Genomic DNA, 72,089 nt, shown 5'->3' on the forward strand with positions numbered 1-72,089 from the left:
CTATACTTATGGGTTGAGGCATGCAACACATAGGTTTATGTTCAAAATGATAGCCCACATCAAATACTTCAGCCGAAGACACTAGAGGATGCTTATTTCGGTAAGAGGCCAAGTGTTGGCCACTTTAGGATTTTTGGGTCATCAATATATTGGCATGTGACCAAAGATGCACGGAAGAAGCTTGAGTCAACATCAAAGTTGGGGATATTGTGGGGTACACTAACACACCTCACAACTATCAGGTGTACTTTCTGACCAGCAGGATGACAATGGTTCACAGGGGTTGAGTTATGCAATGGGTTTGTATTTACTCTCAATTACATTGCCTTTTTCCTCTTTTCTTATCTCTTTTGTACCTTGATGCGCTAACATATTGATGGATTATGATAAGAAATGAATGAACTACTCTCGATTAAGATTTAGCCACCATAACTAACTCTTATTCCTTTTTCTGCAGAAAAACGACGAAAGGAACAACTACTGTTCCCTAGAGATGGAACATTGTAAACTGACAAAGGAGGAATAAGTCACATCAGTTGCGGTCAGGCTGAAGGATGAATCAGGAAGATCAACGCTAAATAAGAAGAATGTCAAAAGATAGCATTCATTTGTGAATCCCTCAGGATCTCCCAATCCTGAGGGATCACATTTATCTTTTATCCTTTTTTACTATTAAAGTGAAATCTGTAGGAGGAAAGGGGATCGATCAATCAATCTCTATTTAATTTCAAATTGTAATTTTAATTTACAGACTGGTGCTTTTGAGGAACACGACCATATTATAATGAGGATTGAGTTCAATGGTTAATACATAATTTACGTTGTTGTTCATTCATATTCTCTGAAGTAGCTCAGCAGTATTCGTTGGTGGCTAAGGGCCCAACTTCTGTTGGATCAAACTTCTATCCTTTGTGTTATATCTTTCTAATTCATGCAAGTTTAATTGGTTTGATGTTTTTCCATTCTCTACTAGTTTATCTTGTTTGCTATTTTCCGATTTCTTATATTGAAGTTTGTTTACTTTCCTTTATTCTGACCTTACATACTTCATAGCTTTGTCATTTTATTCCATTTATGCTTACTGTAGATTAAATTGTTTATCAGTTAAGGCATTGAATCTTGTTGATTACGATAAGAGTGTGGTTATTATAGAATCAACTGAAAGAGATTAGTTAATACTACTGAACTCTCAGTTGGCATCATTTCCGTTTGAATTGCTTAATTGAGATTGAGTGTGATTTAGATAGAATCAGCTAGAAGAGATTGGCTAATGCTACTACGCTCTCGGTTGATGCTATTGTCAATTGAATTGCTTGTTTGAGATTTGATTACGATTTCAGTTAAGGATTAACTCTTGATGCTTAGATGTAATATTTCCATTAACAATTGTAGTTTGAGTTTTATAAATGCATCTGTTTACTCTTGTATCAAAGGTTTTAAAAAGCATTACTCTCTGGATTTATAGCTTGCACATATTGTGTACACTCTTGGAATAAAAGGACTTGCCCGGGTTGATAATTAATGTGAGGCAATTAGGAGTTTTAAAAGACACCTTTTAGTAGCCAACATTTTGGCACCGTTGCCCGGGAGTGTTGCCATTTTACAAAGAGTGATGTATATGTGATAATTTTTGCTGGGAAAGAATTGGATATTGAAAACAGGAGGTAAGAACCTATGTAACAAGCAAGTAAAGTGCTTGCTCCTCCACCCGCTTTTCAGCACAATTGCATAGAAGTGAAGTAGGTGTTTGATGTTTGTCTGCTGAGGGAGAACTGGGTATTAAAAATGGAAGGTAAGAACCTGCATAAGGAGAAAGTAAAATGCCTGCTCCCCCACCCGCTTTCTAGCAGAATTGCTAGGAATTTAAGGTAGAAATAAACGTTTGAATTTTTGCATGAATGACTAAGAAGAAAAGACCAGAAAACGATATAATCCCACATCCCAAACCTGAAAAATCTAAGGTACGGTGACCCTTGGATGATCAACTTTTGTCGACGAAATAATAAGGATAGTTGAGTCTCAACCATCAGTAGGAACCTGAACAGTTGTTTCTAGACACCCTATTATCTCCCTTCAGGCCATAGGATCACCATCTGTAGCCTTTGTTGAGGTTCACAGTAAAACTGAAGGGACTGAATAGAGTTTTCAAGATATTGAAAATTCACGATCAATTCCCTCACAAGAAGGAAATTCTTGCAACCTTCGTGAAGGAGAAGGAGAAGCAGGTAAATCTGATGTTAAACCAGCAAAACCAAGATCTCCTAAGGTAGTAATTGAGTAGAGGACACCCAGTGTCCCAGATCAAGGGAGTGCTGTTATCATTCCCACCTCTTGTGGACATCCTAGGAACAACTCTCCATCTCCGGAGATCCCAGAAGGATACTGGCATATCTTTGACCAAATGGCCAATAATCCACAAACACCCCAAACCTCTACACTATAGTATCCTATTGTTGACACATCGGTCAACACCCCCATGAAAGCTATCCCATTACAAAACATTCCCACCTTTCATGGACTCACTTCAGAATATCTGGATGCATTCCTGTTTGAATTCGATGCCCTATGTAGGGGTTATGATTACACTACTGACCCCCAGAAACTAAAGCTGTTTCCCTTCACTTTAAAAGGAGAAACTCTGTGTTGGTTTATGGAACTGGGTGGAGGCACCATCAACGACTGGGACCAAATGAAAACTTCCTTCCTTAAAAAATACCAAGATTATTGTAGATTTAGAGAACTAAAATATGAGATATTCCAAATGGTAGCAAGGCATAGTGAAACTTTGGAAGAATATGTGGAGCATTTCCAATATAACCTCCAAAGGTCTCCTTACGCAAATCTACCTAATAATGTTCTAAAAACCACGATGATTAAAGGGATGAAAGACTAGTGGATAGAGACACTAAATATCATGGGTAAGGGTGATATTTATCAAGAATACTATGCTAATATTATTGATTCGTGCATTAGGTGCTCGAGGGGCAGTACAAGACTGAAACCAGCTGGACGCGATGTGATCACCAGGGACAACAAAGTCTCTGGAGGAAGCGTTACTCGTGCTGAAATCGGCAACCTGCTAGAAGATTTCAAAACGGATATCCTGGGAACCTTGAAAACATAGTTAGATATCATGCAAGCCAAGTAGAATAAGGTCAAAGTAGAGCAGAACCTGGTTATTTTTTGCCCTCAATGCAAAAAGAAACATAGTCATAAAGAATGCCCACTGGATATGGTACAGACCTATGCCATATGCACTAAGGAACATGCCACAGAAAGTTCCAATCACTCCTAAGATTAAAAGCGGTCTTCAAGGAGGCAGAGGAAGAAGCAAAACCAGTATACCTGTTAAACCAGCGTCGCCAATGGCAAGCACGGAAAACAGGTATGCCTACTGACCCATCTTCATTCTTTCAGCCTTCACAATATAATTCCCAGCAATATACAAGAGCTACATGGCAGCACCAACCACCTTTTCATAATGGGCCACCACAAGCATTCTCCATGCCACCTTGGTCCAATCAGTCAAACCCAAACAATAGTTGGCTAAATCCCTCTTACCTTCCATCATTCTAGCAGAACAACCCATATCCATCTCAATGGTCCCCCCCCCCCCCCCACTTCACAAAACCAAAATTGGAAATCAAGCTGGCAAAGACCCATGAACCAGCCAATAGGGACAGTCCCCCTGCCCTAACCCATGCTACAAGTACCTTATATGTTGCAGCAGAATCCTCAATCCAATCTACGACCGCAACTCCCAGCCCAGCCCAACCCAAATCCTAACAACAGACCAACCCAATCGGTACAAATCATTGAAGGTCTGGATTTGGAAACTAAGTTGAGAGAATGTAATGAACTCAAATTTAGGTCTGGACAAATAATCGCACCAGAGGATGATAAAAATCTGCAACTTGAAGAACCATACCCAAATAAGCCATTGACTGTAGAGCAAACACCTCAAAGGGACAATACAGTCAAGCAGAAAAGTCACGAACCGATCATTACCTCTTCTCTGCCATTGCCAAAAAGATTGATTATACCTCACCCAATTGAATATCCCGACTTCGATCTCTTGGGAGAACTAAAAAATCTTTGCATAAAAATACCCCTTCTCTAGGCTATTCATGACATTTGAATCTATGCAAAAACCATTAAGGAATTGTGTGCCAAAAAGTCTACAAGAAAAATAAAGCTAACACCAACTGTCCATGTAGTCGAAACTTTGTCTATCTATTTTTAGGAAAAGAGGAACCGGTGAAATATGAAGATCCAGGAAACCCTATTGTCACAGTACAAATAAATGGATGCTCCTTTCCCAATGCGTTAGTCGATTTAGGGGCAGCCATTAATATTCTCACATTAACAACCTGCGAGAGGCTTGGCATCATAGCCTTAGATCCAAATACGACCTTGCTGGAACTTACCGACCATTCAGGTATTAAAACAGAAGGGACATTACAGGATGTGATGGTGTCTGTAGACTCTTGGGAATACTCGGCAGATTTTTTGATTATTAATCCTAGAAACCGGCTAGATGGACATCCTTTAATATTAGGAAGACCTTGGCTAGCGATTGTAGATGCTTATATAAGCTACCGAACATGCAGTATGCCTATAACTAGAGGGAATGATGTGAAGAACCTAGCTTTATACCCTCAAGCTCAACCAAGCCTAACCATAATAAAAACTCGGAAGCAACCTGTAACATATTTAACAAAAAATATTCGATCACCATTAACTATAGCAGATGCTCTTGAATTTAAAAACCAAATAGAAGACAATATTATTAACACTTGCATTAACCACCCTACTACAGTACCGAATCTAAAATTTCACATGATTGAAGCAGTCCTCGATAATGAAACTAAATAAGATCCTTTAAGAGATATCATTGACCAAACAATACCAACGACCACTGTCTATAATAGAAAGCTTATTGAAATTGAGCCAGGGAAAATCCTTAACATTAGCAAAAACTTGAGTGATGACCAGCAGCAGAAGCTTATTCAAATCCTTAGGAAATATAAAGGGCCTTTCACTTGGGATTACCCAGATATGAAAGGGATTGACCGTCAAATATGTATGCACCACATCTACACTGAAAAGGATGCATGACCCATTCGACAACCTCAACATACATTAAACCCTCACCTAAAGGATATTTTTAAAGATGGACTGCAGAAACTGTTAGATATGAATTTTATCTATCCCATATCTGACAGTAAATGGGTCTCTCTGTTAGTTGTGGTTCCAAGAAAGAATGGGAAATGGCATATATGCATCGATTACAGAGAGCTCAACAAAGCAATGCAAAAAGACCACTTTCCCCTTCCATTTATTGACCAAGTTCTAGATACATTGGTAAGAAAAAAGTTGTTCTCCTTCCTGGATGGATTCAGTGGCTACAACCATATCCAAATGGCCCCTGAAGACCAAGATAAGACTACTTTCACCTGCCCCTAGGGGACGTAAGCTTATAGGGTATTGCCTTTTGGATTGTGCAATGCACCCACTGCATTCGAGAGAGCCATACTCAGTGTTTTGCAGACTTGATAATTGATGGATTAGAGGTATACATGGACGATTTCACACCCTATGGAGATGACTTCGAGCAGTCATTACAGACATTGGAGAAAGTCCTGGAAAAATGCATTTCTACTAGGCTCTGCCTAAGCCACGAGAAATTCCATATGATCGTGACAAAGGGCCTGATCCTACACCATTACATCTCAGCAGCTAGAATTCAGGTAGATCTAGTAAAAATACAAGCAATCCTCTTACTAGCTACCCCCTGCACTCAAACAGAGGTATGTAGTTTTTTGGATTTCTAGATATTATCAAAGATTTATAAAAAACTTTTCACAAATTGTTGCACCGTTATATGCTTTGACAGGAAATATTGATTTATATGGACTAACAAATTTGACATTCCCTTTGCAGAATTAAAATGACTAGTATCAACAACACCAGTATTACAAGGCTCGAACTGGGATATACCATTCCAGATTTCATCAGATGCATCTGATACAGCCATTGGAGCAGTTCTTGTCCAAGAAGAAGACAAGAAACCCTACGCGATATACTACATCAATAGAAATTTAACTCCTGCTGAGTTGAATAACACAGAAAGAGAGAAGGAGTTTCTAGCTGTAATCTACGCTATTAATAAATTGAGACACTATATAATAAGATACCCTGTAGTCCTATATACTGATCATTCTGCTATCAAATATTTAGCTAATAAACCTATTACGAATGGAAGAGTGACACGATGGTTAATCCTTTTGCAAGAATTTGACATAACAATCAAGGATCGACCATGAAAGGAAAATCTGGTGGCAGAATTCCTCTCCCAAATGCCAAGAACAGACAACACAGTGATAGTAGAAGACTAGTTCCCCGATGAGCACCTATTTGCTGTGACCATGAAAACACCGTGGTACGTAGATGTGGCGAATTACTTAGCAGTGGGAAAAATACCCAAACACCTAACACCCAGAGAAAGGAAATTAATAGTGCAACGCAGCACTCGGTTCTCCTGGATTGGAGGATACCTCTTTCACACATGAGCCGATATGCATATCCGCAGGTGTGTCAGGGAAGATGAAATTTATGATATCTTAAAAGCTTGCTTTGAGTCCAACAAATAGATATGCATGGAGGAAGCGGCAAGGGTTGTTGCTAACAATTAACACGTGATAGTCTCGCAAAAAGGGAAGGAGTTGGTGGAATTCTGGGACAGTGAGGTTCGAATACAATGCATAGTTGTCTCTAATGGCATAATAGAGGAGGAAGTAAACTCGATCATCGACACCAGGAAATCCATAACACAGATGATTGTGTACCACAAGACCCTAGAGACCGCTTGGCATGTCAAGATTTTGGTGGGGAAGCTGCAAGTGAAGGAAACAAAGGAGAGGAACATGAAACAAATCAAGACAAAAATCCAGTTAAAATCTATAAACCAATGCTTGAGAGGAATTGAATAGGTTCTAAAGGGTATGATTAATATAGAAAAACTTTAGGCCGGTAGAACTGGGGATCTGAACAAGATGCTCTCAATCTACCTGAAGTATACCCACAATGTGGATATCTCACAAGGTGAAGAGATAGGAGGTCCGACCTATTTGAGAAAGTATCGAGTTCGGGAAGCTAGCATTGCAACAATTGTCAACTAGTGACTCCAGAGGCTATAACAACAACCTTTGTGGGAAACCCAATAGTGGGGCCAACAACTCTAGACAAATAGTACTGTGTTTAGGGAATGCTACTGTTAGTTGATCATGATATAAACCAATATTTTTTTTAGTTTCATGTTATGTTTCTATATGTAATATTGTAGTTATTTTATCAAGTTTAGGTCTGAAGATCAAAGTTGTACAATTATTTAGATAGGAAGACCAACAAATAGAAGCAGTGGAAAGGGGCATTTTTATGAAATGTATAAGGGATACCAAAAACAGAAAAATAACGGCATGCTAAGTTAAATGTGTGATCAAGGCAATCTTATTCTATAACTAGTCCCGTTTCCAATTTGACAAAGCAACTACTATTTTTGTACTCTACATTTATTTAATAATATAATGAATCTCTGCTAACTTTTATATATATATAAATAATTTTTCTTTTCTTTTATTTTTAAAAAACATTTTTTTAATTATTTAAAAAATTATATAAAAAACAATAATGGTATACTAATAATTATTTATTATTTTTTAAATAATTTAAATTTATTTAAAAATAAACGGATACAACACACTACATTTATATATTACAATTTTAATAATATTGTCATGTCAAATATAAATTGAGCAATCTTTTTTGTTGTTGTTTGTATCCAAGTTAATATGTTAATTTATGCTTTAGTAATTTTTTAATTAAGTTGAAATTAATGGATATGATTGAATAAATATAAATCTCAACAAAATGATGTAAAATAAAAAAATATAATACTAAATATTGAATTATATAAGAATAAAAATAAAAGTAGTAAATAAGTGAAAGTTTAAAAAATATATAAAGATTAAAGAAAACCTAGGATAAAGATTTAGAATAAGTTAGGAAAAAAGAGTAAAGACTAGAAAAATATGTAAAAAGAAAAATAGAAGAAGGTAAGGAATGGAGAAAATATATATAGAAAGAAGGGTAAAATTAAAGAATAATGTTGAAGTCAATAAAAGATAATCTGGAATAAAGATATAGTAAATATAGATTTTAGTATAAAAATGTGGTATTAAAAATGAATAATTTGAATTTAAAAATTTGGAAGTCATGATTTTGGGGTTTAGTGAAGAGTGGATTGTACAAAAAGAGAGAAAAGAAATTGTATGTCTAGAAAAAAATTTACATATTTTTGCTGAATACAGATGTCCGCGAAGATGTTGAGATATTGAAATAATGGTTAAAATCAAATTGATCTAGATCTAAATATGAAAATTAATACATTTGAAGAACATCATAATGAGAGGATAACACTTTTCCTATAAAATAGAAATTAGCATAAAGATATATATAGAAATGCAAATTTAAGTTTGAGATAGAAATTAAAATAGAAATTTACATGTATACTACATTGATAAATAATATAAAAAATAAGTGTCATCTATTTATACAAACAATGAAATGGACTATGAATCTTGACAAGAAGAATTAGATTAGGAAAATGCACTATGTTTTGCAAATAATTTACCAATGGACTTCTCTAGGCCGCATAGATTAACAACACTACAATAGATATACAAGCATTGATAAAATAATATAAAAAATAAGTGTCATCTATTTATACAAACAATGAAATGGACTATGAATCTTGACAAGAATTAGAATTAGGAAAATGCACTATGTTTTGCAAATAATTTACCAATGGACTTCTCTAGGCCGCATAGATTAACAACACTACAATAGATATATAAATAAAGTGAAAAAGAAATCAAACATTATTTGCAGACAAATTTCTACTAAATCCCATGAGAAAATGAACAAATCTTTATGGCTCTAAAAAACACTTGATTTCAATGTACATGCATTGATTTTAGTATACATTTTTTTATGACTTCTAGAAAAATGTATTTAAAAATTGGCATATATACTAAAATCAACACAATAGAATTTGAACATGAACATAAATAGGAATAAAAATTGACATTGAAATTGACATGCATTAAAATCAGTATAATGATTTTAATTTACATTTTTCACCATTTCTAAATTAACATATTTAGATACTGATTCTGAAATCATTGTACTAGACATTGATTTTAGTATACATTTTGTTTATTACTTCTAAATAGATGCATCTAAAAATTAACATAATGTATACTAAAATAAACACATTAGAATTTGAACAGAAACATAAATAGAAATAAAAAAATGTCATTGAAATTAACATGCATTGAAATCAACATAATGGTTTGAATTTACATTTTTTATCATTTCTAGATTAATAGATATACATAAATTGAAATCAATACATTAGAAATTGAAATAAAAATATAAATTATTATTGAAATATAAATTGAAATAGAAATAGATGTAAAAGTTGATATTGAACTTACATAAAATTTGAAATAAAAAACAAAAAGAAATTAAAATTGACATTGAATAGAAATTGAAATTTAAGTTCAAATAAACACATTGATTTATGTGTACATGCATTTGTTTCAATGTACATTTTTTATTATTTAACATTGTTATTATATTTCTATATTTCTTATTATTTAACATTGTTATTATATTTCTATTGAAGTTATTCCTTATGTAATTATTGAAATGTTTGTTTGAACAATATTCTTTATGCTTTTAACAAACTTAGGAAAACAAGTAAATTTAAAATGATCGTATTAATCTCATACATATACATAACATATTTTTATCATTTATAGATTGTGTCATTATACTTAAAATTGAAGAAAATAAACTGACATTTATCATTCTTCACAAAATTGAGAAGGATTCAATGTCTTAATCATTTCATTTTGTTATTAGTGAGAGTTTCATCACTAAACATTATTGTTATTTTTTCACCATTTAGATTCATAATGATGTAAATTTCAAATGATCATATTCATTTCAAACATATACATATACACAAATTTGATGATGATCCAAAAATTCTCACAATTAGAATTAGTGTAGATCCAACTCAACTATGGATTTGTGGTGAGTCTAAAGGGGTTGGATCCCTCAAGGTACAAACCTCTCCTCATGTTTTGCACTCTAAAAGAAGGGTTGGACCTAAAAGGATTTGGTCCTATCAGTGCATGGTAAATTGAAAGTTAAGTTGGGTCTACAAATTTTTTTTATATTATTTATAAATTTCAAATTCTTATTTTTAATTCCACAAACATTTATAATACATATTACTATATACATATACTTATGACATTTTTCTTTTGCATGTTTTGTAATTTTTAAAATTTAATCTTTCAATATGATTTCTATATCATAGAATATATAAACATATCTTATTAGAAATATTATTTTTGTTAGAAATTCTGACTCAAGGACATCTAAGTCATTAAAATCGCGAGGATCACACTTGAGTTGGGCCACACCAACCCTTAGCATGACCAAATTTTGAGCCACAAAGAGTTGCAAACCATGGCATTTTCACTACAGAGTGCCTTAATGTTAGCATGACCTGATTTTTAGGCACAAAGAGTTTCAAACCATGACCTTTTCACTACATAGTGCCTTAATAGAACACCTTGACACCATTTATTCTATGCCATGTGGACGTTATATGTTTATTAACTGAAATAAAGTTTAGAGAAGATTCTTTGGCGAAAATCACATTAGGATTCTTTTGTCGTTTTGAACCAACAAGTGTGGTTCATCATCAGGACAAGTTGAATGAGCAGATCTTGCTTTGCCTATTAAATAGATAGAGCAGAAATTCCAAAGGCTAAATTACTTGATCAGGTAACGACTATATTGACAACGGTTAAATTTGACAGGGAGATGGTAGGTTTGGACCAAGATTAGGGGTAAAACCTATATATTTAATTAAAAAAGTTACTATAGTTAGTTATCTTCTTATTAAAATAAAAGCAAATGGACCATTTTATGAATTTATAATTATAAATATATATTAGAATAAATAAAATTATAAAATAAATCAATTTTAAGTTGATAGATAGTTATTAAAGATATTATCTATAAAGATATCAAAGTAATTAATTGTTAGAGATAAAAGTTATTATACATAATAGAGTAATATATAGTTAGTTATATTCTTTTATTAAAATATAAGTTAAAGGGGATATTTTATATATTTATATTAATTAATTTTAAATTAATAGTTATGTATAAAAGATATTGAATAAATAAATATTAAAATAAATTAATTATAAAATAAATTAATAGATAGTTATCAAAGATATTAAAATAATTAGTAGTTAGATAAAAAAGTTAATAAATATTAGAGTAAAAAATAATTATATATTTAAATAAATTAATTTAGTTGAATAGATGGTTATCGAAGATATTTACTATGTAAATATTTAAGTAATTAATAGTTAGATATTAAAGTTATTAAATATATACCTATTAGAGTAATATGTGGATAGTTAGTTATTTTTTATTAAAATATATGTTAAAGGGAATATTTCATATATTTAAATAAATTAAAATAAATAAAATAAAATTAATTTTAAATTAAAAGTTATTTATAAAAATATTCAATATATAAATATTATAGTAAATTAAGGGTTAGAATTCAAGTTTTTGTGATCCATAACCTGTTAATATAAGTAAATTTTCGAAAGAAATCACATTGAAGATATTTGGTTGACGCATTCCAACCAACTAGTGTGATTCATCTTCAGGACAAGTTATGAATTACCATGAATGACACATATGTATAAAAAGAATTTAATGTAAGTATTCAATTTTTATATGGTTGTTAATTAACTTTTTAATATATAGTTTGAAATATCATAGTTAGAAATATGAATAATCCTTATTAAATATATTTTAATAGTTATATGGATGTACGATTTTTTTATTATTTGTAATTTTATTAATAAAAACAAAATTGTAATTTAACAAATTGGATTAAGAAAATTTATTATTTTTATTCTTTTCAATTGAATACACAACATCATTATTATTATTATTTAACCCTTCACTAAAACAACTTCTCTCCAACATCATTATTATTATTTAACCCTTCACTAAAACAACATCTCTCCCATAATATATATAATGTAAATGGACACTATATTATTATTTTTATTTATTAGATTTAACACTTCATTCATTCAATAGTTCATTACATCATCTTTGTATTGAGTTGTAAAGTCTTTCCCAATTCAATAATACTCTTTTACTTTTGTTGGCATTATGATTCAGGTGTTGTCCTTGATGGCAACCCATTCAGGTGGTAGATCACTATTCTTGATGATCATCTCTCTATTTTTAAGAAGGACGCAGGCAATCTGTTCAGAAAGTGCGTCCCCGCAGGTATACCATGCAGAACCCGCGTCCAGGGACGCAGGCCAGCCGTTCAGGGGGTGCGTCCACCCAGTGCACACATTTCAAGACAGAGAAAAGCACGTGGGGGTTTCTTGTGTGGTATCTAGCCGACGGTTTTGTGTTTCTATGGTGTCGGCTCGTGGTATTGTTCCATGTTTTGGGGAGGAGCTTGCCTATATAAAGCAAAGGAGTTCATTTGGATTAATCATTGTCTTTGGTTGAATATCTTTTGGTGAGATCTAGTCCAGATCTATGAGGGCGAATCTTCTAATGGACTGTGATCTCTATGGCGCAGGATCAGATCTGCAGATCTGACTGTTTGGGCTAGTTCTGAAGTCTTCATATCTTTTATATCTGAAGGGACGCAGGTTCAGTGAAGGGCAAGTGCGCCGAGACGCAGTACAGTAAGGGCTCAGGTGCGTCTCTGAAGCGAAAGATGCGGCGCGATAGTATTATTGGATGCGTCTCTGAAGCAAAAGACGCGGCGCGATAGTATTGTTGGGTGCGCCGGTACGCGGAGCAGTTTAAAGGAACAGTGCGTCGGCACACAGAGCAGCAGAAGGTAAACTGCGTCCAGTCGCAGGCCACAGAAAGAAAAATTGCGTCCCTGTCTTAAGATGATCTGTTGACTGTATTTTTCTGTTCATAAGGTGCTCTGGGTTATTTATGTGATTACTGATAACTGTAGTGGGCTGTAACTGTTGTATTCTTGTTGATCATTTGATTCTTCAAAAAGGAAGTAGGGGGTTTTAACTCCCTTCCAGGAGAGACTGGAAAACGAGAGAGAGTTGTAGCTCTCTGCAGGTTGCAGCCTGTGTACTGGTAAAGGACTGCACCAGTACAAAATCATTGTAAAAGAATTTCTAAATTGAAAGAAGATAGAGACATATTGCAGCAGGTGGTTTTCTCCCACATTGGGTTTCCACCTTACATCTTGTGTTCTTTGGTGTGACTGTATATTTTCTTTGCTCATGCTCATTATTTTATGGTACTGATATGCAAGAATAATTCAAAAGATCAAATAAGGAAGATTTGTTAAATTGCTAGATAATACTGATTCACCCCCCCTCTCAGTATTATTTCCAACAATTGGTATCAGAGCCGGTCCTTCAGAAAAGCTTGATCGCTTGAAGGTAGATCGTTCATCATGAGCAACTACGAGAGAGAAGCATCAATCAGGCCACCGGTTTTTGATGGGACAAACTTCAATTATTGGAAGGTAAGAGTTACTGCATATCTTCAATCTCTTGGTACAGAAGTTTGGGACATTGTAGAAACAGGCTATGCTTTTCCTTCAGCTACTCCTACAGATCCAGCTGAGAAAAATAAGTATGAAACCAATGCAAAAGCAGTCAGTACTCTATTAGGAAGTATATCCCAAACAGAATTCATGAAGGTAATGCACTTCAAATCAGCAAAAGAAATATGGGACAAAATGATCACGAGCTATGAAGGAGATGAACAGGTAAAACAAGCTAAACTTCAAACTCTCAGGATTCAATATGAGACTCTCAAGATGTATAATGATGAAAGTGTGGCTAATTATTTTCTTCGGGTAGGTGAGATTGTTAATTGTATGAAAAATTTGGGTGAAGAAATAAAAGAGTCTATAGTAGTTCAAAAGATTCTAAGATCATTATCCCCCAAGTTTGAATCTAAAGTATCTGCAATAGAAGAAAAACAAAATCTCCGTGTTCTCACTATGTCTCAGCTACATGGAATTCTAACTGCTTATGAAATGAGAAAGGGAGGTCCATCAGACAGAAGGGAGGCTGCTTTTAAGGCATCAGGCAAAGAAGATCACTATGAAGCAAGCCATGTTCCAGAAGAAGAGGAAGAAGAATCAAATTTTGTCAGAAATCTTCAAAGGGGTTCTGGAAGGTTCAGAGGTAAGCTACCTTTCAAATGCTTTGCTTGTGGAAGAGTAGGTCATTATGCTGCAAAATGTCCTTATAAGGATAAAGGAAAGGAACCAGCTAGATGGAACAAGAAACAAAGTGCAAATAAGAAAAGCTACTACACCCATGAAGATAGTGATGGCTTATCAAACAGTGATGAAGATGAACAAGGTAATAAATATAGGTTGTTAATGGCATTTGAAGATGATGATTATGAGGATGCTGTAGATGTGGATAACCTTTATGATGAAATTACTAGACTCAAGAGATGTATAGAAGAAAAGAACATGATCATTGATACTCTACAATTTCAAATTGATGAAAAGGAAAAACATCTTGAAAAATTAGAAGGTGAAATTGTTGGTCTTAGAAAAGAAATTGAGAAAACAAAAGCTATTAATCTCAAGTTTGTCAAAGGATCTGAAACTTTGGATGAGATTATCAGTGTACAGTGGTCTCCACTAAATAAGACAGGTCTGGGCTATAATGGAGAAACTTCTCAAGCATCCACTTCAAAAAGTTATCTTGATGCAGCAAGAAGAAATGAGCAAAAGCACAATGAAGATCATCAGGTAAAGCAGGGACAAACTTCAAACAGAAACCATCAGGGGCAATCCAGCTTAAGGGTGAACAAAAGCCACAACCAGCCACAGGTAAAATCTTCCCAGTTTGGTTCAAGAATAGATGAAAATAGAAATTACAATCAGTTGGCTGGTAGATTCAATAACCGCAGAAGCTTCTTCAATGGACAATGCTTTTCTTGCCATAACTTTGGTCACAAAGCAGCTCAATGTGTTGCGTATAAAACAATCATGACTAGGGAAGCTCAAAAACAAAGAAGTATGACAGGGATTACAAAAAGGACCTATAACAACTTTTCGGCTCTTGAAAATGAAGTTGAATGTTCTATTTGCAATAATTTTGGTCATGAAGACTTTGAATGCAGAAGCAGGTTTCAGGAAAGAAAGGAACAAGAGCGGAAAAAGGAACAAGCCTCAGGCACCAAAACATGGAGAATAAAGGAACCTCAAACAGAAAGATGTGGGAAAGCATTTTATGCAGAAGGACAGGAAAATCTATGGTACATTGACAGTGGATGTTCGAAGCATATGACAGGTGATAAAGAAAAACTTGAGTCTTATTCTATTTTAGAAAAGGGAAAGAAAGTCTCTTTTGGAAATGATACTCCTGCAACTATAAAAGGAAAAGGTATTGCTCCTTTAAAAGAAGATGTTAAGGCTGGAAATGTTTTGTATGTTGATGAATTAAAGCATAATCTTCTAAGTGTCAGCTAGATGTGTGATCAAAGAACCGAGGTTATATTCAGATCAAATGGATGTCTTGTTCGTGATCTTGATACAAGTAAAACAGTTCTCAAAGGGAAAAGAACTCCAAATAATCTATACATATTTGAAGAAGGACAACAACAATGCTATCTAAGCAAGGATGAAGAGCACTGGTTATGGCATCGAAGGTTGGGACATCTAAGCTTCTCACAAATAAGGAAAGCATGCAAATATCAGGCAGTTCGCGATCTTCCAGATATCAAAATTCCTGACAACACCATATGCAGATCATGTCAGTTTGGAAAACAAACCAGGACTAACTTTCCAGAGAAAGAAGGATCAGCTAGCATGCCTCTTGAGCTAGTACATACAGATGTATGTGGACCATTCAGGAAAAGAACACCTAGAGGAGAGGAATACTTGATATTATTTATTGACGATTTCTCCAGGTTTGTTTGGTTAGGACTTATGAAGCACAAAGATGAAGCATTCGAAAAATTCAAATCCTTCAAAGCCTTGGTTGAAAATGAATCAGGTCACAAAATTAAGTGCCTCAGATCCGACAGAGGTGGGGAATTTACTTCAAATGAATTTTTCGATTTCTGTGATGAACATGGGATAAGGAGAGAATTTTTTACAGCTAGAACTCCTCAGCAAAATGGAGTTGTTGAAAGAATGAACAGAACAATCCAACAAATGGCTCGTGCTATGCTTGATGAATCAGGAACTCCCGCAACTTTCTGGGGTGAAGCTGCACATGTTGCGGTTATTATTCTCAACAAGACAAATGTCCGGGTGAACAGCACTCAAACTCCTCATGAGCTCTGGAGTGGTAAAACTCCTTCGGTAAAGCACTTCAAAATCTTTGGGAGCAAATACTATATCAAGAATACTGAGGAGCAGCTTGGCAAACTTGATCCTAGAGCAGATGAAGGCATTCTTCTTGGCTATTCTCCACATAGCAAAGCATACAAATGCTACAATAAAAGACTTGGCAGAATTGTTGACAGCATTGATGTAGTGGTTGATGAGAAGGGATACATTCCTAGGCAAATACATCGTGAAGACATCGAAGAAGATGAAAGCTACCCTCAAAGACAGAATGATGAAGAAGAAGAACCTCAAGAAGAATCTCAAGAAGAACCTCACGAAGACGCAGAAGAACGAACAAGAATAGAAGAAAAGACTCCATCCAGATATGTTCAGAAGAACCATCCAGAATCTCAGATCATGGGACAGAAAGAAGCAGGTATACAAACTAGAAGAACAGTTGCAGAAGCCTCAAGCTATTTGGCATTACTCTCCTCTATTGAACCACAAAATGTGAAAGAAGCATGCAAAGATGAATGTTGGGTGAAAGCAATGGATGAAGAACTTGAGCAAATCGAAAAGAACAACACTTGGGAGCTGGTTCCTAGACCAAAGGATAAGAATGTTATCGGAACAAAATGGGTCTTCAAAAATAAATTGAATGAAAATGGAGAAGTAATTAGAAACAAAGCCAGACTTGTTTGTAAAGGGTATGCGCAGCAAGAAGGAATAGACTTTGAAGAAACTTTTGCTCCTGTTGCAAGACTTGAGGCCATCCGAATGTTCCTTGCTCTCTCAAGTTTTCAAAACTTCAAAGTATTTCAAATGGACGTGAAATCAGCCTTTCTGAATGGAGACTTGGAAGAAGAAGTGTACATTGAACAGCCAGATGGGTTCATTCTTGGAAATGATCCAAATCTTGTATGCCGATTGAAAAAGGTTCTCTATGGTCTCAAACAAGCTCCAAGGGCTTGGTACTACCGGTTGGACAAATATCTTCATCAACAAGGTTTCTCAAAAGGTTCAGCAGATAGCAATCTGTATATAAAAGTTGAAAATGACAAATTGCTAATACTTGTTGTGTATGTAGATGACATTATTTTTGGCAGCAATGAAGAAGCTATGAGTCAAAGCTTTGCCTTGGTCATGCAGAAAGAATTTGAAATGTCGTTGCTAGGAGAACTGACATATTTCCTTGGTTTGCAAATCCAACAGAAGGAAGGAGGAATCTTTTTATCTCAAACCAAGTATCTCAAGCAGATTTTGAAGAAATATGGCATGGAAGATGCAAAACCAGTATGTACACCCATGGTCACAGGATGTAGTCTCAGTGCAAATGATGAATCTGCAGCAGTACATCAACCAACCTACAGATCTATGATTGGAAGTTTACTATATTTGACAGGTACCCGACTAGACATCATGCATGCAGTTGGAATAGTTGGAAGATTTCAGGCAAATCCGAAGGAGACTCATCTTCAGGCAGTAAAGAGAATTTTCAAATATCTTCAAGGGACTCAAAATTATGGCTTATGGTATCCTAGAGATACAGATCTCACTCTTCATGCTTATACAGATGCAGATTGGGCCGGAAGCGTGGATGACAGGAAAAGCACAAGTGGTGGTGCGTTCTTTATGGGTTCCAGACTGGTATCTTGGTTCAGCAAGAAACAAAGTTCAATTGCCTTGTCTACAGCTGAAGCGGAATATGTTGCTGCTGCATCTTGTTGCACCCAACTCCTTTGGATGATGCAAACTTTGCAGGATTATCAAATCACTTGTACACCTCTAATCCCTATCTTATGTGACAACACAAGTGCAATCAGCATCTCAAAGAATCCGGTTATGAATTCAAAAACCAAGCACATACCAATCAAGTACCACTTTCTCCGGGAACAAGTACTTGAACAGAAGGTCAAGTTGGAGTATGTTCCTTCTAAGGAACAAGTTGCTGATATTTTCACCAAACCGTTGCCCAGAGACACTTTTGAATACCTCAGGCAAAAGCTGGGGGTTGTTGATGCATCATCTTATTGCTGAACATCTTCTTATTGGTGGTATAGGCTCAGGGGGAGCACATAATGCATTGTTGGCATTATGAAGAAGGAGATCTTGGAAATAGCTGCAATATGTCTCTATATCTTTCATGGTGGATTTCTGGTTATTTGCAGATCTAGAGGAGCATGAGAGTAGGGGGAGCATACCCTTTGCCCTTGATGTCAAAGGGGGAGAATGAAGCTGAAGATCATGAGGTTGCCATCAAGTCCAAAGGGGGAGATTGTTGGCATTATGATTCAGGTGTTGTCCTTGATGGCAACCCATTCAGGTGGTAGATCACTATTCTTGATGATCATCTCTCTATTTTTAAGAAGGACGCAGGCAATCTGTTCAGAAAGTGCGTCCCCGTAGGTATACCATGTAGAACCCGCGTCCAGGGACGCAGGCCAGCCGTTCAGGGGGTGCGTCCACCCAGTGCACACATTTCAAGACAGAGAAAAGCACGTGGGGGTTTCTTGTGTGGTATCTAGCCGACGGTTTTGTGTTTCTATGGTGTCGGCTCGTGGTATTGTTCCATGTTTTGGGGAGGAGCTTGCCTATATAAAGCAAAGGAGTTCATTTGGATTAATCATTGTCTTTGGTTGAATATCTTTTGGTGAGATCTAGTCCAGATCTATGAGGGCGAATCTTCTAATGGACTGTGATCTCTATGGCGCAGGATCAGATCTGCAGATCTGACTGTTTGGGCTAGTTCTGAAGTCTTCATATCTTTTATATCTGAAGGGACGTAGGTTCAGTGAAGGGCAAGTGCGCCGAGACGCAGTACAGTAAGGGCTCAGGTGCGTCTCTGAAGCGAAAGACGTGGCGCGATAGTATTATTGGATGCGTCTCTGAAGCAAAAGACGCGGCGCGATAGTATTGTTGGGTGCGCCGGTACGCAGAGCAGTTTAAAGGAACAGTGCGTCGGCACACAGAGCAGCAGAAGGTAAACTGCGTCCAGTCGCAGGCCACAGAAAGAAAAATTGCGTCCCTGTCTTAAGATGATCTGTTGACTGTATTTTTCTGTTCATAAGGTGCTTTGGGTTATTTATGTGATTACTGATAACTGTAGTGGGCTGTAACTGTTGTATTCTTGTTGATCATTTGATTCTTCAAAAAGGAAGTAGGGGGTTGTAACTCCCTTCCTGGAGAGACTGGAAAACGAGAGAGAGTTGTAGCTCTCTGCAGGTTGCAGCCTGCGTACTGGTAAAGGACTGCACCAGTACAAAATCATTGTAAAAGAATTTCTAAATTGAAAGAAGATAGAGACATATTGCAGCAGGTGGTTTTCTCCCACATTGGGTTTCCACCTTACATCTTGTGTTCTTTGGTGTGACTGTCTATTTTCTTTGCTCATGCTCATTATTTTATGGTACTGATATGCAAGAATAATTCAAAAGATCAAATAAGGAAGATTTGTTAAATTGCTAGATAATACTGATTCACCCCCCCTCTCAGTATTATTTCCAACAACTTTGACTAGTAAAATTTCTCTTAATTTAATAATAATTTGTTATATTAATTAATTTATAATAAAAAAATTAACTTATAATATTAATTAAATAATAATAATAATATCATATACATATGTTTTTTTCCATATTAAATTTACAATTTAAAAAGTTTAATAAAATGAAATTCTTCACTTAAAAAGATTAAAAGATAAACAATAGAACTTGAAGGAAACAATTGTTTAACATGGGGATATGAAAGAAAATAACTAACTATTCAAAAATATATTTATGTTTTTATAAATGTTTTTATTTTAATTTGAAATAATAATATTTAGTTTTTTTCCATTTTAATTAAAAAATAATAATAAGTAAAATAATGTATTATAATAATTTATACTTGAAATGTATTTAATCGTTTTTTATTTATAATATGTATGTTTATATTTTTATATTAAATTTATTAGGTAGAGAAATGTTTTATAATTCAGTATGAAAGAAATTGTAAGATATAGTTATGTAAAGCTTTGTGTAATGTACTGTTATGTTGCCTTAAAGTTAAAGTTTATATATATATATAATTAAAAAATATCTTAAATTAGATTATTCTAAGTATTTGGTAAATCTAAATTTAAAATAAATGTATATTTAACTTATAATATCATATGTATATCTTTACCCATATTAAATTTCTGATTTAAAAATATTTAAAAAATTATCAAAATTCTTTCATTATAAAGTTAAACCAAAGATAAAATTATTTAATAAATTATCCAGATTCTATGGTCATACATTAATAAATTTAAAATGAAAAATATCGCTCAATATGCATAAAACAATTAGAGACCAGTAAAAAATATATCTATATTATTTTGAATTTTAAAACAAGTAAATAAATAAAAGAATGTGTTATAAAACAAGTAAATAAATAAAAGAATGTGTTATAGTAATTTACAACATCAACGATCTATAAAAACGAATCTTGAATTTGCTTTCGAGTGAGTGACGGCTTAATATTGGGATCCTACTCCCATGGGCTTGCTCCTTTAATTACCATTGCCTATATTTACTTTCGAGTGATGTCTTAATGTTGGGATCATCGCATTGGATTGCATCCCACCATTCTCTGGAACCTTCTATTTTCTCGAGATGATTTAACTTGCCCCATTGCCCACACAATCTCTTCAATTGGTCACATCCGTCTACCCCTAAATACTTGAGCATTGGGGGTAACAGTGACGCCACCCCTCCCAACCCTCCACTTCCACTGCTGCGCCCACTGCCCTCACCCCCACACTCTCCAACGACTGTAAGCAGTTGTCCATAACGCGATTTTTTGAAAGTCTTTCCAGCGGGTTTTTCCGGTCGAAATTCGGCAGGAATTTATTGGAATCGCAAGTTTGATAGCTAGTTTCTGCACAATGAAAGCGTTACAGGGGTTTTCCAGGGTGCTGAATCCAAATATGTAGTTAAAAAACCATTTTAACTGCAACAAATCAAGATTTAACCTCAATTTCTTTCACCGGATTCCATCACCAGAATCTCCAAAAAATCGCATTATAGACAACTCTCGACTGTAATGTATCAAGTGTCACCTCCTGTAGCTTTGGAAAACCTTTTCCCAACTCCAACTACTCCAACTTATCGCATCGGTGTATCCATAGTTCTCTCAAACATGGGAACTCTGTCGGGAGCTCTTTCAACGGCTTACATTGACATAGCGCTAGATATGTGAGCTTTGGGAATTGAATAACCCAACTCGGCAGTCGCTCCACGTTGCAATCCCACAGAGACAAAGCTTCCAGATCTTTCATGGCCTGCATATCCTGCGGAAGGTCATGTTGACCAACAACTTCCTCAAAACTCAGTCTCAGATCCCTCATCTGTGACCAATTTGCCATAACACCCTCTTTAACTGGCGATCTTATGTCTGCACTGAAAACCCTGAGCCCGCTCAAACTCTGCAGGTCTTTTAAACAAGCATACTTTCTTTCCGCATTTGCCTCCTCCTCAAAACTTAATTTAAACGCGCTCAACCACATCGTCAATCTTTCTAATGAAACCAATTCCGACAGCCCACGCGGAAGATGCTTCAATCTGTAGCAACAGAGTATGTGGAGGGCCCTCAAACGTTTGAGTTCACATATATTCTCCGGAAGGCACCGTAATCGAAAACAGTGGCAACGATTCAGGAATTGGAGCTCCTTCAGGTCGCAAATGGATTTCGGTAATTCACAGATGTCGCGGCATCCAGATAAATTGAGGCAGGCAAGATATTTCAGATTTCCTATAGAAGGCGGCAGAGACATTATGCCAGTCTGACTAAGATCGAGGACCCTCAGTGAGGGCAACTGAGAGAGGAAGCTTTCAGGAACTTCTTTAATACCGGGATTCTTCCCCAACAGCAAAATTGTGAGGGACGAACATGCGAAGGTTGTGGGCAGGGAGTGTAGAGCATTCCTCATCAACGACATTCTTGCACAGCCTTTCCCCTGTTCCTGAGAGGGGAAATGGCTCACGCCCACCCCGGCTTTGAAATGACACCTCTGCTCCTCCGCGATGGTAATCGCCACATCACGATGCATATTCTGTACCACCTCAATCAGACAACGACCCGCTAGCTGTTTGATATGCAAATCCCCAATGTCATGCAAGTAGCTGTCTCCACTTCCTTTCACCAGACCTTCACAGATCCACATGTCTATGACTTCTGTGACCTCGATTTCTTCATCTTCTGGGTAAGCTGCAAAATATAGAAAACAAGTCTTTAAACAATCTGGTAGAACATCGTAACTCCATTTGAGACGTTGAAATAGCTTTATGTCCACTCCAGCGTGCAGGTCATAAAACCTGTCTGGGACGTTTTTCATCTGATCTAACGCAACCTCCCACTCATATAGTACAGTATGGTGTGCCATAGCAGCAGCGGCTACGATTAAGGCGAGCGACAACCCCTTGCACTCCTGTGCAATGTCCCTGGCAACTTGCTCTATTTCTTGTGGAACATTTCCATTCTCAAATGCTCGGCTATGAAACAGCTGCCAGCCTGTTGGAATGTAATTTCAACTGCAGCAATAGTTGAACAGAAACCGCACCCTCACCTGCAAACAATCCCAGTAGTCCATCTGTCTTTTATTCCAACGGGCATTATTTGTTTCGGCTATTTCACGCCACCGCCATAAGTGTCTTTTCGCCCTTTACCTGTTTGTATTCCCAAAGGAGGAGGAAGATCAGATCTGGGCTCTGCGCAATAACTGCTCACCTACATCATTAAAGAAGAAGCATGGTCGAGAAGGAAAGTACTAGCCTCGAGCCAACCGCAGCATTTATCAATCTTGGGTTTCAGCACAACCGACTCAAGAAATACAACAAAAGATCAGATTTGTTCATTATGTGTAGCAGAGACTCTGTCAGAGAGTTGAGGCGGTTGATGGATAAATTATGACCGCTTCCTGCACTATATATATGTGTAGAGCCACAGTAGTGTTAGGTACTTAGCAATATAGCACAGCAGCGCTGGAATGTAATTTATGTGTTTTTAAGAAAGAATGTGCAGCAGCATGAGCTCACATGAATGAAGCCCTTTTGCACAGCAGTGCATGGATTGAAAAGTAAGATAGAGGAAATATATTGAAAGTCCTTTTGTAACACACAGCAGTGTAGAACAAGAGAGTTTTTTTTGTATTGCACAGCAGTGCTGAAATTTTCTGAGATAGTTGTTTTGTGGAACTGAAACGTTCCAGTTGTAATCTGTTATGAAGTTCCCTCTATGTGAGGAAGACTTAGTTTTATCTGTTGGTTTATTTTCATAAATAGAAGTTTCTTTCTGTGTGTTGTTGTTACACCAAAAGTTATTTTGTCAAAAATTTCCTGTTGCTGTTACACCGTAAGTCGAAAAATACTTGACGTCAAAAATTTACGTTGCTGCAACACCATGAACAGCGTTGCTGTAACACAAGTTACAGCAACTGAAAAAAACTGTGTGCTGCAACACTGTTTCCAGAGAACGAATTTTTCTGTTTTTCTGAGTTAAAAATAGAGTATTTTTCTGTGTCAAAGACAGAGTATTATTTTGATCAGTTTTTGATCCTGAGGCAAAGTAGAGTATTATTTTATGCTCTATTCTTGTGTTTTTGAATTATCAGAAAACAGAGTATTGCTCTCTGTTCATATTTTTGTTGTTTCAGAATTTATCAGAAAATTCTCAACAGTGGAAACAGAGGATTTTTCCACTGTATTTTGTTTGGAATAACCAGAAATTCCCGACATGGTATCAGAGCTAGTCCAGGCTCTTTGAAGTGTCAAAGAAGCTGAAGGAAAGATTTCTTGCAGCAGCAACTTCTCCAGGAGTGTGAAGACTCAGCCAAGAAAGAATCTAAGGTATTTTTCAAGAAAAAAAATTTCTGTGTTACTGTTGAAGACAGATAGTGATTTTTAAATACAGTCAAGTATTTGAAGCATAATTTAAAGTGTAAGGAATGGCCAGCGTCAGCACTAGCGTGGGTATGTTTAATACTCAGCTCCCACTATTAAATGAGAAAAATTATGACTATTGGGCAATAGTTATGAGAGCTTTTCTTTTCTCAGAAGATTTATGGGAATTTGTTGAAGATGGTTTTGAAGAACCAGCAAATGAAAATGAGTTTAATAGCTTAACTCAGGCAGAGAAAGAGTTGTTGAAGAACTATAAGAAGAAAGATGCTTTGGCCCTCTACTTCTTGTATCGAGCAGTGAATGAAAGTGTGTTTCCAAGGATAGCAGTAGCTAAGACATCCAGAGAAGCATGGGAAACTCTCAAGATAGCCTATCAAGGCATGGAGAAAGTGAAGACAACAAAACTCTCAATTCATTGAGGAGAAATCTTGTGATGAAAGCTTAGAGAAAACAGTGAATGATAAAATCTGTTTGTCTCGTGATGAAGGTGATGAGGAGATGGCTGAAGTACATCCCCAAACAGCAACGCCAACAACAGAACAGCAAGTCGCACCCTTGAGGAGAAATGAATGTGCTTCTCCAAGCACACCACAAGAAGCAACAAATGAAGGTATGAATTCTTTGTTTGCTTTATCTAGTCATGTTGATGACCCTGTTTATTTAGAAGATGGAGTTCAAGATAGGAAATGGACAGAACCCATGAATGGGAGAAAGGAATTGAAGTTCCTTGAAGATCTGTTTAAAGAATATGGAGTTCGATGTGTAACTCTTGCCAAGATGGCTGAGATGGGCTTCACTGCCAAAACCCTTGTCAATATGACAGAGGAAGAGATTGAAGATCTGATGAAGACCCTGGTAGAACTCTATCAGATGGATCTTCCTAAAGGGGAGAGATATGAAATTAAATCTCCCATGAGAGCAGAGAAGGAGCACATTGCTGATATTCTGACCAAACCGTTTGATCAGAAAAGTTTCGAGTTTTTGATGAAGTGTCTGGGTATGACTGATAACCCAACAGTTGAAATTAAAGGGGAGTGTTGGAATGTAATTTCAACTGCAACAATAGTTGAACAAAAACCACACCCTCACCTGCAAACAATCCCAGCAGTCCATCTGTCTTTTATTCCAACGGGCATTATTTGTTTCGGCTTATTCACGCCACCGCCATAAGTGTCTTTTTGCCCTTTACCTGTTTGTATTCCCAAAGGAGGAGGAAGATCATATCTGGGCTCTGCGCAATAACTGCTCACCTATAGCATTAAAGAAGAAGCATGGTCGAGAAGGAAAGTACCAGCCTCGAGCCAGCCGCAACATTTATTAGTCTTGGGTTTCAGCACAACCGACTCAAGAAATACAGCAAAAGATCAGATTTGTTCATTATGTGCAGCAGAGACTCTGTCAGAGAGTTGAGGCGGTTGATGGATAAATTATGACCGCTTCCTGCACTATATATATGTGTAGAGCCACAGCAGTGTTAGGTACTCAGCAATATAGCACAGCAGCGCTGGAATGTAATTTCTGTGTTTTTAAGAAAGAATGTGCAGCAACATGAGCTCACATGAATGAAGCCCTTTTGCACAGCAGTGCATGGATTGAAAAGTAAGATAGAGGAAATAGATTGAAAGTCCTTTTGTAACACACAGCAGTGTAGAACAAGAGAGTTTTTTTTGTATTGCACAGCAGTGCTGAAATTTTCTGAGATAGTTGTTTTGTGGAACTGAAACGTTCCAGTTGTAATCTGTTATGAAGATCCCTCTATGTGAGGAAGACTTAGTTTTATCTGTTGGTTTATTTTCATAAATAGAAGTTTCTTTCTGTGTGTTGCTGTTACATCAAAAGTTATTTTGTCAAAAATTTCCTATTGCTGTTACACCGTAAGTCGAAATACTTGACGTCAAAAATTTACGTTGTTGCAACACCACGAACATCGTTGCTGCAACACAAGTTACAGCAACTGAAAAAAACTGTGTTGCTGCAACACCGTTTCCAGAGAACGAATTTTTCTGTTTTTCTGAGTTAAAAACAGAGTATTTTTCTGTGTCAAAGACAGAGTATTATTTTGATCAGTTTTTGATCCTGAGGCAAAGTAGAGTATTATTTTATGCTCTGTTCTTGTGTTTTTGAATTATCAGAAAACAGAGTATTGCTCTCTGTTCATATTTTTGTTGTTTCAGAATTTATCAGAAAATTCTCAACAGTGGAAACAGAGGATTTTTCCACTGTATTTTGTTTGGAATAACCAGAAATTCCCGACACAACCCTCCTCTTCCAACAGCGGTTCCACTGTTATAATCTGCTGCACCTTCATTCTTGCACACACTTGTTTATCCCAAGTGGTGAGCAAAATTTTAAAAGATGTGTCATTCAACGACACTCCCAGATCTTGAAGCTCATCACTTGTCCACATATCTTCCGCCCACATGTCATCCAGCAAAAGGAGGTATTTTTTATTCTTTAAAGAAGAGCGCAACATTTCTTTTCGCTCTTCGAAATTGGAATTTTCTTGGAAACCTCTTAATTTCATCTGTCAGCAATGGAATTCTGGATACCTAGGATAGGATTTCTGGAAACAGTTACCTTAAGGATGAGCTCAAATGAATCCCTTACACGCTGGCTGTCGTTGATGGCGTCAAGCAGCGACCACTTACCAACACCCCCCATACCATGTATACCAATTCTTCGAATGCTGCTATCTTCATCCGTTAACCATTTCTCCACAAGCTCCTTCTGTGTAGATCTCCTTGTGTCTACAACAAAACGTCCAGAATCAGATTCGGGGTTTTGAACTAGTACCTGGGTGCGCAGAGTAGGGTCCCCGTATTCTCCGCTGGGAGGAAAATCAGATTGCCTCTGTAAATGGAGTTGAGCAACACTTGATTTCCAGTCTCTGATACATCTGCCGATTCTGTAGTGGCAGACGCAGTTAGGACACCAAGTGAGACGGGTTTTGTGTTGCTCATAATCACTGCCAATAGATCCTGAACTTTCTATGGCCTTGCCCGCCCTATCCAGCCAACCCTTCACTATTTTTTGAGGGGGTCTTTTCTCTCGATCGAGCTCCACATTTATCTCATGCATTAGATCGTTCAGACGCTGAACTTCGCCTTCCATGTCGCTGATCGCTTGAGGCAAATAAATGACCAATTTCACCTCTTCAACAACCTTTTTGAAAAGGTTGCCTACACCATTGCCTCCAGCCCCAGTTCCAATATCCAAGCACCATGCCATTTCCCTCACCACAGTGAGAAGTCTTCAAATCAAATGCGTGAAGATTAAGAATTATCTTTCCACTGCAAAATCACCAGCAAGATTAGGATTTCTCTTCGCTCAAATTGTGCTGAGGCGCTGAATCCATCCACCACTAAGTAGGCAAGCATGAGTATTAAGTTATTTTATGGTTGTGGTCCACTGGTACTCAACAGCTGGAAGCATCTTTCCTTGTTGGTGGGTGAAGGTGAAAAGTATTTGTACCCTGAAATGGCCCCATCTTGTTTGTTCTCAGAATTTCACTGGAAATTCTAGAGGGTCCCGCTTAGCTGCTTTTCAATGGGTGGGATGGAGATAAAGGTAGGAAATAGTGAAAAGGGGACCACTTAGATGGTAGTATGGAATGTGAGCATCTGAGCTTGTGAAGTAGGGCCCGCTAGAAACAGCGAAACTTTAAGATCAAAGAAGATGAGCCCATTTTGCAGGATAAATACTTTGGTTGCAATTTGTTTTTCAACTCTAGTCTGAACGTATCCCTCAGACGTTTGAGTCTCGTCGTTTTGTAGCTGTAAGGCACCGATGATCCTCCCTCCACTTGGACTCTCCCTCCAGCTGTTGAGTACGAAATAGACACAAGGACCCGGCCTACACTCAATTTCTTCCGAATAATTGAATGAGGAGGAATCTATTGACGTCGAGTCAGCATCTTTCCAGCTGTCCACTACGAATGTTTCTGTGTCTAGACGTGACATAAAATTGCTTAGTGTTGTTACGGGAGTGTGATACAGATCAATAAATAAAGCAAGACTGGTTTTCAAAGCAAAGTGATGCCGCTTTCCACCTGTGACCACGAAAAAGAAGCAAAGCATCAAAGTAGGCCATAGTGGGATTCTCTTGACCATTTTGTACATGATGGTTTAATTATTTTATGTCTTGGAGTTTTAAATTAATTGGTTGAATTATTTTATGTTTCAGAGTTTTAAATTAAGTGACAATTATTTTATGTCTTGGAGTTTTAAATTAATTGGTTGAATTATTTTATGTTTTGGAGTTTTAAATTAAGTGATTTGATTATTTTATGTTTTGGAATTTTATTTTTGATTAATTTGTTGTTTTTATTATTTAAAATTGGTTTTGAATATAAAAATAAATTTAATTTTTTGAAACAAAATTATATATTTAAATTTTAGAGAATTTACTAATCAAACTTATAATTTCATTAAATTTAATAAAATTTTAAACCAATTTAAACTAATTTGACATTAACTACTTTTACTTCTTATATATTGGCAGAATTATATTACTGCATTGTAAAAATGATTAAACATGAATAACTTAGGAATATATATCACATAAGGAACGGTTGGGATAGTTGCTACTCGTGCAGTGCAACCAAATAGATAATAAAAAATTGGATTGTTATGGTTCTTAATTGTCCATGGGTAAAACTTTTCCTATTTTAAATTAAATGTAGGTGATAAAATAGGTGGGCTCTAACTCTATAAATGAGATAAGGGTGTTTCTATTTTCAATTTTTAAAGGGTAAACATTCAAAGTATTGTGTGACATGTTTGTTGTTCCTTTTTTCCCTAGTTTTCAATGACAGCATTGCTATCTTTCCAAACAAATCTTCGAGAGCGTTGCTATCTTTCCAAACAAATCTTCAATAATGGTCACAGGTAATGTGTTTTTATCCACTCTAGGTGATTGTGCACATAAGTTAGCATACATTACAAAATACATTAGACAAAAGTTGTTTTTCCTTAACATTTAATTTATTTTTGTTTTTATTTTTTTAATAATATCTTTGGTGGTATGATTAAATTTCTCTAATTTTAATAACATTTTGATTAGATTAATATTGTTTTAGAGGATATTTGAGTTGGATTATAAATTGTTTTAGATGTGTCATTTCTAAATATATATATATATATATATATATATATATATATATGTCTTTTATGTTTTACATGAAAATTGGTATTTTGCTATTCTTTGGACATCCACGAGGTGTAGGGTTTTGAAAATGTACCAATTGCAATTGTAAGAGACGAAGATGAGATAAAGATAGCTAAAAACATGGAAAGAGTAATGGTGCAGTAAGTGCTTCACATGCTCAAGAATGGTGTTTTATTATTCCTTGAATAGTTAAGATGGGAAAGGATCTCAAAATGTACCTATTGCAATTGTAAGAGAGAAAGATGGAGATAAAGGTAGAAAATAGAAGAAAAGAGTAATGGTGTAGTAGGTGCATAACATGCATGCCTTCTGTTAGGGTCCTATAAATTTTTATAGGATTGTTTGATTATCGTTGATTATTATTATATTTGAGATGCTGTAAATAATATTTCATCTTGCAAATTATTTCCAAAGCGACACCAAGTACTAAGATTTGAGGAAATTTTTCGCATGATAATGTTTGAATCAGATCATGTTACAAATGTTTTCATCAAAAAGTGCTTAGAAGCAACTTTCCAAAGGTATATCCTGCGCTCAAATCCAACTTCTGGATTGAAAGATAGTTTAGAACGAAATTTGAACTTCAGAAGTAGATAAAGGCTCGGAAACTATTTCTGGTATAGTTTTAAATTATATTTGCATCTATCCTTTGTTAAAAATATTTTCCCCATTATGGATATGCCATATGATTTTTAACTCTAGCCGAGACCCACATAACCACCGCCTCATTTCCAGAATTCCATTAACCCAATCATGCCCATTTTACATCTTTTTCCATAAACTCTAGCCTTAATCCATTTTCCCTTTGTTAATAATAAATCCCCAAACTCTAGCCGCATTTCCATTTTGTATTAGTTGAAATCCATTTAATATTCCAACTCTAGCCATGTTTCTATTTTGTTTTATATATATCCAAATCCATAGCCGAAAGTCCCTTTTTATTATATTGTGTAGCTTTTGTTTTGTTAGAATCGTCCCTAGCCCACCAACCACGTGTTATCACAATACGCGCCCTCAGAAACATATCAATATCGGCCATATTAAATTAAACAATAAAACACCGTATGTCTCCCTCTTTCTTTTGTGATTGCGATATTGCCGATATCACAAAATCCTTTCTCGCTCGCCGATATCGCAGTACCCTTCCCCACTGATTGCAATAGTATTTCCCTGCCGATTGTGATGAGCCCCGAGTCGCCAATTGCGATAGACCCCTCCCGGATGCGATATATTATAAGTTGTATTCTAAAGGGTTGTCGGGTCCGATTGCGATTTCGTTGTGGAAAGCCCCTCCTGTGTACTCCCTTCCCGATTGCGATTTCGTTGTGGAAAGCCCCGGCTGGATGAAATATATTATATGGTAAATTTAAAAGGTTTCGGGGTCGGCTCTATGAAAAATCCCGTATATATAAACAGAGCATCTCCCATTGTGACTGCGATACTATACAGGCCCATCCTGGATGTGATATTTTATAGAATGGATTTAAAAGATTTTTCAGCTCCGCTCCATTGGAAAAGAACTACAAAATGTATTGTATAAGCCCCGGCCCTACTATGATTGCGATAAGAAAAAGGGTCGCGTGTTAAAAAACCCTTCATCTCTCAATGGCCCAGATCAAATCCACCCAGATCAACGGCAGAGGAAGACTTCAGACCCCCCTGAGCTCCATTTCAAATTATTCAAGGGGGGTTCCAAACTCAATGCTACATGTCATCCTCTCCATACTTTGGATCCCCCCCTCTCATATGTCACTACAACACCCCCCTCCGCAAAGAAGCTTCCTTTGACTTTTCAAACCCGGCTCCACCTCCACTTCATCTCACGGTCTCCATTCACAGAGCACTAAGCCTCCACTTAGAGGACAATGAGGACACTTTCAATATTGTTTCAGCAGCTACAATCATCAAAACAAAATGCAACGAAAAGAGGAAAAACACATCACATCTATCAGCAGGACAAACAACATTGCTCGTTTAAAGGCCTAGTCACTACCAGAACGCCCAGAAACAGCACCAGCACACAACTGACTGATATTATTTTAAACAGTTTAGTTTATTTTTATAACTTTTGTAATGAAATCTTGAATTCTGTTCCAAGATATTTTGTAATAAACTTATATATACTTCATAATTTTAAGTAAGAGAGGTTGGGACTTGTACAGAGAAAGAATACCATATTGTAAATATGATCATTGAGATTTAGTGGCGATCTGCATTAATACAAGCAAGATCTTTTAGGATTCCTGTGTCATATCTATGTGGTGAAGTGTTTCTTACTATAATTAGGTTTCTCTTTTTTTTCATGTATTCAGAGCTATTTTGTTTTTAAGAAAATTAGCTTCAGAATTTGTTTCAAAACACTCTGTTCTGGCTTAATGAAAAATCAATGTTTTCTACTGAAATTTAAATATAAGTTTCAGGTAACAATGTTCTATATCTAAAGTGAATTATAATATGTTCTTCTTTCTCCATCTCATAAACTACAAGGATCCAGTAGTATGCTTACCTTGCCCTGTTGCACTCAAGCTTGATTATTTCTGCATTTTATCACCTTAAACCCTGCTGACTCCATTTCCCAATGGCTTTCCCTTGCTATTCCAACCAAACCAATTCATAATTCAAACCTTAAACTTCATAACTAGCCTAATATCCAATACAACAAAGTTAAATCTTATATAGAGAGCTCTCTCTGAAGCTGGCAGGGCTAGATCCCAACTTCCAAAGTAGGTTTGTGGTTACCTTTGCAATTTTCTTCTACAACCTCAGAAAAATATAGAGTGCTAACATTCTGGTGACCATACTAGGGACCTGAACATTTCAAGTTCCTCAGAAAAGCATATCAAGTTCCATATCTGATTACTGATGGTGGACAGTGATCAGACACAAGAAGGTTGTATCATTCACCTGGTGACTCCACCATCAAGGAAACAAGATTTTATGGCTTCACACACCAAGTTCCAAGAAAAATCAAATCAGATTCAAAGAAGGACATGCCTTGTCAACACAAAGATAGGAAGACAACATGTGAAAATCAGGTATTTAGACCTGAAATTACTTCATGATATAGTATTATGTTTTGTCAATCGGCTTCTGTCTTTTCCTGGCAGTATCTTAAGGATTCTCTTTGGTCTATTAAATCTAAATCAAGATGATGAATCTGCACATGATCCCCTTTCTGTGAATGTATATCCTTCCCTTGAAGCTACAAATGCATCTCATCTTAATATTGGTTGTCTCAAACAAGATCCAAATAACAAACATAGTCAAGCTAGTACAAATTCAGCTCAAACCCTAGTGATGACCACTGTCTGGTATGCATAATTAAATCTATCATTCCCTTTGCATGAGCTACCGAAGAACTATGATTAGAATCTACCTCAATTTAATGGTACAAATAATATCACAAGAAGGAAACATGTAGACAAAATCATTAACTTCATTGACTTGGAGGAAGTCGATCATGAAGATGTCAAATTGAGGTTGTTAGCTCAAAGTCTTTCAGGAAAAGCGATGATATGGTATAGAAGTTTGACATCTAGAAGTATTCCTAATTTCCAACAATTTCAAAGCATTTTCCTTAATAGATGGGAGGTTAAAATAACCCTTTCAGATTATGGATGAGTATCAGAATCTAAAAAGGCAACCCGATGAGACAGTGCAAGATTTTTCAACCACAGTCAATAGCGTTTATGATTCCATACCAATTGATATAAAGCCTCCCCTAGGATTGGCTATGCTTCATTATCCAGATGATTTTGATGCTGAGATTGCTTATTATCTCAAAGAAAGAAACCTTTCACTTTGGAGGACATGCAAAAAAGTGTTATTGATGTGGAAATAAACCTATTGATCAAAAGATCCAGAATCTGAGTTGAAAGAAGGAATGAAATTAAAGAGGGGTTTCCTCCTTTATTAAACCTTAAGTTAGAGACATTAGTGAAAACCATGGAAATGTTTATGAACAAATTTACTTTGCAAGATAAACCTGTTGTTAGTGGACAACAAAAGGTACCTCCTTTTCAAGCAGATATGGAAGAAGGAGAGGTTGTCGGGTCACATCACCAGAAGTTAGAAACTGGTTCTTTTGTGGATTCATTTGAAAGTAGTTTAGAACAACAACCAATGGGAGGTTATCAGCAAGCGGATATTAAATTTCAGCTAGTTAAGGAAAACAGTCACCATGTGTGTGTTACTTATGACATCGATGAAAAACGGCATGAAAGCATTGAAACAGATGAGCATGCATATATTTTAGACATTGAACATCAAGAAAACAATGCAAATTATGTTCATGGTAACTCTTCACCCCTATATTATGCCACATTTCAGGCATTGAAAGAAAGTCATAATAACTCTTTACCTTTATGATATGCTACATTGGATGAGTTGAAAGAAAATTATAAGATCGTTGGTGAAGTAGGAAAGCAAGTTGAAATGAGCATAACGGGCCAACAACCTTCTTATATAGATGATGACCCTATTTTTTGTTACACTGGAGACTCCTTTATTCAAAAATTATAGTTATTAAGTAACCATGAGATTGAAGATCATATGGTCTCCTCAAAACCAATACTTAATACTTTACATCAACCTTGAAATTTTTTATCTGATCATGATATGGATGAGGATTGTCTTTCAATTTTTTCTTCTAAATTTTCACTTTTCAAAATTTTATTTCAAGGAGAAGATTGTCAAGTTCAGATTTCTAAAGTTCTATGTGTGGACAATGTATATAGTGAACTTGCACAGGCCAATTTTCAAACAAAGTCACATGAAGATGAACATAATTGCCAACAAATTATGTCAATCATCTTTTCAATACAAAAGAATTGTATCATTGAGTTTCAAGGAGATGTTGAAGAACAACAAGTTGTTTTACATCCTACAGATGATAAACACAGTATTTATAATCTTACATCCCTTGAAAACACAATGCTAGAAAATTCAAAAAGGGATAGATACATTTTTGAGAAAGTATATGAGAAGTTATTTTCAGGCATAGTACAACAAAGAGAAATTCTCCATGATTTTGAGGATCCTTTGGAAAACCTATTGGAGCCTTTAACAAAACTAAATTTTGTGTTGGTTATGGATTATGAAGAAGTCTCCAGTGAGAATTTTGACTTTTCATTTTTGTGTTTATTTTTCTATTGGGAGAAATGGAATAAAAGCTTCAAACTAGTAGTCATTTGTGTGACTGGTTGCATTGGAAATTTTTTATTACCTGATATTACAGTCATTTCATTAGATTAGAGTGAGTTGGTGTGTTCAAATAAGCTCAACACTTTAAGCATATTTTTCAAGCATTATGCTCAGTTTCAGTTTCAGTTTTCAATACAACTTTCCATTCAGTATGTATTTTAGATTTCAGTTTTCAGTGTGCAGAATGGTTTTGATTTCAGTTTAACAGTTTCAGCAGCAAATATTTTATGGCAGAACAGGTTGCATATTTTGGATCAGCCCAATGGATCAAGCTACTAGTCTATGGTGAACTGGACACCTCACAATGAGAGTGCCATCCCCAGCTGGAGCCACTGTTAGGGTCCTATAATTTTTTATAGGATCGTTTGGTTATAGCTTATCATTATTATGCTTGAGATGTTATAAATAATATTTCATCCTGCAAATTATGTTCCTTGTTGGTGGGTGAAGTTGAAAAGTATTTGTCCCCTGAAATGGCCCCATCTTGTTTGTTCTAAGAATTTCACTGGAAATTCTAGAGGGTCCTGCTCAGCTGCTTTCAATGGGTGGGATGGAGATAAAGGTAGGAAATAGTGAAAAGGGGACCACTTAGATAGTAATGTGGATTGTGAGCATCTGAGCTTATTCATAGGTGTAGGTGGAGAGATCCGAAGGCATCCATGCTCGTTTAGGGCCTAGTGATCTGATGGGGGTCACCGTAAAGCCTGAAGAAACTTGGATTTGTTTTGTTGTGAGTTCCACATTCATGCTTGGAATATGGCACATAGGTGATTGGTTGAAAGAAAGATTTGCTTCAGCCCAATCTATGGTCGGGAGGATCGCGGAAGTCCTTGGCTTGGTTGGATTTTGTATATGTTAATAAGAGCTCTTTTCCTCTTGTGTTCTATGTGTAAATGTACTTGTTATTATGTGGATTTAATGTTTGTTATATCAATCCTTCTTTATGAATTTCAGATAAGTACCAGATCCCTTTGGTCAAATGTTTATCTATGACCTATAGATTGCATGTTCATGATATGTTTGACGAAATGTATGTCATGGCTATGCCTTGTTAGGTCAATTTCTTGTCTAATATTTGTATGGAAGGCTTTGTGCTTATGTCATTCATGGTTCTGGAAAGTTTCATTTGTTCTGGGCAGAGGTATAGATCCTAACCTGAAAATGTGGCTTAAATATCGCAGACGCAAGCACAGAACTAGGTGAAAAATACTCTAGTCAATCCCTTGTAGGCATCATGCGTGGGAGTGGATGGTTTCACTCGAAATCAGGTGTTGTTGTGCCAACGTCTTGGAGATCAGGGAACTGAAAATTAAAAATTAAAAATTAAAAATTAAAAATTGAAAATTAAAAATTAAAAAATTAAAAATTAAAAAAAATTAAATTATAATTATAATTATATATCTATATATATATATATATATTTGTGTGTATGTGTGTGTGTGTGTTTAATTTGGGGTGTGGGCACTCGGAAGGGTGGTTTAGCCCTTAGGGGTAATATAGAACCTAATAGGGAAGTCATTAAAGGTTTTGGTTTTTCAATTCCACTTCCTTAATGTAATCCAAGAGGTTGAATCATATCAAAGTAACTCCTCATCACATGTTTACCCAGGTAGGCTGGTAACTTGGGTAAATGTGGGAAAAGGGAGTTACATATTACACAATTATAGAGCTATCGTAGACAATACTTCCACTCTCATGCACGCTGATTGAGTTTCTCATTAATCAAGAAATATTTAAAATTACATCAATTCACTTCAGATCCTTGAAGATAATATCTAAGGATGAACTTGGGTAAGCTAAACTACAACCACTGCAACAGTTCATTTCATTTTAATAAATTACATGACATTTTTAAATAAATCCTAATCTAACAAACCACACTTTGAAGAACCAACTCCTCTAGTAAATGATTTTGACCTCTCTTTCAATGAGAATGTACGGATGCCCCTGCCTCAATGACAATTGTTATTTGATAATTGACATGGTAACTTCATAACCATATTAGGTAAATGTGAAATGGTAAACATTGATGTAAAAATGCAAATTAGTTAATATTTGAAATTCCATCTATTAATGTGAAGGACATTACTAGAATATCCCAACATATTTCATCTATTACCATAACATAAATATTTTGATTAAAATACATATAAATTCACTAACCTTCAATAGGGAGTACATGTATTGTCTTGTATATAAACACACACACACTCCTAAAAGTATAGTTGTTTTATTTTATCAAGTAACCAATCATTCTGATGATGTTATATTAAGTAATTTCATTTTAATTATTAGCAGAAATATACTAGCATATTAGCTTTTTAACTATTATTAATTTCCCTTGGAATTATACAGTATTTAATATTTAACTTTATGTTTGTGTATTAAAAAATATATATGTTTTAAAAATATTATTGGTGAATACATCCGTTGGTGTTCAGATATGAATCATGAAATTCACCTAATTCCACATTAATTTTCAACCCAGGGATTTACAAGTTATTTGAAGGCTATCATGAAAAGTATATGGTGGCCACACTTTCCCTACCCAATACTGAACATTCAAATATAAACTTAACAGTGTGTAACAATAAGTGATAACTATAACAACAAATAAGAGGGAGGATATTCAGATGATTTTTAGGCACATCCCTAGGCTGATCATAGAGGAACATAATAAGAATTTAAATAAGCTTGTCTCCATGGAAGAGGTAGCTTAGGCCATAAATTTGATTCCCAATGGTAAAGGCCCTTTCGGCAATAGTCAATGGAGCACAAACTGAGGCCTCACCTGAAGCAGTATGGGAGGGTGCTAGAAGCAGGTTTCCACACCCTAGAGATGTCTAATAGTTTTTCAGTGGTCCACGGTTTGACCCTACGTGCACGTTGCTACGTGCACTTATCAGTACCTCGCAGCTTGCAATGCTGCCTTCTCGTAGCCCTGTTCGAGGCACAATCTGTGTTATTACCCAAGTTCCTTACTATTAACCTGAGATTATCTGATTACTTAACTTATCTGTATGAGCCCAATTATACTTAATAGTGTTCAATATTCATATAAGTGCGCACGATAAAAAAAACAGTATAAGTGCATAGAAAATCATACAAAAATAGATACACAGTATTTAGAATCAAACTTCTCTTTATTATTCTTCTTCTTGGGTTACAAACTCAACTTCAACCTACACACTCAGCTATAGGGGTCCGCGCACTCAGCAGCAGACTCTACTAGGCCTCTGCGCACTTAGCTGCAGAGCCTCTTCCTACTACTATGACCCAAGACACTTAGAATTCTTCTCTATTCGCTACTAGATCATTATATCAATCCATCCCTTCCTCTTCCTCTATCTCTAATTCTCTTTACAACTTAGAGCCTCGCTCTATTTATACAATCCCTTGGTCCACAGACCATGGGTAGGCCGACATGACATTACATTACATTACAAAAATTAGGATGAACAACCTTATGCATCAATGTACATTTCACACTCCGCGCTCGTAATTCGTGGAGTCTTACAACATATTTGACCAAGACTTGGGCTTTGATCCCCAAAACATGATGTGGGGGGACTCCATGCCCAATAGTTTAGATGATGAAAAATGCTTGCAGGAAAATGAACCAACTTGTATCACATCTTAATATCTCGTACATCCTATTAAATATGAACCTGAAGGTCAATTTGATACAACATCTCACCCTGTGAATGAAACCAAGATCGATTCCACTGAACACATGCCTCCCTCTATTCTTGGATTTCATTCACCTATCGGTAATGACTCGAGTGTTGTCTTAGGTAAATTTGACTATCCTATCGAATCGATGAACTATGACACATGAAAATCCTTTTATGCAGGATGTGAGTCTTGGTTGGATTGGTGCCCCTTTGTCTGACCCTTTCCATCCAGGGTACCTTGATTTATTTTGTGCAGCTAATAAACTAGCAGTTTCTACAAATCATTCACATCTTTATCATGCCTGTCTTGATTGTAATCATGTACATGGGGGCAGTATTTTACTATCACAGTATGAGGATATTTAATCTCTTGTTCCTAATCTCTTCCACTCGAAGTCTTTAATAGGTGAAGAAGAGGACCTGACATCTAAACCCATTCAATATGGTTTTCTCATTAATCCCGCTTCACTCTAAGTCCAAGAAGAGCCTTATGTGCCAGATACCAAGCCTGATTAAACTGGTGGCTTCTGCGATCAACTTTTTGTTAAAGACATATTCGCCCCTACCTTTGATCACTATCATTTGTATCCTCCGACTGATCTTACGAAGCCAACGAAATTTGAAGACTCACATTTCAAATGTTTTGGGACTCATCAAGAAGGTAAGGTAGTTCAGTTTCCACTTATGGTTATGTCAAGTTCTCATGTTCCTGATGAGACCCTTGAACAAAAGTTAAATTAGGGTTTCTGAAATTATGGTTTTTGTACATCACGCTCCTCTTAGCGGCATATTATCGGATGGGATCTTATCTTGGAAAGACTTCAATTCAAGTGATCTCTCTTTGAGCACATCTTTCCATCCCCTATCAGCTGATGTGTACCAACCTCTATACCCTAATTTGTTTGTTGAAGGGAGTACTCTGACCATTGTCTTATTTTTTTTTACTGTTGCCTAGCCAGTACAGTTTGTCAACGTATGCAATTAAATGATGTCTTACAATCTCCTATATGGGAAGGTGCCAATCGCCTGACCTCTCCCCTGCTTGAGACTCTTCCGGTTGATTTGGTTCATTCTTGGGAATCTTAAGAATATTATTTGTTGAACTGCAATATTTTCATTGATAGTTGTCTTGTCACAGTTAATGATAACCATATGCAATCACCTAAAAATCTTGTGAAGTTACTGATATTCAATGGCTTGTCATTTGAAAGTTTAGATATTTTTCAAGATGACGAGGCACTTCATCTTCCACTCATGGTTATGTTAGGACCTCATGCCCTTGATGAAAACTATGGAAAAAATTAAACTAGGGTTTCCGAAATTAGAATTTTAGTGCTTGAATCCTTGGGTATCTCAATTACACTAGGAAAAATCCTCTCTTTTCAGATTCATCATGTTGGTAATCCTCTATATTATGATAGGTTTTTTGATTGGAGTCAAGGGTCTTAACTGGAAGTTTTATCTACTATCAAGAAACATCTTGTGTTACTTACATTGGATTTACGGTTAAGCATGAATGGATGTATGTCAAGGATGGACGATTATAAGTTTCAAGTTTGTGACTTTGTTTGCTAGGATTGGATTGCAGTTTGCCTTGAATGGTATTTTTGGGTACGTTTCCCTGTAAGTAGACATGTCTTTCTCGCTATTGTGCATGTTTCACAAGGTGAGCATTTTGGCTTTTGCACAGCTCTATTTACATATTATAATTGTTTTCATCTTTGTTTTTGTAGGTCGAGAACTATTATGGTGGCTCCATTGGAAGTTTGATTTCACATGAACTAACCTCCTCTCTAACTAAATTAGGTTTTAGGGTTTGGAATAGTTAGACTTTTTTTTTCCTATTAATTTTTTGATTAGCATTTGATTTATGGTTTAAATTTGTTATGTTTTATTTCCCTTACTGTAGGTAGTTTAGTTTGTTGCATTTTGATTTTCTACTGGCTTGAATTCACATTCCTGCACTTCTCATTGTTGCATAGCATGCATAACATCCTTGCATGGTTCTTTTATCTGTAATTAGTTGATCTCTTCTACACATAGCATTACGTTGCATCATAAGCCCTGTCTACTACATTACATCTTTCTTCTCGCTTGGCATACACTCGCCTTTAACCTAGCCTTGCAATCCCCTCTATGTTGCATACCACCTGCATGACCCTTCATGAACCTGAGGCTTTCGAACCTTTGGTACTATGAATAGCTTTCTCACACTCGTTTCCACATGCTCAAACCTTAAACTGGGCTCCTTTACCTCTTCACACATGTTGAAACCCTAGGATATTTTCCCTTGTCACTGAACCCTAGAATTAAAAAATCTAGCCCTAAGCATTATGTGAAGTTGTGATGGTTACGTGAATGGTTAGCTTCTTTTAGAACTAGTCATGAAATATGACTCCTGGATATCTCTCCTACGAGTCTGTTATAGCACCATTTACCACTCTTGGTAGATCTGATGCTCTGATTATGGCCTAGGGCAACCCTTCCCTCCAGACTTGGTCTGAAATCTAAAAATTAGTGTTTTATTCCCTATGCGATACTTTTCCCTGTGATAAAAGCGTGTACACGTGGGTCAGCATATACCCAACCCATGTACATGTGTTAAATCACTTAAAAAAGAATTCCTTAATTTTAGGCGGAGTTCACGGGTTTTACCTGTTACTCACCTCATATAGCCCATGGCCCAACTGTTTCCCAACTGAAAAACTAATTTGGAGAACTATAAATAAACCTCCATGGGAAGACCTCAAGGGAGAAGATATGAGATATTGATACTTCTCATATGATGCAGAACCTTGTCATTGCTTAGAAGTGTCATAACTTGTGTGGTACAACCTACCTTATTATGGGCGCGCTAGATAGTAACTTGTTGTCACTTGGCATCCATGCTGAACTCTTATTCCTAGGCTCAGGATTCCTCTTTAGTCTCACCATGACTTTGCGATGAAGCTTCATTCCTCTACTTCTTTGCTATTTTTCTAGCTTTATACCATAGAGGCTCCTTTGTGTTGAGTTGTACTACTGCATTGCATGTTGACTATTTGCAACTTTTGACCTTGAGACAGCGTCACTTGGACTTGTGTTTAAGCCACTTTTCGACCATGTCCTCAGCAAAATCAACCTTGCAATCACTTAGCCTCTACAACTTGACGCACCCTTTTACCTGTGGAAAGAACATTCCTTTTAGTGGCATTGACAAGTTTTCTCCACATTGCATTACACATAAGAATGTTCCCCACCCAGGAACTAGATCATCAACTTTTTTTACACTCATTCTTTCCACTGTACTATGGAGTTATTTTTCAGGCTTCATATAAAATAAAAATACAAAAAAATTATATATCCCAAAAAAGAGAGGGAACGTGACATTATTTCCATATTTGATGGCAGCTAGAGCCAATTGTGTCACCCTTGAACAAAGCACTCAAAAGTAAGTATTTCCTCCTTTGGGACAGGCTTTAGTTTGACTTAGGAGAGACTTAACCTTGTTATTGAGTCAGTACTCCTATGATTGGTTATCTCTTCCAATCATATGGAGAGTTTTCTTATGCCTCCTGCATGACAAACTTATACAAAGTTATCATACTTTTCCATGTAGTCACAGTTGAGTCGTGCTTTTGTTCGAGGGAAGTAAACCTGAGTCGACCTCTCTATAGGTGTCCCTTGACCTATTTTTTAGCCGTACATCCCTAATTATCAGCGTCATGTTCGTTATCACATCAGCTATATTGGTCCTTTGCTCGTGCCCGTTTGAGAAAGGCTCCATTGACTTCTTGCTGGCAGGTCTTGCTCTTATCGACTACAACAAATTTCTCTGAGGGTAGATATAGAGCCACACCCTGGCCCTATTTTCATTATTGATAATTACTCTATGCTCAACATCAATTAGTATCATGGGTCTTTGATTAAGTGGTTTCCCTTGTGTTCGACATCAACTTTCATTATCACACATTGGGATTCGTGTAGTGCCTTGGTTTCCATTTCACCCTATTGGTTGATTCCTCGCCTCTGTGTCAGCTTTCATTATTGGTTGGTTCAAAGGGTTTCTATCGTGTGCTAGTTACATCTTGTGTACGCTGAAAATGTGCTTCGATTGGGTTACTACAACTTTGTTCATCTGATTCCTTCGACATTATTGGCCTATGGGTTACACTCGCACTAGATTGATGAAGGATGCCTTAACGTCTTCCTTCTAGCAGATATTTTTGCATCAACTTCAGCTCATTGCTCTAGGAAATAGATCTAGAGTCCATTTGGTAGTACCTTATATTTTTCAGTCATCAGTGGAAAATTCCTTCGCTATCAACAGTGGGAAAACATCGTTGTCTATTGATTGATAGATTCTTCCAAGTGTTTGACTACAGTTCATTTATTCACACTTTTTAGGTTGTACTGGTTACCTCGACTCGCATCATCATTATTGATGAGTAGCATTAAATTTTTTAATAGTATACATCAATGACCAGTAATCAAATGATTTCTCACATGGTTGACTTCAGATCATTTATTCCCATTGTGTAGAAATGTACCATGGTGGTCGGTGAAGACCTCAAGTTTGCATAAACATGTCTTGTTTCACTTGTCAGTTGCTCATGTTTCTGTTAGTTGACACCATCCACCTTATATGTTGCAGTTCCTTACAGTGAAAACCTATATGTTGGAACCCGATTTGCAGTGTAGTACCATTTATTCCACCATGTTGACTTGGTACTATTTGGATCAATTTCTTGATTTCAGTGATCAACTTCATATTTCAGCATCATTGATTAGCTCTTTATGTGTGATATTGAGACATGTACTTTCTTGATTATGATAAGATGATCCATTATGTATTTTCAGTTCCTTTATACTTGTATGCATATTGGATCTGCTTTTGTACTTGACATGTGGACATGCTTTACTATTTTTGAGCATGGGTATGTCTGCCTCAGACAACATTTTCTTTCTGATCTCTTTCACGAGATTGGCAGGCTAAATTTGGTGAACTCCTCCTCGGTCTTGGCATGATTCCTTCTATAAATTTATTGCATTCTAGCCATCATGTACCCCTTCTGACCTCATATATTAGGGGGCATCTATTATAGCACCATTTACCACTCTTGGTAGATCTGATGCTCTGATTATGGCCTAGGGAAACCCTTCCCTCCAGACTTGGTCCAAAATCTAAAAAATAGTTTTTTATTCCCTATACGCTACTTTACCCTATGATAAAAGCATTGTTACATGGAAAAGTGTCTACTCAGAACTGCTTATCCCACTAAGGTGTGATAGCTGCCTTAGAAACAAACAAAGTAAAGCTACTTTCATTTTTCCTTTATGCAGTATAGATAGAGAAGAACACAGAAGACCAACCTCCGTCTTGCGCTAATCTCCTGGTTCGATTCCTCTCTTCCTTGATAGTCTTTCGCTACTTGTTCCCTTGCACGCCCAGATTCACAGAGTACCTGTAAGATCACAGTAGCATAGCACTATACAAGAACATGGATCTATAATCATAAGCAATCTAGGATCAGATGTAAATTGACCATACAAATGCAGCAAATATAAATGACACAAGAGTATGGAGGAAAACTTGAATAGCTTTTATTGATAAACAAGAAAGAGCCAAGGGGAGTTACAACCAGTTGTTTTGACCCAGCATCATCCTCTCAGCAAGGAAGCCCCTCTTCACCTCATACAAAGCTTATATCACCCAACAATCTGATGTTTGTCTCAAGAAACCAACAGCAATTCCTTACCATATAAAAAATTCTAGCCTCTGGATCTCTAGGATGAGGGATCCATATATAGATATCTGTAAGGGGGATGAGTCAGCTTGTGACTTGATTAGTGTCTTCCCTCTGATAGTTCTTGCTTCCACTTGGAGATTGATGATCTCTTACTCATCCTTGGTCGAATTCAAAGAGGCAAGTGTCACAGGAGAAGTTTCTGGAAGCTTCCATTGCCTCTCCACCTCGCGGAATGACACTGCCATTTGTCATTTCTCGCCCATCGCACCCCATAGAAGGGATTTTTGAAATGCAAAACACCCACACAGTGTGTTTAGGTGAGATGCAACGCACTTTGCCTATGGAGCAGCTGAAATGATCCTGTTTTGACTAATTCTGAGCAGTTTTTCATGGAGAACTTCTGGGAGAAGCTGTAATCAGTTGACCTTGCTCCTTTAGGGGTTGAACAACACTTTTAGGGACTTAGGAGCCCTTGGTTTATGGACATTTTATGCTTGGGGTTACAGTGCCCAAAAATGTCTATAACAGTTGCCCCCTAAGGCATGAGGTCGTTAATATTTTGATGTCGGGTGAAATGATTTATTATGAGGATCCGAAGTTCTTTCAAGCTGGGAGGAGACTTGTAATAAGCTACAATAAAATACATTATCTTCATAATATTTTCATGATCTAGCTGAGGCGGGCATTCCCATGCTGAGCTTTATAAATTTATTTTCATGTACATAGGACAGACAATCGTCTGAGTGTAGACTGATGATTCTGGTAGAGCCATCATCCCTTTGATTGGATGATTATCTGTGCAGCAATGATGTACATTTAATGTCTTTATTTCCCTGAATATATATCGTAGCCCGGATGGATGAAACTAGATCGGGGGTCTTCAATCTCGTTCAATCTTCACTCGAAGTACAAGTCTATCCATGTGAGAGATGTTCTGGAGTCGAACATGGAAAGACATTGCCTGATTACCAGCCAATGATTTAAGCTGTTAACAGGCGCGAGAGGAATCACCGATAATGATAATGACCCTTAAGGTACTGCAGTACAATTCACGTGGTGTGAATAAAGGACTTGGCGTCGAACACCACGCAAAATATTTCGGTCGAAGGCCATTGATGTAAACATTTCGCCGGAAGTGAGAAACTTGCCATTGAGGCATGCAAGCTTCAACGTACTGAACGGGGTGTTCCTAGATCGACTTCTTGGATAATGAGCTGACGTCGACAAGAATTGATCCGTCATAGGAGGGCCTTAATGAATCCCACATCAATGACATGGAATGGAGCAAATAATTTTAATGGAGGTGAAAACGATCTGGTGATATAAGGTTCAGGGTGGTGGTCATGAAAGAATGGAGTATAAATGTATTGTAGCGGGTGAGACACAGGTGAATTCTCTGAATGACTTCTCTTGAACATATCGGTGACACTGATGTGATGGATTGGTAGCATTAACCCCAAATGTGGATGGTGTGATGGGACCATGGTGATGTGACCAGTGAATGAAACAACCCAACCCGACTTGGATGCGAAGTGAAAGTGTCATGTTAAAGAGCGATTTGCTACCAACAAAGTTTCTTCAAGTTTTCTTCCCAATTTTTCCCCACTCATCGCTGACCAGTACCTCTTTATTTTTTTCAAGCTTGAGGAGGATAACATATGCTTGTTCTATAATTTTCCCTTCGGGCAAACCCATCGCTATGTTTTAACGAGCCTAGCGATAGTGAAACTCGTTCTCGTCTATAGACAAGTTCATCGCTATTAAAATTTTAACGAGTTTAACAACAAAGATAACTCGGTCCTTTTCAATTTTAGAGAGCCTGAAAAGGAACGTAAAGGAAACTCCAAAATTCCTTTTTCGTCATCTAATCCCTTAAGTCCGAAAAAGTATAAAACAATACAGAAGGAATGAATTTTCGATACTTTTAACGAGCCAAACAAAACAAGCGCTCGATCTTTTTGTGTAATAATCCCTCAGGTCCAAAAAGATTAAAATCTAGAGGAGGGATAGCACTTCTGGTCCCTTTAACGAGCTGGAGAGGCCAATGGCTCGGCAATATTTTCGTATTTTACGAGTCATTTGAAAAGAGCTTAAAGGAGACTCGTCTTTTGAGGAACGAGTGATAAAATTGGGTAGCAACTAATTCCAGGTAAGGTTTGGAATTTTCCAATCACGGCAGTGTTACAAGGATGGCTAGTGAGATCACTCTTCGCAGCTGTTCCTCAAAAAGGGGTAAACAATCAAATGGAAGTGAATGATCGGCCAATGTAAAAGTGGAGGTGACGGTGCAAACAGGACCAAGGTTTTTAAAGGCTGAAGTATTACATTCACGATGGTTATTTACCGGAAATTGGTTCATTTTTTAATGAGCTTAAAATCTGGAGGAACATGTGCTCATTGCTTATGTTTATTTTTTAACGAATGAAGTCCGCGCTAAAACTGCTCGATTAATCCAGTCGTATAATAATAATATCTCATATATAAAAACGACAATTGTTATAGTTTTGCCTCACATCCTTCCTTTATGCAAGTTAGGAAACGACCAATACTACGAGTTTAAAGGGTTAGAGGACCTACAAATTTAAAAAATAAATAGTCACTCTTCGCTTGCATGCCAAAAGGTTTGCATGCCCCCAGGTATAAAACAGAATTTCAAGGTCACCCCTTCTTCCTTTCGTTAAAACATTTGTTTTACCGAGAGAGGTCTACCTCTTACAGGTTACCAAAGATTGTTCTATTTACTGCGTAAACAAAACACTTCTTCGGCGATGTTTATCGAAATAAACAAAGGTGAGTGGCAATGCTTGCCAACCCACATAACTTTGACAAGAGAATCTTATTCCAGAATAACCCCCTCTTCCAATCACGGACGGGAGTACATACTAGTCATATTCTCTCGCGGAAACCTACCCTATACCCGAAGTTTTCCTGTCGAAGCAGACGAGGGTGCATGCCCCCTGGGTTTCAATCATGTCCCCTGAATCACTCGCGCTCATCAGGCGGATGGACTGGAGATTGATGAGACATTCCTTGTGTGAAAAGACCATTCAGGGATGGTATATGACTATTTGCTCTGTGTGATCTGGGAAATGAAATCTGGTCCACGAGCTTGACCACTCTTCCTTTGTGCGGAAAACACATTACTCTAAAGAGTGAGGAGACAATCACTCCCATGCAATAAATATAGTCTCGTCCAAGGAGTAGATTATAATGCAGGGGTCCTTGAACTACCATTACGTTCATTTGAACGGTTTTTCCTCTCAATGTTATGGGCACATTGGGAAGGATCCCTAACAGTCGACAGGTTCCTTTGTCAAAGCCTATTAGATTTCTCATCTTAGGCAAAAGCGATGGTGAACCAAGCGCTTTCCAAGTAGTTGAGGAAAGGATACTCATAGAAGCCCCTTCATCTATGATGGTACCGGCCATAACCATCCTATATATTTGAACAATGATGCGGAATGGTACACTAGCCAGTAAACGGGGTCTGCCTAGTTGGTTCCAATCGAAGGAGACAACTAGGTTGCTTGGATGTGGGACCGAATAGACGGTCGGGTATGACTCTGACGAACTTCCTTCCTACGGTAAAGGAAGGGGTAAATTGCCCCCATGTTCATCGGAGTCTGTGCTTACGAAAAGAATTTGGACAGTATCATCCTTGTTCTCTTCGGTGACTGTATCATCTGAAGATGGAACCTCTGAAGGCAAGACCGGGTCAACTGCCGCCTTGACCTTTTGACTTTCGTCTGGTATGGGTTCAGATGGTTTGTCTTCAATGATAGATGCTTCGGCCGACCACCTGAGCGGGTCAGCCGACTTTTCAACTAGTGACGGACTCGGCAAGAGTTTTTTATATCCAGGAGGAAGTCGTAACGGTGAAACCGGACGATCGTCCAAAACTCTTTTAGCCTTGTCTAAGAAGGGACAACGGTGGATGGCATGATTGCCTTCGAACAGTTTACAAGGAAATCTATATTTTCCTTTTTGTCCTGGGGCTTCACTTTCACTAGTCGACGGTGTGTTTTCAACATGATCATCAGAGGTTGATGACACCAGGTTGTGCAAACGAGGAGACCAGTCCCTTAAGATCTGAGGGATGCAAGGACAATCTCTATGATAGTGGTCTCCTTTGCAAATGACATATGGCGATTTAGGCCTGGTCGGTGCAGTGTGTGGATTTTCGCTAGATGACGCTTGGTTGCCCCCTTTCGCTTTTAGCTCCTTCTTCTTCTTCTCTTTATTCTTCTTTTCTTTCTTCTTCTCAGGTACTTGACTTTTGGCTTTACCGACCCCATCAAGCAAAGAGGAAGGAGGAAAGGAAGAATTGGAGGAAGTAGAAGGTTGGTGGGTAACTCTAGAATCGTCTAGTTGCTGACTCGATTTTTCAGGAATTGCGGTGTTCTGAATGACAGAGGTTGAGAAGAGCCGTACAAGCAAGCCGATTGTCAGTCTTGGAAGCGACAATGTGGCCATATGGGGTGCATCAACATCTCCCCAAGAGGAGAAGGGACTAGGATTTCCTCCAAGGGGAATTCCTTGGTTGGTGGATTCCATTTTCTCAACCCAAGATCAATGTAGGAAAGGGTGATGAATATTTTTAATGAGCCTAAAGTGACAAGTGCTCAGATGGACCTTTTCTGTTAAGAAGTCTGAAAAGGAACGAAAGGGACTGCTCTGGAAATCTAGGTAGAGGGATTACCAAACCAATCACAAAATTGCAGAATACTTTTTACGGTACGACAGTCAATCTTCCTGAATGCTGTTTTCAGTGCATTGCGATCGATAGGGCGGCAGACACGACTTCCTATGGATAAAGGATTAAGCCTATTGTGGTCTCTGATGAGCCCCAAAAATGGATAATTATTTGGGCTCATTCAACCTCCTAATTTGACTTAATCCACCATTCTCATTAGTTTATTGCATGTTTTTTATTATATTTATGCTAATAGAGTGAATTTGGTTAGTCATTATGCCAACAAGTCTAATGGGTGCTTTGTGTAGCCTTTTTGGTCAACTTGGAGACAAAATTGAAGGTCTTAATGAGCACTTGGCAGCCAAATTCGTGGGAGAACAAGGGAGATGATTTGTAGGAAGGTGTCCCCTTAATTTATGGGCCCTTACCTTGAATTCTCCACCATCCGCTCGGAGTTCAAAGGCCACCAAATCAATTAGCACAAGGGCAGCCAAGCAAGTCAAGTAGGACTGCTGTTGACTACAAGTTTTGGGCAGCCGAGTCCCTAAAGTTTAGGAGGACTGTTGGGGTCCTCAATTTGTATAAATAAGAAGGCTTAGGGCCTCATTTTGGTTAGCTAGTGGTTAGTCATTTTGTAGCTGGTAGTTAGTCATTTCATAGTCTTGTTGTAGTCATTTTGTAGTTCGATTTCTAGGCAATAGATTAGTTTTGTTGTCAGCTCATTTTCAAGTTCTCCTTGTGGATAGTTTTGATGTAACTCTTCATTTCTTGATCAATAAAGATGAATCCAGCTTTGCACCAGCTCTAAATCTCTCTTAGGAGGCTGTAGCTCTTGGGGTTGGGGCCATCTCAAGCGCCCAATACCTCCTTTGATTATCTTTATGTGTTTTTGCTGCATTCTTAGAATAAAATCTCCTATTTAGATCTAACTCTTGTTTCGTTATTTAGTTTGTTTTTTATGTGTAAAATAGCTTTTCATGCTCAGATTTAGTTGATAGGTTGTTAACAGAAAAAGCTTCAAGAAAAGGGCCAACAAACATCTGTGGTTTCACCTCTCCCTTAGTGGGATCAGGAGCTGTGACTAGGATGACTTTGCTGCCCACAAAAGCACTGACTTTGCTTTGCCATGCAATCATTAGTGTTTGGTTTTCATTTGCAGAAGTTGGTTACATGTTCAGATCTTTGAATGCTTCATTGCACAGTTAATATACATGGTTTCTTGTTATAAATAAAGTTGTTGTCCATTCTTGGTAGTGTTAGCTAGATCATATTAGGGTAGCATAACTAGATCTTTGTTTTCTTGCATGTCTTTGTTTGTTCAGTTTCAAAAACCACTTGCAGAGTACCTGTCATCCTTCTCTATCTACCCATAATCCATCTGATAATCTGCTCCAACCCTTAGTCCATGATTCGTACCCTTCATTTGCCATACTTTCCCCACCTTGCCCTAATTCCTACATTCTTGTGCATCATCGCTTCCTCCATCCTTGAACAAATCCAATCGCTCCTTAGCCTCATCCACCAAGTCCTAGACCTCTTCACACCCCTATTTCACCTCCATACTCATTCCTCCATCTTTTTCCCTCCATCCATGCTCCAAAATCCCATTTCGAAACATCCTGTAGAAGAATTACAGAACATCCTGTAGAAGAATTACAGAACATCCTGTAGAAATCCTGAACATCCTGTAGAACCCCTGCAGACTTCCTGTAGAAGCTCATAAACACGTTTTCTTGGCAGCCAAACTTTTTGAGACTCTCTGGAAGGGTGTTAGGGACCCCTTAGACCCTCTCTGAACCTTCCCAACCTTTCCCAAGCATTTCTCCTCCTTGATCCACCTCTGCACAGTCAAAAATAGTTAGAAGCACATGCATGATAATTCCAACAACTTAAACAAAAATACAAAAAGATGTTTTCTTCAGATAGAGGTAGTCTAGACACATGTATTTTACCTTCATAGAAGTAATGGCATCTCTTTTAGTAGTTTGCATGCTCTCCTTTGCGTCAGTAGGACTAGTTGGTAGAATTAGGGTTTGCTAGGGTTTGCGTTCCTTTTTGGCTTTCAGTTTCTTTCCGCAAGTAGATCAACTTCCTTTGAGTTAGCTTTCATCTATCAGTTAACAAGCTTCTTCTAAGAGCTCATAGAATTTGGCTTAAGCCCCTAGCGGACTTGTGCCAGCTGACCAAGTGACAGTTGCGGCAAGAGCTAGTACTTGTGCATACAGCACCGTCGCTTCCAAGTTTGTTACGAATTACCGGGTTGATAAAATTAAAGAAGGGAGTTCCAGGAGTTGTAGCATTATTGCTACAATACTGGAGCCCACCATCTTTTTGGTGTCGTTGCCGGGGAAGCGTCAGAGTATTGGTGATTGCCGCTTTTCTTCTATTTTCCACTACAATCTTCTGCTAAGTAGTTTGTTTCACTTCCATTATGCAATTTCATTTATGCAAAAGTAGATTAGCATTTCCTGCTTTCATAGATTAGCATTTCAATTCCGCAATTTCATTTCTGCAAGCGTAGATTAGTATTTCAATTTCGCAAGCGTAGACTAGCATTTCATTCCTGCAATTTCATTTGAGCAAAATAGATTAGTCCTTTCCTGCTTTCATTTCAATTCCGCATTTTCATTTCAGCAGAATAGTTAGTTGCAGTTCAATCTATTTTAGTTTTTGCAGGTACAAGAAGAAAAATGCAAAAATCAACCAAAAAGATTTCATTTCATGCCTTGTAGGAGTAGAGATAAGTTAGAAAAATGATTTCACAACACCCCCCATTGCTTCACACGGCCAACCTTCTCTCTTCTTCGATGGCTGTGACTAAGAAGAACCCTTGGATGGACATCAAGGCATATTTAAAGAACCTCTAGGGGAGAAGAAGCAGAAAACATTCCTCTGGAGCAAATGGCTACAAGTAGAAATGTTGGGAGCAATACCTTATCCAAGAATGAGTTTGCAACTCAAATGTAAGATTTCAAGAGTGATATGAGGAAGTTTCTTGACATGCAACTGGATACCTTACAGATCCAAAGGAAGCAAGAGGGAGCCAAGAGCGCTTTGGTCATCTTTTGTCCTAGGTGCACTAGAAAGCATCCTAGGAACGAATGTCCAATGCACTCCCTAGAAGTGTGTTTCATCTGTGAAGAATACCATCCTAAAAATCAGTGCCCTTCCTTTCCTGGACTTAAAGTTGCATATTAGAGAGCCAAAGGAGCCACTAAACCACTCCATTATATGAACCAAAGGAGGCCGTATGGACCTAGATCTTACTAGCAGGAACTGTAAGGGACATCCGAGACCTATTATGACCCCTATCAAGCCACTTTCATGCCTTCTTGGGGTCCCCCTGCTCATCCTTCTTGGTTCACACCTCCTCCTTGTTCCTTCCCAGATCCATATTATGCCCAACCAGTTGCTCATTCATTTCACTCTTATGCTCAGCCACAGCCTCAGTGGAATGCACCTCATCAGGGGTGGAGGCCCCAATACAACACTCCTCCTGCTTCTTTTCCTCCACCACCTGTTCATCCACAACCATCACCTCCTGCTCCACCAAGGCAACCCCAAATGCCTGCCCAACCACAACCCCATCCACATCCATCTCAAATCTACGCCCCCACTCAGCTACCCATACCACCATTTCCAAACCTGTCCATTGGAGTAGCTCAACAAAATTGCAATGCTAAGACACAACATGTCCAAATGACTCCCCTTGAGCTCGATGATCTTCACCATAGCTCAGGAAGAGTGTTGCAAAGCAAAGATTATCTTGAAAGCATTGAAGGACCACATCCGGCAAAAGAAGATTCCAAAGAGGAGATCAAAGAACCATGGGCTACACTTGATGAAGAGAAGAGATCAGAATCAGAGATCGAGAGAGTTCCTTCATGGTTACCATCAAATCCTCCATGTACTCCAGAGAAAGATCAGCAAAAAGAGGAAGATGAGAAGGTCATGATAGAAGGTGACATGAAGAATGATCTAGATCAGCAAAAGGACCAAGGATATCAAAGCTATATTGAGATATGGTTTCAGAAGGTGACTAAGTTGCAGTGGTACTCTCTTCCTCAGCTATGTTTGATCCCTTCAAAGTCAGATCATTTGGTCTCTAAAGTCCGGATAGTTGTCCAAGCATGCATTTTGAGCCTTCACATCATTTTTTCTCTAATCTCGATGTGCACATGGCTCCATTGGAAGTATTCTTATACTTGAAAATGATTTTGTTTTTCAAGTAGGGTAGGGTAGAAGAGAAAAAAATGAAAAAAGAGAAAAAAATGAAAATAAGAAGAAAATAAAAATCTAAGGTGAAAACCTCCTCAGAGGCGCCTTAGATTGGCTCATTGATTGAAAACCTCCATGAGGCGGTCAATGGGTTGGAAAGAAGAGAAAATAAAAGGGAATAAGATCCTTGGGTGAAAACCTCCCTTGGAGGCGCCCAAGGTAGGCAATTAGAGTGAAAACCTCCATGAGGCGCCCTAGTTGTTTTTCAAAAAAAGAAGAGAAAAAGAAAAAGAAAAATAAAGCTAATCTCCATTGAATAATTTCATGTTGCAGCAATGACATTGCAAGTCAGGAGGATCACTCAAAACAAAGACAAAGGAGTTTTTGGGCCTTCTAGAGGAAGTTCTATATTTCTACAGGAAACATCCTGTAGAACCTTCAAGCGAGCCAGATTCGATTTTGGAAGGGGATTTAAAGCTTGGAATCTATCGGTTATGCCTGCAAGAATCCATGTTTCCATCCCTCACCCCTTTTCCATCATTTTTTTCATGTCATTGTGCTTCTTTCCTCAAAACTGTGTTTTCTACAGGAAGTTCCTGTAGGAGCTACAAGAAGTTAAAAATGGATTGGAAAAAGTGGTTTGGCAAACATGGTAGCTTCCTCAAGGGTTCAGAAGTCCTCATGCAATCTTCCAACTCCTCCTCCATCATCTCCATACCTGCATCACAGCCCAAATTCATTTTTCATACCATGCAACAAAAATGCAAAATGCCTTGAAGCAAAAATACCTAGAACAAAATTTGTTTTTGCCATAACTTGAAAACCATGCATCCATTTAAAAAACCGTTTTATGGGGAATTGTACAAGGGTGATGGCAACATGCCTGAGCAGTTTCAGCCAATTCCGGTGCACGGTTTCCAAGAAATTAGCCTCCATCGCCATCAACCATTTTTGCATTTTCTCCATATCCGTGCATCCATTTTAAAACATGTTTCGTGGGGAGATGCATATGGGTGATAATAACCTACCCAAGTAGTTTCAGCCACTTCTGATGCACGGTTTCCGAGAAATTGATCTCTGAAATCTTCAGCAATTTTCCATTTTTCTCGAAATCCGTGCATCCATTGATCACGATTTTTCTATGGGAGGTGCATCATGATGATAGGAACATGCTCAGCAATTTTCAAAATGATCTGATCTATCGTTTGGGAGCAATGGCGAAAATAAGTTCTGGTCTGGTGAAAATGCAGCAGCAGCAGCTTGAAGGTGCAGATTTGAACGTGGAAACAAATGCCTGCAGCTTAGATCTGGTCAGAGGACACCTGCACAAGGAAAAACAATCAACAATCATCAGCCAAGCCCTCATGCAACCAAAGGATCCAAGCATGCAGCAGCAAAAAGCACTTCACAGCAGCCATTTGACTTCAGGTACGTGACTAAACCTTGTTCCTCTATTGCATGAGTCTAATCTAAGCATTGCATGAACGAATGAGATGGGGGGATTCAGCCAGGAAGCTAGCCATATTCGATTGCACTCATCAAGGCAAAAATCACGCAGCATGCATGGATAAGTCATTTACGTGGAAGTTGAAAAACACAGTTAGTGTCAGCTGTTTGAACTCCAGTGCAGTGGATCAAGAAGAAAACATACAGTTAATAAATAGAACTACAGTCTGCATGTGGCCACGTACACTTGGCCACTTCACTCTCTCACGTGAATCACGCTGCAGTTAAACGACGCTCGGCTGAAACTCTCACCACTCTTTGTTCAACTGCGGTCAACTGAAGCGCATGTCCACCATTTCCAGATCAGTTAACCAATGGTGCTCTACAAGATTTCTGTTTTTTTTCTCGAGATCTCTACAGTTCCTTAAAAATTCCCTCCTGTCGCACTCTACAGGCATTTCTACAGGAAGTCATCTATAGGAAACGCAGAAAACAACCATGCAGAAAGAAAATATGGGATTTTCATCAAAATTCAAGCTCCAAATGAGTGGTGGACGAAGCTAGAACAGATCATGTTATGGTAAGGACTGCAGATGTTTCCCATATCATGGTGGATGAAGGTGGATTAGTCAGAGCCATGGAGAAGAATTTGAGCTCACAGGTTATCGATGGTAACATTGAAATTTGTCCCCTGTCCAATAGTCTGGGCCCTCAGTTCTCTTTCTGCCCTTGGGAGTTTGAGAATGAAAAAGGGGCAGTCGATGCAAATACAATATTGACAACTACAACTAGCCTACATGAACTTCTAATGCTGGCGGAGGAGATTGAATCTGAAGAGGCCACAAAAAGAAAACAAGCAGAAGAGAAAGCAATTGTTCAAGACAGTACTGAGACAGATGGTGAAGCATACGATGACCACAAACGTCAGTCTGAAGTACGTGATTCAACTGCAGGCCAATCTAATGTGACTGACGATAAAAAGAATGGATTTTCTAAGGGTAATGGAAATATTTCTAACCAACATTTGACAGAGTTGAAATCACATAGGCCTGGTTCAAGTGTTCTTGGTAAAGGTGGAAATTCTCAAATGCAGAAGTCAAGGCCATTTCATCCAAGTACTTCTATCAAAGGGGTTGTAAAGGTTGGAACAAGAGGTAGCATTGACTTGAGTTCACATGGAAATACGGGAGAAAAGTCTCAATTGGAACATATGGAAGTCACAGTGTCAGCTACAGAAGGTTCAGTTCATCGGCCAACAAAAAATGGAACTGCAAGGTTGAAGTATATTGTTCCACAACCATTTGCTCTTGCAACTGACAAAAGGGCTTCCATAGGAGTACGACCTGTTGATGTAGCAGCTAATGACATGAACAAGCATATGGGTGCAAGAGGTACCCCATCTTCTTCAGTTCCTAAAAAGGACAAGATGTCAGTGAAACTGGATACACAAGTTGCTTGCAATCCTTTGCTCTCTGAAGATCTACATCTACATGACCAGAATGTGAATCCTTCCAAGCAAGTGAATATGAAGCTAGAGGAAGATGCTCATTCCACTTTTTCCTCAACTGCAAGTGCAAAATCAATCAGAGATTCTAAGGGCAAGTCTGGCAGTGCTCCTTCTGGAGTTGTTTTCAGCTTTAGATGTAATGAGAGAGCTGAGAAGCGTAAAAAGTTTTTTACAAAATTTGAGGTAAAATTGAAGAAAGGAAACACGCGGAGGCAAGAGAGAAAGGAAGTGGTAAGAAGACCTAGGATAGGCCATCACATGAAAAGCCACAAGAACAACAAAAGGAAAAGCAAGAAAAAGGGCCAAATTGTTGAGGCCAAAACTGTGGGAGGAATGAAGGCACTAACACCCAGGGAGAAAAGACTACAGAGTAGAATGGAAAGGACTGAAAAAGTCCACGTCAGTGAGGGCACCTCTAAGGTAGCCACAGCCAAGCTGAAAGGAAAATCACCCACAGCCAAGCAGGATACAGTGGTGCTGTCTGTTTCTACAGGAAGCCAGAACTCAGCTACAGGACTTTCTACAGGAAGTTCTGTATTTTTACCAGAAACATCCTGTAGAAGCCTTTGGGTAGGCTAGAATCAATTATGGAGAGGGATTTGAAGCTTGAAGAGTGTTGAGGAGACATGCAACCACTCTTTTCTTCCATCCTCCACTGGTTTCATCTCCTTTCTCCACCATTGTTGCCATCAGATTGAATATACTTGCACAATCATACCAAAGCTGAGAATTCTTTAGGAAAAGGAGCAAGTAGTGGGAAGAAGCAAAGAAGCATGGTTTCATGACAGAGAAAAGGACATCACTTCAGAAGCTTGGCATGACAAGGAGGCCACCAGGGTCATCAAAGATGAGGAGAGAGATTGGTTGCTCAGAGGATGAGCAACACTTTCAGTAGGGGGGTGATGATGAGCCCCAAAAATGGATAATTATTTGGGCTCATTCAACCTCCTAATTTGACTTAATCCACCATTCTCATTAGTTTATTGCATGTTTTTTATTATATTTATGCTAATAGAGTGAATTTGGTTAGTCATTATGCCAACAAGTCTAATGGGTGCTTTGTGTAGCCTTTTTGGTCAACTTGGAGACAAAATTGAAGGTCTTAATGAGCACTTGGCAGCCAAATTCGTGGGAGAACAAGGGAGAGGATTTGTAGGAAGGTGTCCCCTTCATTTATGGGACCTTACCTCGAATTCTCCACCATCAGCTTGGAGTTCAAAGGCCACCAAATCAATTAGCACAAGGGCAGCCAAGCAAGTCAAGTAGGATTGCTGTTGACTACAAGTTTTGGGTAGCCGAGTCCCTAAAGTTTAGGAGGACTGTTGGGGTCCTCAATTTGTATAAATAAGAAGGCTTAGGGCCTCATTTTGGTTAGCTAGTGGTTAGTCATTTTGTAGCTGGTAGTTAGTAATTTCATAGTCTTGTTGTAGTCATTTTGTAGTTCGATTTCTAGGCAATAGATTAGTTTTGCTGTCAGCTCATTTTCAAGTTCTCCTTGTGGACAGTTTTGATGTAACTCTTCATTTCTTGATCAATAAAGATGAATCCAGCTTTGCACCAGCTCTAAATCTCTCTTAGGAGGCTGTAGCTCTTGGGGTTGGGCCCATCTCAAGCGCCCAATACCTCCTTTGATTATCTTTATGTGTTTTTGCTGCATTCTTAGAATAAAATCTCCTATTTAGATCAAACTCTTGTTTCGTTATTTAGTTTGTTTTTTATGTGTAAAATAGCTTTTCATGCTCAGATTTAGTTGATAGGTTGTTAACAGAAAAAGCTTCAAGAAAAGGGCCAACAAACATCTGTGGTTTCACCTCTCCCTTAGTGGGATCAGGAGCTGTGACTAGGATGACTTTGCTGCCCACAAAAGCACTGACTTTGCTTTGCCATGCAATCATTAGTGTTTGGTTTTCATTTGCAGAATTTGGTTACATGTTCAGGTCTTTGAATGCTTCATTGCACAGTTAATATACATGGTTTCTTGTTATAAATAAAGCTGATGTCCATTCTTGGTACTGTTAGCTAGATCATATTAGGGTAGCATAACTAGATCTTTGTTTTCTTGCATGTCTTTGTTTGTTCAGTTTGAAAAACCACTTGTAGAGTACCTGTCATCCTTCTCTATCTACCCATAATCCATCAGATAATCTACACCAACCCTTAGTCCATGATTCGTACCCTTCATTTGCCATACTTTCCCCACCTTGCCCTAATTCCTACATTCTTGTGCATCATCGCTTCCTCCATCCTTGAACAAATCCAATCGCTCCTTAGCCTCATCCACCAAGTCCTAGACCTCTTCACACCCCTATTTCACCTCCATACTCATTCCTCCATCTTTTTCCCTCCATCCATGCTCCAAAATCCCATTTCGAAACATCCTGTAGAAGAATTATAGAACATCCTGTAGAAATCCTGAACATCCTGTAGAACCCCTGCAGACTTCTTGTAGAAGCTCATAAACACGATTTCTTGGTAGCCAAACTTTGTGAGACTCTCTGGAAGGGTGTTAGGGACCCCTTAGACCCTCTCTGAACCTTCCCAACCTTTCCCAAGCATTTCTCCTCCTTGATCCACCTCTGCATAGTCAAAAATAGTTAGAAGCACATGCATGATAATTCCAACAACTTAAACAAAAATACAAAAAGATGTTTTCTTCAGATAGAGGTAGTCTAGACACATGTATTTTACCTTCATAGAAGTAATGGCATCTCTTTTAGTAGTTTTCATGCTCTCCTTTGCGTCAGTAGGACTAGTTGGTAGAATTAGGGTTTGCTAGGGTTTGCGTTTCTTTTTGGCTTTCAGTTTCTTTCCGCAAGTAGATCAACTTCCTTTGAGTTAGCTTTCATCCATCAGTTAACAAGCTTCTTCTAAGAGCTCATAGAAGTTGGCTTAAGCCCCTAGCGGACTTGTGCCAGCTGACCAAGTGACAGCTGCGGCAAGAGCTAGTACTTGTGCATACAGCACCGTCGCTTCCAAGTTTGTTACGAACTGTCGGGTTGATAAAATTAAAGAAGGGAGTTCCAGGAGTTGTAGCATTATTGCTACAATACTGGAGCCCACCAGTCTCCCAAAATATACTCGGCGGTACATGGGAGCACAAGTCCGTACTGGCACTTATCATCTCAAAGTGGAGGAATCACCCAACCATCAGTGAGAACAACAGTTACCAGGCTTTACGACGCTGGAATACATCTCTAGCCTAGACTTCTAAATGTTGTGCGTTAGGTTCCAAAGCGTTGTTAGATTCATTGAATTTATTTTATATTTGATCTTGTTTATGAAGTTTTCCTTTCAGGTTCACCGCGAGACGTAGTATAATTCCTAAAATGCATTCTAAGATGATAAACAATCCTTTTATCTTCTTTGTGAAATGAAAATCCTAGCTACTAAGGAAAGAAAGACAAAATTCTTTCACAAAGAGCAAAGAGCACACTCTAAATGCACTTTCCTAAATCAAACCAATCAGACTATCTAAATGCAAATGCACATGCATGTATTTGTTTTTGACTTTCTTAGTATATGAATGATAACAAGAAATTTGATGCACAAATCTGAATTTCTTTTCAAGCGACAATCATCAACAAGTTTCTTTTCGAAATAAAAAATGGAGGCAATCACAACACCTTACGATTTTGAAATGAATACTTGTTTTTCGACACAAGAAAAATTACAAATTCAGACCAAAAACAATAGTAACAGGATAATCGACTATCTACAGCAATCAAGCTCTTTCCTATGATTGAAAACGACACTTGCGACAATTCAAATCAACGGATGACAGTGCGATTATGTTACTTTTTACAAAGGAGAACTGAAAATGACTCAACAAACACACAAAAACATTTACAGTTCTTTTGTACAAAGGAGGTGGAATAACAGCAAGGAAAAGGGTCTAAAACAGAGATATACTGATCATAGGCAGCAAAATTCTTGAATAGAACTGGAAAGAATGAATCACAGAAACCAAAACTGAACAATGCCTAGTATGATCAACGCACCTCTAACATAGGGAATTTGAAATGCAGCACACCTATTACACTTAGGAAGTGCGCTGAATTTTAGATTCCTAGAACAGTACCTGCGTTGGGCGAGAGACGAGACTTTGGTTGGGTTTCGGGTCACAGTTTGTAGTTCAGTTCATGGGTTTTGGCCAAGAAAATGGTAATCAGTAATGCAACAATTAGGGTTAGATCTAAGGAGGATCTATGAGCTATCACAAGGGGCAATAAGAGAGTTTGTGAATTAGTTGTTTAAATCATAAACAGATCCCGGAGATTGACTGAAGTGGCATTTATCTACTTTGCGTTTGCATAGAAAATGCAGTTCGAAAGCTACCTGGCACGACTTCAGACTCCGTCTGTAAGTTTATGAAATAGACAACAAGGAAGATAAACAAACAAACTAATTCATCCCCAGCGGAGTCGCCATTTTGTTACAGGGAAAAGTGTCTACTCAGGACTGCTTATCCCACTAAGGTGTGATAGCTGCCTTAGAAACAAACAAAGTAAAGCTACTTTCATTTTTCCTTTACGAAGTATAGATAGAGAAGAACACATAAGACCAACCTCTGTCTTGCGCTAATCTCTTGGTTTAATTCCTCTCTTCCTTGATAGTCTTTCGCTACTTGTTCCCTTGCACGCCCAGCTTCACAGAGTACCTGTAATATCACAGTAGCATAGCACTATACAAGAACATGGATCTATAATCATAAGCAATCTAGGATCAGATGTAAATTGACCATACAAATGCAGCAAATATAAATGACACAAGAGTATGGAGGAAAACTTGAATAGCTTTTATTGATAAACAAGAAAGAGCCAAGGGGAGTTACAACCAGTTGTTCTGACCCAACATCATCCTCTCAGCAAGGAAGCCCCTCTTCACCTCATAAAAAGCTTAGATCACCCAACAATCTGATGTTTGTCTCAAGAAACCAACAGCAATTCCTTACCATATACAAAATTCCAGCCTCTGGATCTCTGGGATGAGGGATCCATATATAGATATCTGTAAGGGGGATGAGTCAGCTTGTGACTTGATTAGTGTCTTCCCTCTGATAGTTCTTGCTTCCACTCGGAGACTGATGATCTCTTACTCATCCTTGGTCGAATTCAGAGAGGCAAGTGTCACAGGAGAAGTTTCTGGAAGCTTCCATTGCCTCTCCACCTCGCGGAATGACACTGCCATTTGTCATTTCTCGCCCATCACATCCCATAGAAGGGTTTTTTGAAATGCAACGCACCCACACAATGTGTTTAGGTGAGATGCAACGCACTTTGCCTATGGAGCAGCTGAAATGATCCTGTTTTGACTAATTCTGAGCAGCTTTTCATGGAGAACTTCTGGGAGAAGCTGTAATCAGTTGACCTTGCTCCTTTAGGGGTTAGAACAACACTTTTAGGGACTTAGGAGCCCTTGGTTTATGGACATTTTATGCTTGGGGTTGCAGTTCCCAAAAATGTCTATAACAAGCGTGTAAACATGGGTCAGCATATACCAAACCTATATACATGTGTTAAAACACTTGAAAAAAAAAATTCCTTAATTTCGGGCTGAGTTCATGGGTTTTACCTGTTACTCACCTCCTATAGCCTATAGCCCAACTCTTTCCCAACCAAAAAAAACTAATTTGGAGAAGTATAAATATACCTCCATGGGAAGGCCTTAAGGGAGAAGAGATGAGATATTGATACTATATTGAGATTATCCCTAATCGAGTCTGACAAAATCCTTGTGACTCTTGCACTCCCCAAAGTTTCAGGAAACCCTTGTTTCCTTGTTGGAGATATCCTTCATTTTTCTTGAGATATCCTTGTGTTGGTGATGGAGGAAGACTGTTGAGGCCGAGAAATGATAGATTCAGAGGACGATTCCGCTTGGAGCCAGAGAAGGACTCAAGTCGTATTTCTCCACCTTACTTGTAGCTTACTTCAATAAAGAAATGTTGTTCAGTTCCCGATATTAAACGTGTTTATGCATTGATTTATATTGTAATTATTTTATGAATCTTATATTAATGCGTAATTGTTCATTCATTTACATGATCTAAAGTTAATATCATGAACATGCTTTATGTTTGTGTTGTTGTATATGTTTCATTTGAACAATTTTCAGGTTTCAAAGACATCAGAAGAAGCTGAGGGTTTGCAACCTACGGGATCTACCCAAACGTAGGACCTCTGGGTAAGGACACTCTTGCACATTTCAGTAGAATAAGCATTTAGGTTGTTTGCCTAAGCATTTCTTGTTGCTGTTTGCCATCTGATCTATTCGGGTTTTCAACCCAAGTGGGCTTATTGATTTTATAAAGAAACACTTTTTGTATGAGCATCCATGCATTGTCATTATAGTTTTCATTAAGATAGTTTGCATTGCAGACATTTTAGTCTTTTTGTTAGATTTTGAGTGTGTTTTCTGGAAAAGGAAAAATTTTCTTGTACAAGTTTATTCATAGAACTCTATAGAAATCCCTTTTAATTGAAGAAAATAACTGCATTTCCATGTAGCTAAGTTTGTATTGTTTTCTGTTGCATTAAAACATCATTAGTTTCACTTTCATTTTTACCCATGACTTAAAGAACAACCCTATAAAATCAAGCGCTTTAATAAAATGAACTAGAACTTTTATTTTTGTCATTAACAAACACCAAAAAGTTTAGGTTCATTAGGTCCTTGGAATAGGTGAGTGGAGTGTTAACTCTCCAAGGCTGCTCAAATTATCAAACATAGAAGTTTAATAACAATATAAATACAATATCGTTAGAAAGACTGGGAAAGCTCCATGACTGGGAATTAAGCATGAGGGAGAGTGAAGACAAGGAAGAGAGATACTCCCTCTCCTACTTGTTGTATCTAACCTCACGACTATTCCGCATCGATTTTGATACGAGTTGGTGCCCATATTTCCCTTTCCTAGGGCTGTGGAGGGGAATCCCATGGCACCTAAGGTAGACGTTGCATAACATTCATCAGTACTTCTAGAGGGTACCCTTGCGAAGCTTGGGTGCTTGCACCAAAAAAGGCTTTTCTCTGGAGGTCAGCATAACTTTTCCTGTTACTTTTGTTGGTAGGCCTAGGCCATCATTATCCCAGACTATCTTCGGAAGGTCCCTTACTTCACATTCTTGTATTTTGGTTTCCGGTCCTCATCACCCATAGTGGAAATAGTTGGAGGTTGCTTGATTGGTTGCATCATTAGGGACTTTATAGTCGAGTGATCTTTTCTCTTTGGGTTTAGTTCTCTTTAGGTGGATTTGTTTTGTCACTTTTGGACCTTATATTCTGAGTGACTGAACTAACACTCTGTTGATCTTGAAAGGTTCTTGATCTTTTTTTTTAAGTTGTGGAGATTCCTTCTCAAGGGAAAAGTTTTTGATTGTGCATCTCTCTTCCTTGGAAATTCATTTGTACATTCCCGCAAGGAAAGGATATGTGAATAAGTTTGGTATGGCCAATATTCCTATGGATCCCAACCAAGGTAGCCTTTCAAAAGGGGATCCTTGTGCTTTTCCTCTCTTTGGAAATGTTGGTACCCCCTTAATGGCCACTTTGAATATTACTGGATTGAATGTTGGACTACCAGTTGGTTGTGGTCCACTCCGAATATTCCTGATGTTCTTGAAGCTTCTCAGATGAATGCTTTATTTCAAGGTCATCAAATGGGTGTTAATTGTTCATCTTCTTTAAAAGAGAAATTTGGGATTCCTTTTTCTCCTCCCTCTTTTAATAGGAGATCTAAAAAGAGGAGAAAAAGGTAGACGAAGAAGAAGAATAATTCTATCCATTCATCACCAACCTCTACTATTCATGTTGGAGATGAGTTTTCAGTAGCTGCAAGTCATGCCGGGGGCATAAGTCTAGTCACTGCAAGTCATACTAGCAATGAATCATCATCAACCTCTTATAGTCATGTTGGAAACGAGCTTTCAACCACTGCAATTCACGTTGGGGGCATAAGTCTAGTCACTGCGAGTCATACTAGCAATGGGTCACCTACCTCTATGAGTCATATTTCTCTTGACTCACCTACTTCTGTGAGTAGGCCTGGGGGAACAAGTCTTACCTCTCTTGGTAAAGAGTCACTTACCTCTGCAAGTCATGTTGGGAACTCTCCCCAAACCACTGCTAGTCATGTTGGTGGAATGGATGTTGATAAGAAACCTAGGCATGGAAGTTTTAAACCTAATTTTCCTTGTAAGATATGCAAGGGAGACCATCTTACTCATTTATGCCCTGGTATTCCAAAGGTACAAAGGATATGGTCGAAGTCTGAAAGTTCTTCTACTCCTAAATAAGATATGTTTTCTCAAGAATCTCATCAACCGTTGGTTGATAATGTGGTCGCGCCAGTGCAATCTCTGGATGATTACACTCCTCTTTTGGGCGGTGAAGTGCCCAACAACAGAGTTTGTTTGATTTCTAGTACAGAGTATTATGCTATAGGGGGCATTCCAGTTTCTTCGAATGTTCCTCCTCCAAGTTCTAGGAGTGTCTCCTTTGATTGGGATAGTCTTGTCAAGCCTCATCTTCCTTCAGCTGCACCTTTCCAAATAAATGTTAGAGTTAATTCCACAAACGTCTATCAATGTATGGTGGATGAAGGATCCTCTACAAGTATTATATCCTCCTTAGCTTGGAAAGCTTTGCGTTCTCCAAAGTTGTTGACAACTAATAGTCAGTTGTTAGCCTATGATAGAAGGCATGGTGAATCTATGGGTGTTCTTCCTCAATTGCCTATGACTTTAGGTGGGAAGATTATTTTTATTGATATGATGGTGGTTGATTTCCCCTTAGACTTTAATATGCTACTTGGGCGTGATTATGTCTATGCTATGAATGTTGTGGTGTCTTCACTCTTTTGAGTGATGAGTTTCCGTCATAATGGGAATTGTTAGAAAATTATATATTACGAAGCAATGAAACACATAAAATATTGCAGAAATATAAACAAAGAAAACGCACAAAACAAGAGAGACACAGATATACATGGTTCACCCAGTTTGGGCTACGTCCACCCCGAACAGCCAGTCCTTCCTTTCTATTATCCAGCAAAATGAAGAGACACAACCTACAGCAAATCTATTGTAATATCCTATGTTTTCTCTCACAGTCTCACCTCTCCATTTCTCGCTCACCGAATACACATATATCACACAACCTCAAATACAATGCCCTCATACAAAGAGAGGGGTTGCCTTCTAGGGAAAAAAACCCTAAACTAAACATAAGTTCTACCGTCAGATCATCCGCCTAATGAACGGCCTAGATTGACTAGAAATTACTATACTTTTACAAGGAAATTTTACATTTATTTTTGGCTTCGGCGGTGCTGCCCCCGAGCCCCCGCCGGGGGACCGCTGGCCCCCGAACCCCCCAGTCGGGGGGGATGGGCCCCCCCGGACTGGTATCAGAACCGAAGGTCTATTTGGCTAATAAACTCGCAGGAAAGAAGGGTTCCTGGTTCGAGTGGGAGCAATGGCAGAAGATGGTAAGTTTAGGGTCGAGAAATTTAACGGCCAAAACTTCTTGCTGTGGAAGATGCAGATGGAAGATTATCTGTATCAGAAAGATCTATACCTACCATTGGGTGGAAAAACAAAGATGCCGACGGGTATGAAAGACAAAGAATGGAACCTTCTCGATAGAAAGGCACTCGGGACAATACGGTTGTGCCTTGCTGCGTCAGTCGCCTTCAACATTTTGAAGGAAACCACGACAGAGGGTTTGATGCAGGCGTTGTCGAAACTATATGAAAAACCCTCGGCCTCAAACAAGGTATTTCTTATGAAACGGTTATTTAATATGAATATGTCGGAAGGTGGATCTGTTGCAAACCATTTAAATGATTTTAATACAGTTACAAGTTAGTTAAGTTCTGTAGGGGTAAACTTCGATGATGAAGTTAGAGCTCTATTATTATTGTGCTCATTACCAGAAAGTTGGAATGGTTTGGTAATGGCCATTAGTAACTCCATTTCTGGATCTAGTACTTTAAAGTTTGATGACGTTGTCGGTGCTATCCTTAGCGAGGAAATGCGACGGAAAAGCTCCGGTGAGACATCGGGAAATGCTTTGAGTGCAGAATCTAGAGGAAGAAAAATGGAAAGAGGAAAGAGCTCAGGATATCGCAGTAAATCAAGGAAAGGTAGATCCAAGTCTAGATCGGGGATAGTGTGCTGGAAATGTGGAAAGAAAGGACACCTAAAGAAAGACTGTAGATCTCAGAAGGGAAAAGAAGGAGATGCACAACAAGAAAACAATCATGAAGCAAATGTGATAGGTGAGGTGTTACAAGATGCTTTGATTCTTTCTTTCGAAAATATTACTGATTCCTGGGTGGTAGATTCAGGGGCCTCATTCCATGCCACACCTGATAAGAAATACTTTCATGACTATGTTCAAGGAGATTTTGGACAAGTTCATCTAGGTGATGATAAACCCTGTAAAATCGTTGGAATGGGTAAGGTTCTTGTAAAACAGCAGAATGGAAACCAATGGCTATTAAAGGAGGTAAGGCATGTTCCAGATCTAAAGAAAAATCTGATTTCAAAAGGGCAGTTAGGCGGTGAAGGTTGTGTGACAACTTTCACGGATAAAGCTTGGAAGGTCACCAAAGGAGCCCTGGTAATAGCAAAAGGCGAAAAGGTTGGTACATTGTATTTATGCAATGGTATTTCTAACTCTGTAAAACTTCCTGGGGTATACATCCAGCTGAAACAAAGACCTTTGAACAATCATGCTCCACACACAACAGGAATATCGTCACTATTGATCAGCTTTCATCTGATAACCACCATCCTAATTCGAATTTACTGCAGAATACCCATTGTTTTTTTCCAAGTGTTCAAGTAGACACTACCCTGCCATAGGTGAACTATGTGGTGTTGAATCCTTAATGTTTAATTGCTTCTGAGAAGGATTCTTTCAACTATTATTTTCCTTCTTGGGACTTTCTCCTGGCAGTTGACCGAGTGATTCCTCCTATGGGGACATGGGACCCATTAATCCCCTCTTTCGATCCTTTTAGTCTCATGATTTCTTGGAGTTTGTTTTGCCTTCACAGGAGGAATTTTTTGAAGCCATGAGTTTTGATTGCCAAAGGAGTCCTTGGCCTAAGCCCTATAAGGGGTTTATCCTGAATAATTATTATGCATAAGCCACAAGGTCGTGTGGTTCTCTATACCATATTGTACATATAAGGTATGCATTTTCAAGTTTTGTATTCTATAACACAAGATTTTATCTGAAGTTTATATGTGGGATGTATTAACTTCTTGTCTAATGTTCTTATTTATTTCTATAGAACTTGGAAGAGTTCTCCTTTGGACATTTTTATGGTTGATCCATTCTGACAGGTATTGGTTCTCTAAACTGGCATATAGATTAGGTTTTCCACCTACATTGTGCATTTATCAGTTAGGTTTTGGTCTTATGATCCACCCCGCCAAGATATGATGCAGAACCTTCTCATTGCTTAGAAGTGTCATAACTTGTGTGGTAGAGACTACCTTATCATGGGTGCCCTAGATAGTAACTTGTTGTCACTTGGCACCCATGCTGAACTCTTGTTCTTAGGCTCAGGAGTCCTCTTTAGTCCCTCCATGACTTTGCGATGAAGCTTAATGCCTCTACTTCTCGTTATTTTTTTGCTTTATACCCTAGAGGTTCCTTTGTGTTGAGTTGTACTGCTGCATTGCATGTTGACTATTTGCACCTTTTGGCCTTGAGTCGGCTTCACTTGGACTCATGTTTAAGCCACTTTTCAACCATGTCTTCTACAAAATCAACCTTGAAATCACTTAGCCTCTGCAGCTTGAGGCACCCTTTTAATGGTGGAAAGAACATTCCTTTGAGTGTCATTGACTAGTTTTCGCCACATTGCATTACGCATAGGAATGTTCCCCTCCCAGGAACTAGAAAATATTCTTTGTCAATGCTTGTTATTTCCACTATACTATAGCATTCGTTTCTAGGCTTCATCTAAAAGAAAAAAGACAAAAAAATATATATCCCAAAAAAGAGCGGGAACAAGACATTATTTCCATATTTGATTGCAGCTAGAGTTAGTTGTATCGCCCTTGAACAAAGCCCTCAAAAGTAAGTCTTTCCTCCATTGGGATGGGCTTTAGTTTTACTTAGGAGAGCCTTAACCTTGTTATTGAGTCATTACTCCTCTGATTGGTTATCTCTTCCAATCACATGGAGACTTTTCTTATGCCTCCTGCATGAAAAACTTATACAAAGTTATCATATGGATCATTGTAGTCACAGTTGAGTCGTGCTTTTGTTTAAGGGAAGTAAACTTGAGTCGAACTCTCTGTGGTGTCCCTTAACCTATTTCTTAGTCAGCCATCCCTAATTTTCAGCGTCATGTTCGTTATCACATCAGCTATGTTGGTCCTTTGCTTGTGCCGGTTTGAGAAGGTCTCCATTGACTTCTTGCTGGTGGGTCTTGCTCTTATCGACTACGACAAATTGCTCTGAGGGTAGATCTAGCGCTGTTCCCTGGCCCTATTTTCATTATTGATAGGTTAGCTTGTGCTCAGCATCGATCTGTATCAGTGGTCTTTGACTGAGTGGTTTCCCTTGTGTTTGACATCAACTTTCATTATCACACATTAGGATTCATGTAGTGCCTTGGTTTCCATTTGACCCTATTGGTGAATTCTCCACCTCTGTGTTAGCTTTCATTAGTGGTTGGTTCAGAGGGTTTCTATCGTGCATTAGTTACATCTTGTGTACGCCAGAAACATGCTTCAGTTGGTTTACTACAACTTTGTTCATCCGATTCCTTCCACATTATTGTCCTAAGGGTTACACTTGCACTAGATTGATGAAGGATGCCTTAACGCCTTCCTTCTAGCGGATATTTTCCCATTGACTTCAACTTATTGCTCTAGGAAAGAGATCTAGAGTCCATTTGGCAGTACCTTAGGGTTTGCAACCATCAATGGTAGATTCCTTCGCTATCGATTATGGGAAAATATCATTGTCTCTTGATTGATAGATTCTTCCAAGTGTTCGACTACAGCTCATTTATTCGCACTTGTTAGGTTGTACTCGGTACCTTGAATCTCATCATCATTATCGGTTAGTAGCCTTGCATTTGTTAATGATATACATCAATGAATGGTAATCAAACAATTTCTCACATGGTCGACTTCAGATCATTTATTCCCAATCTATAAAAATGTACCACGATGGTCGGTGAAGACCTCAGGTTTGCATCAACATGTCTTAGTTCACCTATCAGCTGCTCTTGTTTCTACTAGTTGAAACCATCCACCTTATATTTTGGCACCTGAGTTGCAGTGTACTACCATTTATTCCACCATGTTGACTTGTTACTACTTGGATCAATTTCTTGAGTTCAATGATCAGCTTCATATTTCAGCATCATTGATCAACTCTTTATGTGTGATATTCAGACATGTACTTTCTTGATTATGATCAGATGACCCATTATGTATTTTCAATTCCTTTATACTTGTATACATTTTGGATCTGCTTTTGTAATTGACATGCAGACATGAATTACTATTTTTGAGCATGGGTATGCCTGCCTCAGACAATATTTTCTCTCTGATCTCTTTCGCTAGCTTGGCATGCCGAATTCTAGTGAACTCCTCCACGGTCTTGGCGTGATTCCTTCTATACACTTAATACATTTCAGCTATCATGTACCCCTTGTAACCTCATATATTAGGGGGCATATGTTATAGCACCATTTACCATTCTTAGTAGATCTGATGCTTTGATTATGGCATAGGGTAACCCTTCCCTTTAGACTTGGTCCAAAATCTAAAAAACAGTGTTTTATTCCCTATACGCTACTTTTCCCTGTGATAAAAGCATGTACATGTGGGTCAGCATATACCCAAATCACGTACATGTGTTAAAAAACTTAAAAAAAATAAATTTCCTTAATTTCGGGTGGAGTTCACGGGTTTTACCTGTTACTCACCTCCTATAGCCCATGGCCCAACTGTTTCCCAATGGAAAAAACTAATTTGGATAAGTATAAATAAACCTCCATGGGAAGGCCTGAAGGGAGAAGAGATGAGATATTGATGTTATAGTGATATTATCCCTGGTCAAGTCTGACAAAATCCTTGTGCCTCTTGCACTCCCCAAAGTTTCAGGAAACCCTTGTTTCCTTGTTGGAGATATCCTTCATCTTTCTTGAGATATCCTTGTGTTGGTGATGGAGGAATATTTTTGAGGCCAGGAAAGGATGGATCTGGAGGACGGTTCCACTTGTAGTCAAAGAAGGGCTCAGGTCATATTTCACCACCTTACTTGTAGCTTACTTCAATAAATAAATGTTGTTCTATTCCCGATATTAAATGTGTTTATGCATTGAGTTATATTTTAATTTGTTTATGAATCTTATATTGATGCGTAATCGTTCATTGATTTATATGATCTAAACTTAATATCGTGAACATGTTTTATGTTTGTACTACTGTATCTGTTTCATTTGATTAATTTTTAGGTTTCAAAGACATCAAAAGGAGCTGAGGGTTTGCACCCTATGGGATCTACCCAAACATAAGACCTCCGGGTAAGGACTCTCCTGCACAGTTCAGTAGAATGAGCATTTAGGTTGTTTTCCTGAGCATTTCTTTCGATTATTTTCCATCTGCTCTATTGGGGTTTTCAACCCAAGACCCTAGGGTGATCTCACCCGCAACATAGTCTCATTTACTAACAAGGATGATAAGAACATATTTCTCATGGGGAACCCTAATCAGTGGGAAGACCTATACCCATAACCTGAAACTTTTGCTCAGTGTGGTCTTGAATGTTTAAAGGATTGGATTTCATTGTTCACTTGTTAACTGGAGATGAGATGTGGAAGCTTGGCATGAGGGAAAACCTAAATCAGAATATCTCTTAGTTTCTACCAAACAAGAAACAACCTCTCTTGCCACTAAAATAATTCGAGATCCGTCATCCACCCTGGCACAAAGAATGCCCAGTAATAAGTACAAATGCACACATAAAAAGGAAATGAAGTTAAATAAAGGATAATGGATTGAGAAAGGCTTCCTATGTAGAGAGGTAATTCAATGACTCCGTTGGGGCACTTAACTATTTATACTTTTCCTTCTTTAAGAGACATCAGAAATAGGATTCTGTGTGGTTGCGTAGTCGCTGAAGGGGATGGGTCGCACCGGTTGTCAGCTCCTTAAAGCATGCTTTTGTGACAAAGGGACTTGGGAGAGGTCGCATAATCACATTGAGGGAAACTCACATCCATTATGAAATTTCGCGGGCACGATTTCATGACCAAGCTACTTAGGAGAGGTCACATAATCACATTTAGGGAAAGTCGCATCCATTATGAACTTTCTGGGGCGCGATTTTGAAACCAAGAGACTTGGGAGACGACGTAGAGTCACATTGAGGGCATGTCACACCTTCTGGATGTTCATTTCACTGGGGTGGCATGGTCTCTTATATCAAGGTCACATATTTCTGGCATTTGTTTGAGGCTCCGAAATTGCGATCTTGTGACTTAGAGAGGTAGCATGGCCACAAGTCGCATTTAGAGTTTCATCCCTAAGCATCATCCCATGTGACTTTGTGACCTATCCAGTTAACATGATGGTTTAGTCATGTGACTTGAATCAACATGTTCTTATACTCTCTTCATGCCATATACTTCCATGAAGAGACTGTGTATTTTTATCCCCATCTTTCATGACTAAAAGCCTATTGGAAATGACTTGGATCTTGTCTTACACAAAGTTGATTGTCCTATCGAATCCATGAACTATGACACATATGAAAATCGTTTTGTGCAACATGTGAGTCTTGGTTGGATTGGTGCCCCTTCTTCTAGCCCTTTTCATTCAAGGTACCCTGATTTATTTCATGTAGATACTACAACTACGGTTTCTACAAATCATTCACATCTTTATCATACCTGTGTCTATTATAATGATATACAAGGGGGCGATGTTTCACTGTCATAGTATGAGGATCTTGAATCTCTTGTTCTTGATCTCATCCACCCACAGTATTTAATAGGTGAAGTAGAGGGCCTGACATCTCAA

This window comes from Pinus tabuliformis, chromosome 4_1, assembly GCF_031772625.1.
Source record: "Pinus tabuliformis cultivar Carrire ecotype Pingquan chromosome 4_1, CPIR1, whole genome shotgun sequence".
Lineage (NCBI taxonomy): Eukaryota > Viridiplantae > Streptophyta > Pinopsida > Pinales > Pinaceae > Pinus > Pinus tabuliformis.